The following is a 70,750-nucleotide window of genomic DNA, read 5'->3' as shown; positions in this document are numbered from 1 at the left end:
TCATACCTACACGCCAACTTTTTACTTTGAAATGATCTTATTCTGGCTCCTTGTGTGTTAGTTGCTATTGTTCTTATGAGAGATACTATTTTCCATTTTTTGAGAAAATTACCATGTTTCCCAGATGGCTTAGTTGATGGTTTTCTCTTGTGGTATATGAGTGCTTTCCTAAAGAAGAGTTTAGTTGTATTCACTTTGTTAGTCTACTTTATAACATGTGACACCAACATCGGTAATTGTTTTTTTAGAGAAATGAATAATTCATTAATCAAGGTACAATCTCAATTACACAGCTTGCAAACTGCTAGGCCAATATGATACAAATACAAACCAGTCTCCAACTCGATCAAGCTAGAAAGAGTGAGAAGAGACTAATTTTTCACTAAATTATGGGCCGAAGACCCACAATCAGAAGCATAAATACAACAAAGTTATCACACACACCACCGGCCAATGTCTGCTAACATCGCCATCTTCGACACCGTAATCAACAGTAGGATAGAGAGGAGTACAAAATCAAAGCGATGATGCCTGAGCAACTGATGACAAACTAGTCCCAAAACGTAGATTATATAGAAATCTACTACCGAGAGGAAGAGCTCCCTCAAAACAACACCATACAATCTGTTATGTAACCTAAGCCATGTAAAAGTTGTGGCTGACGAGAGAGGATCGAAAATTGTAACTAAGAACTAAACCGTGGAAAATGTGTGTTTATGAGCACACACACATGTGTGAGCACCCATAATCCAATTGGTAAGTGCTCAATAGCACTTTATGCGGGCATACACACAAGCTCACATGAAAGTACACTGTGATAATTGTTGGGTTATTTTAGTAATGGATGTCCAAAATTCGGAGACAATTGGAATAAAGTGACATCGGTATAAGGAACAGTCTTACCGATCTAGACGTAGCTAGTATAATCCACATAGATAACATGCACCACATGGTGATATGGGCTCGTGAAAATGAAGCTCGGGATATCTTAAAATGATATAAAAAGCTATATAAAAAAAAGATAGCTTCCTCATTAAGCCAATTGCCCAAGCGCTCATCCAGGCCCTCAAACACATGAGGCATAAGCTCAAGGGCAAAGTATTGTAAGCCTTTATTCCTCCGGCCCAAACAAAAGTAACCTAGGCCCGTTGAGCCATAACATCCCTGAAAGCTACTGTCTCCACCTTGCCATGTTGTTGCAACGAGATCGATGCACTACAAGCAATTAAGCAACTCGAAAACCAGCCTTGGACGAAATTTGGTGTACAGTTCAACGTTAGGATCACCGCACCACCAACGAATACCTCATTGTGTTGCTGTGATCGGTCTCACACATAAATATAACGGTCCCGGTCTGACCCATAAAAGCTCGTAAGACCCAAGCCCATGGGTCTTAATTTTATTGGAAAGCCCGACCCGGCTTGACCCTAAAAAAATTGCTAATGGCCCGGCCCAGCCCATTGCCAACCCTTACATTACCAGAACCACTAACACAATCCAAATTTGGATCTGGCAAAACCCCATTGCAGCAGACCCGCCAGCACCCAAAGTTGAATCACTGACATCAGCCCAACCACGATCATGTCGCAGATAACCACCCGACCTCCGGCCCAAACAACTAACATCTCACGAGGTCTACCACAGATGCAACAAAACCAACAAAACAAAGAGAGACAACCCTAAACTATGATCAGATTCCTTCTGCCGAGCTAGAGTAACAACCTCTCGTCTGGCCGCACACCACATACATCGGCTAGGCCCTAGGCCGGCACCGGCGCTGGTGCATAGCCCAGATGAGATCTAGAGAAATGTTTTTTTTTCTTGTTCTGTCGAGCGCGTGTTAGCACGTTCTAATCTACCACTCCCGCATGTCTAGTGGTGCAAATTTTTCTCACCAATAATCTTTTAAGCAACAGCAAGTCTCAGAGTCTCACTCTTTACTAGGTAGTCACACTGGGTGACCTGCTTGGTTTCTAACCTTGAAGATTGTAATAGTTGAACACAGATCTATGCCTTCCTTTCTGTAGGTGCAATATTCAAATGCTTCCGGAATTTAATACAATTGACCCTGAAATGTATGCTCTAATATATAGAGCCTCTATATATGCTTTTGGGATACACAATGATCCAAACTGCAGGGTTTGATATAATCAATTCCGTAATCGAAATTGCAAAACTTGCATATGCACCGACTTCCCCTGAAATCCAAGAGATAACCAAAAGAACTTTATTCAACAAATAAGAACATTAGGTAATCCATTTGAGATCTAAGATTTGTGTGCATCTATTCCTGAGAGGCTAAACTATAAATCATAACTTTTCTTCTATATAATGGCATTTATATCTTGAACGCAGCAGATACCTATTGAGTGTCCCAATTAGGAATGTTAGCAGTAGCTTCATTCACCATCTTTACAAGAGTGGCCTGCAATCAAAATGAGCTTGGTTAAATTCAGAGATAGTTAGCAATTGTCATTATCAAAACTAAACGACACGAACATTTGAAAAGACATTAATTAGTGAATATTTGAAACTACACGTGCAATTAAGAAATGCTGTCCAGCGTGACTAGACTGTCCACATTTCTAACATTGATCCAACAAACAGAATCCAAATTCGGTAAGCCAAAGATCTTAGATTTTATGTTGGAACTGGAAAGCATAATTTATATAACTCCCAGCCTCATACAAGATAAATCGTCATTCCCTCTAGCTTAGGTAACCCCATTACTTTTCAGTGGATACTACATGTAACAACCGTGAATTTATCCTTAGAACTCATTTTTCTCAACCAGCGATGTTAGCCGTAAATACATACAAGGTACCAGCCCACCACCCACACACAAGGAAACTAAAATAGAGGGAAAACTATAGCATCCAACATTCCGGGGAAGAAACTTTTACTAACTTTCTTCTACTTGAGCTACTCAGAGCTATAACAACAAGAAATCACATAGGCAGTATGAGCATTTAAGTGTGAATACTAGGGCAACCAAGAGCAATGATATTTCAGATCATCACAAATAAAAATAAAAAACCAATAGAATGCAGACATTGTTTAAATTCACATTGAGAGTATGCAAAAACTGACAATGCAAATGTAATTATAACATGTCTTTGACATACCACACTCTCTGGAACCCCAGGAGGGGGTAAAGGAAGATTTCTTGGTGGAGGCCCACGTAGAAATGATCTCTTATCAAATCTCCACTCCCCAATTTTACCATATGTGAGCTCACCCTAAAGAGTCAGAAAGTTCAATTTGAAGTAGCAGTAATAGAGTAATATAGGGTGATCTGAATCTCAAGAGATGAAAATAATTTGGCTGAAAAGTCGAGCAGTTTAATGACAAGGAGAAAGGATGAAGGTGGATTTTGTCAAGAGTAATTTAAAACCATATGTGGTTTTCAAATACAACACATAAATCACTGAATTATAAAAAAGAAGAAGAAAAAACAGCCAAATAAGGATGATGACAATTCATACCTTTAAGTTGTAGTCACATCCATAAGTATAATGAATAATAAACTTTTTACCAATTTCCACATCCCAAGGAGGCTGAAAATCAAATATAATAGAATATCAATTAAGTTCAAAACTGCAGTATATTGAACATAAAAACACATATGAACATCAAAATCAATAAGAGCTTTTCAGAGTCAGACACCAAACCTGCAGCATAAAGTCCTTCCGAAGAACATGCTGCACACCGTGCAACGCAGATGCTACGGCATAAGCATACCTTAGCTCATAGGAATCAGAAGCAGAAAGATAAGTCAACGTTGATACCTCTATGTGCTAGAAGTTAATTGGGTGAAAATATAGTCACAGAAACTTACATCTCCAGCACCCATCCAAAAGCTTTATCAGTCTCTGTGTCTTCTTTCATGCTCAAAGACATATTCACCCATGTCGGAGCAATCTTTTCCAGCAAATCCTGAGAGATTATATCTATTTGTTAATCATTTCCAACGGAGTAAAATAGTCTACATACAAATCAATGAGAATCACTGAGAAGTCCTGTACAATGACAATGGCAACCAATGCAGAGGACGAGCACAAAAAACTGGGAATACTAAGATAAAAAAAAAAGAAAAAATCATCAACAGTAAAGATACAAAGTGCCATCACATAAACAAGATAAAGCCAAAAGAACTACCTTCTTAATGATTACTGGAGAATTTCCAATTGGATCAATATTTGTTACTGGGCCATTATCTTCGGGGTAAAACTTTCTTATGATCTTCTCATTCTGTGTAGGTTTGATGTAGAAAAAAGGGAAGGCAGCAGGATATCCTCCATGCGCCAGATTAGGAAGAGGTCGTATAAATATATGATCAGGCTCTGCCATCAACACATATCTGGAACAACACAAGAACTGAAAGGTTTTAACACTGAAGCAAGAGGTGTTAATGCTCAAAGTTATTGAGTATGCAGAAACTCACTCTTCCTCAATTGTAGCCTTTTCCAGCCATTGCACAAAAGCCCACGGTCTATTTAAGACAATATACCCCTGTATATAAAAATTTACTTTGCGCATCAGGAAAGAAAACAGGTATAGACATAATATGAAAGATGAATACAAATCAATGAAATGATTGAAATCATCAAAACGAAAAATTATTTACAAAATTAGATTCTTTAATAATTAAATAAATGCCATTGAAAAAGCTTCTAATTTCCTACCCTTGAACAGATTTGACTGATATATAAAGCAGTAGAGAGCAATCAATAACATTATGTACGAGTCATACAGCAACAGGGAATGCTAGAGATATCGTCTGACTCTAGAAAAAGTTTACACCACCATTACTGAACCTCAACTATTGACAGGCAAGCTCTGGCCTTTGAGCATTTAGAAATATACAGTTACCCCCATTTGTACAGTCCAAAAGAAAAGAACTTGTATGTGATTATTAGGAAGAATATCTAGAATAGTTGGGTGTCGGAATATACTTCAAAAAATTAAGCAAAAAAGAAACTTTATGCTAACGAGCTAGTACTTGGTCTCAAAGTTTTATTCATTAGATTCCCATGCCAACCCAATACTGCATAACATGCATCAGTTTCAATCCTGCAAATCTAAATACTTGTTAATCTTGTCTAAGGGATCAATTGCTTTTCATTCAATCTTGACATCACACTTAACATCTTTATTTAAAATTTTCACCTTCTTCTTTAATTTACAGCTCTAATATTACCTAGACCCTGTAGTTTGACTAGTACATGAAGGATTCACATAGTCAATAGCACACAATTGGCGCAATGAACCTAAACCAAGGAGAAAAAAGAAATCCTAACAAAAACGTAGAAGAAGAGAGGAAGAATTAATTAATCAATGAAATATAAAAAGACGCAACGAATTTTAAGTAACTCATGAATAACAGACCAAGAAACCTAACCCGATCAAGACCAGCAGGCAGAGGATCAACCACCATAGTGGGAATTTCATCCATCAAGTTGTCAGCAGTTCCAGAATGCAAAATCCGAGTAAATCCTCCCATTTCTGATCCAGGCATGTCCTTCATCTTCTTATACCAATAGTACATAATTCGACACTGCCATTTGCTGTAAGGAGCATCGGTTGCTGTCAAGGCAACATGAAATGGCGATTTGGAACTTTTGAATTTCACATTCTCAGGCATCTCAACAAGGGGGTCAGCCAGCAAAAGATCATTGTTGTTATCACCTACCCACTTCCCAGCAGGTCTATAGTGGAGTATCATTGTCAGAAGATTGTAAGTGGCAAAGAAAAACCCAAGAGCCAAAAGAACTAAGAGTAATGGTGAAGCACGCCCCATATTCTTCCTCCCAATCATTGTTTAACAGAAATGAATGAAATCAAAGCTTTCTATTCTATAACAGCTGGAAAGAATATTTAAAGACTTCTCATTCAGCTGTTCACAACACAATGTAGCAGCAGCATAAAACCTTTCCTTCTCTTGTACAACTTCCAGAGAAGTTCTTGGAGTTCCCTACAATATGCAGGCTCCGATAAGTACAACAACAAAAATTCCAATGAATGAATCTATCCCACATAAACAATAGAACTAAAATAACACATACACTCCCAAGCCATGGCAGTTCATTTCTAATTGGGTGCGGGTGCATGATAGAACCACAATTGACATTGAGCATGTTTAGCTTACAACTTGAAGACAACTCTTCAGCAGATTGCAACCAAGTGTAAGCACTAACAAGCTAATTGTATCTTACATAGATGTAATGTTTACATTATGTGTACACTTCTGAATCAAATTTCGAAAAAGTATTGACCGCAACACTCAAACTTATTCAGTAAACTCAAATAAAGAATGTCAATTCCTCCTTTTCACCATTCCATAGCATCCAATACACGTTTACCAGAAGATCACGTTAACCAGAAGATCAAGAAAAGAATATTCATAATCACAGATCAAAACACAAGACTGTAGCAAAAATCATATTACAAGAAAAGTCAATCAATACTCTTGATATGTCAAAACAAGAAACACAGATATTCAAATGTGCTTGAAATCAACATTCAAGAAAGCCTACCACAAAGTTCATACCTTTAAGAAAGAAAAACCCAAGTGAGAGAAACCCAGAAAAGACCAAATGCAAGAGGCGAGACTGAGTTGATGAGCAAATGAGAATGGGCTTTGGGAGAAGACCTTGACCGACGTGAGGAGAGAGAGAGAGAGAGAGAGAGAGAGAGAGAGAGAGAGATGCAATAGGTTTCCGGATCAGACAATAAAGAAATGTGATGTGTTTGTTTTGATTTGCACGAAGTGGTGTGTTGTTGTGTTGTGCTTCCAATTATGTCTTATATTGGTCTACGCACTGCGCTGAAGTCTCTGACTGAGTGCTTTAGGGACGAAGCTACCATACTCTTGATTCTTGAGGGCCTAAATCTCTATTCTGATTAATTTCCTTTCTTTTTACATGTTTCCTTTTTTGTTCTTCAGATGAAAAGATCTTGAATAAATTCCATTGTTCTCTGTCAAGTTTCCATTAAAAGCCTTAATATGTGGGAGAGTGGAGGCTAAAGCAAAGCTAAAGACAAACCTAAAGCTAAGCCTGCTATTAAAACCTGGAACAAAAAAAAGTAAGGAAATCAGTATCGACCAAGGTAAGATATATAATAACTTCCCTTTCAAAAAATATATATATGTATATTAACTTCTGTTATATAGTAAAACTCGAATAAGTTAAACTCAAATCTTCCAACATACAATCAATAGTATAAATATCAATAAGGGGTTAAGGAGTAAAATGATATATTTGTTTCAGGATGAAATAATTGTGTATTATTGAATGATATGGGGCCTATATATAGGCATTACAAAACCACAATCCCGTAGGATTCGGAGTCCTAATCTATTACGGAGATGCTAATCTATCTCCTAACAGGAAACCTATTAGGCTAAGACACACATAAGGGTAGAATAGTAATTCTCCCGGAACACTCCCCCTTGTGTCGCATGCCTAGGTTGCATGGTGCACACATCGTTGCCTCGGTAAAAACCTTGTCAAGCAAAATAAAAACCTCTTGGGTAAAAACAAAAGCTTGATCGAAGGGAAAAAGAGCACAACGCACCGTCTACATTTGATAGCATTATGTGAGCTAGACTCCCCCTGAAGTCTACGAAATAACTCCCCCTGATTAGTGCCATAATCATGGAGTACAAAGAACAACGTATACAACGTTCATTACATGTTTCTCAAACGTAGTCTTGGGCTAATAATTAACCATTAATCTAGCCACACATCCTTAGATCATCCATGCTATACTTAGCCAAACTTAGATCTTAGGAAACAAGATTGCATAACAACTCAAAACAAGAGTTTGCAATAAAAATCAGATTCTCGGGTAGAATGACCTTCACTCACTTAAACGGCCATAACTTCTTCGTCAAAATAGGTATTAGCGAACCGTAAAATGTTCTGAAAAGTAGACACCCGTGTCTTTCCAGTGACATAAGGTTCACAACCTCATCCGATCGGAGCAGTTCACAATGCTCTATCGAAGTTGACTGACTTGTAAATTTCCGGACAGGACTGTCCTACTTTGCTAAAACGGCCATAACTCACTCAATATGATAGCTATGAACGAATGGTTGGTGTCCCTGGAAAGTAGACACATAGACCTTTCCAACGGTACCAATTTCATCATATTTCATCGAGCGAGCTGTCCTGTAGGTCTCGCTGAAGTTGACCTACGAAACTGGACAGATTCTGATTTGTCACATTTAATGTGTCTTTCGCGAAGAGAATGGGGGAATGGACCAATGAAGGACTGATTTTGGTCCAAGACGGAACCGTACGCATCCTCTACGCTACCAGTGTCGACTGCTACACCAAGGCGTACGTTGATGTTGCTGGAGCTGCTGGCGGCGTTGGTGTGGATAGGATTTGTGTTGGTTCACTAAGTGTAGAACTAAACCCATGTCAAAGAAGCAATGCAAGTCCAATGACAATGCATAGGCGCATAGCTAATCACGTCATAATGAAAGCAATAGTGTCCCAACAACACTAACATGTATGAATGTATAGCTCATTGAATCTCTTCATCATCTATACTTAGACGGAATAGAGAATCAAGAATTAGCTTCATATGAACACATATGGGTATGAGTTCTTGCAACCGATTGTACTACGTTCTCTCGAACGTCGCAATCTGATTACATAAGCTCTCCGTGGTCTGGAGGCATTTCAAGTCCCTCGGGCACTCTCATATCTGCGTCAAGATCCCTTTACAGACATTCTATGACCACTATCATATGCTGCAAATCAGTTTTCATGGACACTACTACTGATCAAGTAGCGGAAAGAAATTATGTCCATAACGAGATAATATAACTCATCGTACTCAATACTAGGATAATGAGACAATCTTTGCGCCATAAGTCCTGCGTATATCGCATGACTTCATCTTTCTCATTACACTTACGAACAACGACCAACATAACAAGTCTAGTTCAGCCTGTATTGATTCTTTCCACTTCGGTCAAGTTACTCATCGTTGATGATTTACAACGGAATAAGGGCATAAGCGAATACATCATCAATCATGGGAGAGCAATACATTAAACACACGCGCGCGCTGTATACGATCAATTCATGAGATTTCTATTCTTCTCTAACATCAACAAAAGGAGTCTGTAGCGTCCCACAGAAACTTAGTTGATACACATGTTTAGAGAATATCTCTTGATGATGGGCGAAATACTTGTGCCTACGCACTTCGCTTCTTTCTAGTTTTGATTCTAGAGAATAATGGTCTCCCCCTCATCTAGGCAGGAGCCAAGACCGAAGCTATGACCCTTACTAGTCCATCTTTGCGTTTGCGGCCCTTGTTTTGTGGTGCAATGCCACGGGCGCCGACAACACCACAGCGTACGATGGTGCCATCGCCGGCTTCCTTCCCACTGTCAGGGATGGTGCCAACGGTGCTAGGACCAGGTCATATGAAATTCTCTCATATTCTGAGAGTTCCAACCTTACCGGCACATCACATCATTTATGTGCGATCTCGTCACTTTCGCAATATCGGTAAAGTCATTAAGCATCGAATCTTTGACTTTCTGGAGGTCGATAATGCGTTGCACATTTGCTCACTTTGAGTAGTGCGGGATCTTAATGAGACATAGTGCCACACCACGTCAATTCCTGGCGTTAAAACCAGAATGGGAGCATTCCATATCTCCCCCTAACGACGGGAAATATGTCTCATCAAAGTGACCGTCTGCTAATATCGCAGGATAGAGATCAACGGTTGTAGATTGGAAATAGCGGACAAGTGTTGGTGATTCATAAATCATAACCAACCAGAATACTTAATTGTTTCAAGTAGACCCATTGAGATAACTACAATAGAGGCACATAAACAACTTTAACCAAATAGGGGTTAGTGAAAAGAACGTTGGGACCGTATCCAGTGACCATCTGGTACGCACTAAACGCTTGGCAAGTTGTGGGTCTGAAACGAATAAGTGTCGCTGCATGCAACATCATTACATATCTCCATGCAAAAATCGGCAGGTTAGTACCCATAACCAAGTCCGAGCTCTGCTAGATTGTGCAGTGAATGAACATGAGGAATAATATGTTCAACGACGATCCTAGTAGATATGCAAAACGAAATCATCAAAGTCGTGGAGGTGAACTCTCCAATGGTATCCATTCAAATAGATTTGAGAGGATAGGAAGGGTGGTGAGCCCTTAGTATGATGATCATAGCTAAACACTTTAGCGAATGCAGCGTTTCTTGTGGAAAGCAAAGCGACGTGTGACCAACGCGTCGATGCTCTTAACCTATACCATAAAAATACCGAAAAATGTCCGTATTCGGTTGGATAGGGTCCACTAATGTCACCTTAAATACTTTGTAAGAATGGAATGTTCTCGGTTGGAGCCTTAGCAAATAAGGACTTCCTTGAAATCTAGCAAAAGAACAAGCTTTGCAAAATGATCGATTGGCATCAGAGATTGTCATGGAGGCATTAGAAGACACGGGAGGCATCACAAGCTCCTGTGAAGGAGGGGATGCCGCCACCAACGGCCTTAATGCCATGGAGCCGCCGAAATAGGCAGGCTCGGCCTCACTGTGTGGAGCATGGGTGAGGTGGTCCTCCAATCGCTTCGTGAACATGAAAAATAGATGATAATGTGAATTTCAAAGAACTCGAATCATCATATCTTGTTCAAAATGACCAAAAAACGATCATGTCAAAACCGGGAAGACAGTAAAACCGAACCCATGATTCAAAGAATCTTGAGTTACATAAAGCTACTGCTGCAGGCAAGCAAAACGATGTCTACAGGCTAACAAAGCTACTGTCGAAGCTTGAAAAAGATACTGTCAATGAAATCTGACAGATTTATTCCTCTCCATTCTTAACACAAATATCAAGATGAAAATCCATCATTGGCATGTATGGCCTTTAAAACTTAGCAAGGCACGAAGATATACAACACAATCTCCGCACAAGATCCGTAAAACAACTACCTGCGCCGTAGGACAGTGTGGGTGGTTACGCAATTAGCAAGACACTCGATTTCACGGCGGGACATTCTCAAAATGAAGATTAAGAGAGTCAACGACGCGGTGAATTTCTCTACACAATACGCCGTAGGATATTGTAAGAGAGGGGATTGAAACAAATGGCAATCCCATCGAATGTATCACATGGCAATAGAACTACATTCTTCAACTCAAGAGTTGGAAAAACATGGTATTGGAGCAGTTGAATACCAAACAATTTGGGTGGTAAAAACCATCCAATTGGTGTGGGTGGTCACCAATAATAATAAAATCATTTGAGCTATGAAACGACTTGGAGAAAACCGGAAAATTAACCGGAAAACCATGTCAAATTAACTCAAAACCGGGTGAATTTTGGACTAGGAAAACATGACAGCAAGAACTGCTGAGATATGCCGGAAAAATGACGAGAAACGACGAAAAAAAAAACGTCGGAAGCCGGCGGCACCAATTGCGGGAAATCCGGCCGGCGGTGGCCGGACCTGGCCGGTATGGAGGCCGTAACTTCAGGTCCGACAGGGAACGCCGTCCGGAACCGGATGGCGGTGCCGGAAACGCCGGAAAATGGCCGGAAGGCGGCGAATACGCCGGTAAAACGCCGGAAAACGTTCCGAAAACGCCAGAACAGTAACCGGAAAAAACGACGTCAATTTTGACGTTCCGAGGTCCGTTTTCCAAATTTCAAAGTCCAAAATCACAATGTAGTGCTATTGGGGTCCCATGTAACCCAAAAGCGGCCAATTTAAAAACCACGTGAGTTGTAAACGTTGACCATGCATGCTAAGCCAAGGCAAATAAAATTCTCACAAGTCCAAGAAAGACGAGAAATTTTATAGAATATGCCAATATTTAATACAACACAAACAAGCTTCCAATTCCAATAGACGACTTAGGATAAAGTCGAGCAATAATCATGGCAATGCCAACGTCATACTTGAAAAATAGTAAGCAGAAGACATAGTCAAAATAGAGTGACTAATCAAAAGTCCGTAGCAACAAAGTCTTGCATATCGGATTGGGCGGAGCCTTAGCCCGAGGCTCAAAAATGTGCTTACTTGAGAATGGAAGAATGTTACGTTTCCATCTCCAAAATTCCCTTGAGAAATAGATACAGGTGCCAAAAATGGCATGCGTTTCTTGGATGTGGAGTATGCATCAAGGTCAACTCTGATAATACAACGTCATAGACGTTCATTAAATCACTTTAAGTGTGTCCCATAGAATTCTTTATTTTTGGGATCTTTTGTCAGCAAATAGTGTTGTATCAGAGTAATGAATCAACTCAAATAAATGAGTACGTAGACCTTGGGATTATCGTTTATAGGCATGAGTTTAAGAAAACTCAAACATTCAAATAACAGTCGCGATGGCGACGCATCCATAAGAAACGAGGGTTGGATAGGTTTCGAATAATCGAAATATTCAAGTATGTAACCGGAATTAGAAGGGTTGTGATGTATATGGTCACAAAATAATCGATGCATATCGGCGATTCTCATGATCGCACCCAAAACAGCGGTGCACTCAGGCGACCACACGAAATCGATATCTTCCTTTTTAAATAATAACGTGACTCCCCCAGGACCGTCACACGAAAAACGTCGACCAAGAGGGGAATCATATCCCTCTTTGGTCTCATCGGCGTTATAAGAAAGGCCGGAATAAAAGACATGAAAAGGGCTAATAGCGCCCGATAATTTATATATATATCTTCAAAAGCAGCAACTTTAAGAAAAACATACTTGTTGGTCTGCCAAATAGACCGCATATAAGTAAATTGCTCTGCAAATCGATCGGCATGCATGAAGTTGCTTGTTGAATTCCTTTTCGATCTTCGTCCGATGACATAAAAATCTTGGGAGGATACGATCGGAATCGTATGTAGATGGCAAAAGTATCGTCCATCTCGGCATGAATGTCATCACCATAGTACGACGAGTAATCACTTTTCCTATGCAAGCACGCGAAACAGAGTTAGAAAACGAAAACGTGCAAATAAATGATTTAATAAGCAATAGGAAAAGAAAAAGGAAAAAAGAGAAATAGTTTAAAGGCCCAAAAGGGTAGAGAAGACGGGAGTAGCTTCTCTTGAGCGAAGAGTTTGCTTGTGCAGTTCGCGTTCATTGCGTATATATGCGGGAGGAGCAATTTTGAATCCTCTGATGCGGGGTTTGTCGGGGCAAAAAGATGTTTTTGCGGAGCGAATGCGGAGGATACCCTGCGGGGCTGCGGAGGCTGCGTGCAGGGGCAGCAGGGGGGTCGCAGGGGCTGCAGGGCAGGGCAGCGTGCGGGGCTGCGATGGCAGCGTGCAGGGGCAGCGTGCAGGGGCTGCGCGCGGGGCTGCGGGGGCAGCGTGCAGGGGCTGCGCTCGTGCATGCAGGGGCTGCGCGCGGGGCTGCGGGGGCAGCACGCAGGGGCTGCGCGCGGGGCTGCAGGGGCAGCATGCAGGGGCTGCGCGCAGGGGTTGCGGGGCTGCGTGCAGGGCTTGCGCGCAGGGGCTGCGGTGCGGCGGCAGCGATGCGGCGGCTGCAGGAGGTGCGCCGGCGAGGAGATGCCGGAGCTTGGAATCGACGGCGGCCGGCGGAGGAGAGAGAGAGAGAAAAAAAATAGGGCTCTAAAAGTTCAGGGTTTTAGAGCAACGTGCTGATAACGTGTTTCAAGATGAAATAATTGTGTATTATTGAATGATATGGGGGCCTATATATAGGCATTACAAAACCACAATCCCGTAGGATTCGGAGTCCTAATCTATTACGGAGATGCTAATCTATCTCCTAACAGGAAACCTATTAGGCTAAGACACACATAAGGGTAGAATAGTAATTCTCCCGGAACAATATTGGATTTATCGTACTTGATATTTTTAATTAAATTGATTATCTTTATGAATTTTACTACAACCAACTACCAAATAAAAATACACAAATAATTTCAAATGATAAAAATAAGTGTCTAAATAAAGATTTATTGGATTTGAGGCACATAGGCAATGGTTTGGCTTTACTTATGAAGTTTGAGGTTTCACCTGATGATGTTTTCGACTTCCCTGATTAAGATATTGGTGTTTAAAATCACTTTGAATATGAATATGAAGTTTTTACATTCGAAGAAAATGAAATTTTTCACTGATTTGAGACGCATCACATCTCAATTTTAGGTTTAGTTATTTTTTATTTTCTCGTAAAAGTAAAATGATGATATTTTTATTTGAAATAAAATATCGGGTCAAAATCAAGTTGACCGATAACTGGAAATGATATCGAATATCATATCTTTTTCTCAATATCGGGATATTTTAGAAGGAAACTTATATTCATACCTCCAAAAATGGTATTTAGACCTCCTCACTTAGTAGATCTCCTTTTTAGTTATACAAATACTTAAAATGTTATTTAGACCACTATACTTTTTTTAAATGCCCATAATCAATATATTATTATTAGATATCAAATCAATATACTATCCATTAATATTTTTCCAATTATACTTTTATTCAATTATTATATACAACTCGAAAAATTCTAAATAATTACATAATCTATCTTTTTGTCCCAATCTGAGTTTGTTGGGTCTTATTTATGATGATCTAAGAATTTAGATTTTGGCTCAAGAGTGTTAGCAACTTAGATACATTAATCGTAAAGGGAATGGGGCAGCCCATACCATGGTTCTAAAAATCGTCTGGGGGGGCGCCTAGGTGCTAGCAATCTAATCCAATTTTAGGTTGTGCGGATATCGGGGTGTTTTTAGCAAAACACCTAGGCAGCCTAGGTGGGTTCTGGGCGGGTTCTACGCGTTTTCTGGGCTTGTTCTGGACGTGTTCTAGGTGGATTTTGTGGTTTATCTATATTTTCAATATTTATTTTGCTAACTATATATATATGACTGTGAGTTCATGACACCGTGTGCTACTATACTTTTGCTTTGATTCCTTTTGGTTAACTATATAATATATATTGTTTGAATCCATTTGGTTAACTATGTATATATGACCGTGTGCATTGCTTAAGTGTATTTATTTTTTATATTTTCTAAAACAAACTCATTATTCTTGAAGTGTTAAACATTTGATTTCATATATATTTTGAATATTTATCTTATTTATAACCATTAAAATACTTGTTTATAATGTTATTTTAATTTGTATGTACTATAAATAAAATAAAAATAATTAAAAAGTACAAAACCGCCTAGTCTCCGACAATCCGCTCGACTAGCGCCTAACATTTTTTAGAACCTTGGCCCATACCATAGAATTCTTATGCTTCATCGCTTGTTCAGGATGAGTCTTTCTTTTATGTTCCTAGTTTTCTTTAAGCTATAGTTACAACTGACCTTTGTATGATTTGATTATCGTTTTTATAATAAAGGATTGTCTTTTCTATTGCAAAAAAAAAATAATAATAATAATAATGTTCTTTTTTTATTCATTGATTTGAAACTCACCAAATAGTAAAATTAACATGAAAAATTCTAACATTTATTGAACAATTTTTTCTCTCAGGTGCACCGATGTTTATAAAAAATTCTATGAAACATTTTAATTGATATATGAAGGTTAATAATGCTATTTATTATTTTTTTTAAAAAATAAAAAATGAAAGTAATTAAAAAATTTATTTATATTTGCTAAAATAGGCAGGTTGATAATTCTATTGTTTTTTCTTGTTTTTCACTCTTATATATCTTTTTTCTCTCAGGTCTACCGATATTTATAAAATTTCTATGAAAATTTTCAATTAATACATGAAGATTAATAATATTATTTATTATTTTTTACAATAAAAAATGAAAATAATTAAAAACATTATTTATATTCACTATTTTAAAATAGACAAGTTGATAATTATATTATTTTTTTTCTTTTTCACTCTTATATGTTTTTTAGTAATTTAACAAGCATTAAAAAAGTCAAAATGAACTTGAGAAAATAGGGAAGTCTATGTGTTGTTTTAGGAAGTATTAATAGAACCTCCCTATTTAGAACAAAAATATTATAAGTTTAGAGAAAAAAACATTAATTAATTACAGGATTTGAAAGAGTTAGTACATGTGCATGCATGGTAATGCAGAAAATAATAATCACATGAGTAAACTATTGATAGCTTTGATCACAAGATGAAACTTTAGAGTAGGAGATGGAGAGAAAATTAGATGCGACGTTGTGCTTGATTTTAGAGATGTAATGTGCAAGACAATTCTCATAGACTTCATTTGAATAGCTTTAATGCACTTTTCATCTTCTTTGGAAGAATCAATTTTCTTTGCGTTTCTTAATTAGTTCTTATTTTTGTTTGTCTAGAAGAGCTACAAGATTCATTTGAATGTAAAAATTAGTGTATTAGATAATTGCCTACAAAAGGCAAGAACTAATTACATCTAAATGAGATGAAATCTCACTTAAGCATCATTGTCCGATGCTACCAAAAATAAAGATTGCAATAAGCAGAACATTAGCCTAACAACTAAACCACCATAACTATATTTCCTTAGACTATGATGCAATGCTTCCATACTAGTTGTCATAAACACACAATTGTGACATAACTAATATAGATGCTATCCTAGGAAATACATCAGGTTAAAATAAGAAAAAAACTTGCGTACAAACTAGTATGTACGCGTGCGTCCAAACTCTCGTTTATTTGCACACTTTGCGAATATAAATACATGATTTTAACCGTTCAAAGGTTTAGTTTATTACTAAAGATCATTTCTGTAAAAGATCAACATAAACAAAAATCGTCTTCATAGTCGATTGCATCAAGCATGGAGACTCGCCACCATCACGGGTCCATGTATTGGACCGAGGCCGAGATCGGCCTTGTTGCCTCCCACCACGAGAGTTGTTATTTTGGTGCTGATATGGAGCGTTCCTTGATTGATTCTTTCGCTTAGGAGCTTTCCCATAGTTAGCCTGTGGCGTAGAAATTCTTTTAGTGCCAACAGGTCTATTGTTGTTGTTGAGGAGAATTTCAGAATGTCTCTCCTTCTTAGCCAAGAGTGCCATTAAGTCGGCAAAAGACCGGATCTTCCCTTCTTCTACATGAGTGCGGTACGTATGAGCTTGAACCTCATAGTTGATTGGAAACGTGTCCAATGTCTTATTGAGAAGATCTAGGTCGGTCTTAATGACACCAACGGTGCCAAGATCGGATTGCAAGCATAGCATATCCTGATTGAACTCATCCACTCTTTTATAGTCCAATAGACGGATGTTATCCCATCTAATGGTCAATTCAGGAAGAAGCTTATCATGAACGTTGTTGTACCGCAAGCGTAGTTTGTCCCATAATTCTTTAGGATCTTTTACGTTCAAGTATTGCCTCTTGAGAGTTGCATGGATGTGACGTCTCATAAAGATGAGAGTCTGAGTCTTAGCCATAGGTGGGAAATCAGCAGGAGGGTCGGCAAACATGCCTTCAATCCCTCGGCTCTCAAACGCGAGTTCCATGTCGGAAACCCAGCGGTGGTATTCCTTTCCTTCTAGATCAAGAAGGCCGCTTTCCGGTCGAGATGGCGATGACATCTACAAACACGAATACGGAATCGATTAGATTCAAGTATAATAGGAATTAGAAGGGGTGACGTATGTGGTCACAAGAAAAATCGATGCAAGCGGCGATACTCATGATCGCACCCAAAACAACGGTGCACTCAGGCGACCACACGAAAATCGATTAACTTCCCTTTCAAAACAATCGTGACTCCCCCAGGACCGTCACACAGAAAACATCGACCAAGAGGGGAAACTCATCCCTCTATAGTCTCATCGGCGTTATAAGAAAGGCCGGAATTAAGACAAGAAGAAGGCTAATAGCGCCCGATATAATATATCTATACGTTCAAAAGCGGGAACGTTTATAAAAATTTACCTTGGAAGGTGTGTAATATACGGGAGTAGCTTCTCTTGAGCGAAGTCCTTGCTTGTGACTTTCACGTCTCTTGCGTGAATATGCGGGAGGAGCAATTTTGAATGCTTTGAGGCGAGCAGCAGGTGCGGCGAGCGGCGAGCAGCGAGTGCGGCGAGCAGCGAGCAGCGAGCGGCGAGTGCGGTGAATGCGGCGAATGCGGCGAGCGGCGAGTGCGGCGAATGCGGCGAGCGGCGAATGCGACGAACGGCGAGCGGCGAATGCGGCGAACGGCGATCGGCGAATTGGCGAGCGGCGAGCAGCAGGGCTGCGGGCAGGGGCTGCAGGGCTGCGGGGCTTGCGAGGGGCAGGGGCTGCGAGGGCAGGCAGGGGCTGCGGCGGCAGGGGGGGCTGCGGCGGCGGCAGGAGGCAGCGGCGGGCAGGAGCGACGGAGGGAAGAAGAGAAAAAAAATTTCAGAAGGCTCTAAAAGATTCAGGGTTTTTAGGGCTTCGTGCTGATAACGTGTTTGAGGATGAAATACTTGTATATTATTGAATGATATGGGGGCCTATATATAGGCATTTACAACACCACAATCCCGTAGGATTCGGAGTCCTAATCTACTACGGAGATGCTAATCTATCTCCTAACAGGAAACCTATTAGGCTAAGACACACACAAGGGTAGAATAGTAATTCTCCCGGAACAATTTATTATTTTTTACAATAAAAAATAAAAATAATTAAAAAAATTATTTATATTTACTATTAAAAATAGACAGGTTGATAAATTTATATTGTTTTTTTCTTTTTCACTCTTATATGTTTTTTAGTAATTTAACAAGCATTAAAAAAGTCAAAATGAACTTGAGAAAATAGGGAAGTCTATGTGTTGTTTTAGGAAGTATTAATAGAACCTCCCTATTTAGAACAAAAATATTATAAGTTTAGAGAAAAAAACATTAATTAATTACAGGATTTGAAAGAGTTAGTACATGTGCATGCATGGTAATGCAGAAAATAATAATCACATGAGTAAACTATTGATAGCTTTGATCACAAGATGAAACTTTAGAGTAGGAGATGGAGAGAAAATTAGATGCGACGTTGTGCTTGATTTTAGAGATGTAATGTGCAAGACAATTCTCATAGACTTCATTTGAATAGCTTTAATGCACTTTTCATCTTCTTTGGAAGAATCAATTTTCTTTGCGTTTCTTAATTAGTTCTTATTTTTGTTTGTCTAGAAGAGCTACAAGATTCATTTGAATGTAAAAATTAGTGTATTAGATAATTGCCTACAAAAGGCAAGAACTAATTACATCTAAATGAGATGAAATCTCACTTAAGCATCATTGTCCGATGCTACCAAAAATAAAGATTGCAATAAGCAGAACATTAGCCTAACAACTAAACCACCATAACTATATTTCCTTAGACTATGATGCAATGCTTCCATACTAGTTGTCATAAACACACAATTGTGACATAACTAATATAGATGCTATCCTAGGAAATACATCAGGTTAAAATAAGAAAAAAACTTGCGTACAAACTAGTATGTACGCGTGCGTCCAAACTCTCGTTTATTTGCACACTTTGCGAATATAAATACATGATTTTAACCGTTCAAAGGTTTAGTTTATTACTAAAGATCATTTCTGTAAAAGATCAACATAAACAAAAATCGTCTTCATAGTCGATTGCATCAAACAAATGAACGGTTATGGTGAAAGTTAGTAGTCTCATGATCAACCGTCAATTTGTTTGATGCAATCGACTATGAAGACGATTTTTGTTTATGTTGATATTTTACAGAAATGGTCTTTAGTAATAAACTAAACTTTTGAACGGTTAAAATCATGTATTTATATTCGCAAAGTGTGCAAATAAACGAGAGTTTAGACGCACGCGTACATACTAGTTTGTACACAATGAAAAAAACTTGCGTACAAACTAGTATGTACGCGTGCGTCCAAACTCTCGTTTATTTGCACACTTTGCGAATATAAATACATGATTTTAACCGTTTAAAGGTTTAGTTTATTACTAAAGATCATTTCTGTAAAAGATCAACATAAACAAAAATCGTCTTCATAGTCGATTGCATCAAACAAATGAACGGTTATGGTGAAAGTTAGTAGTCTCATGATCAACATAATAAAGATGCTAGGTAGGACTGTCAATGGGTCGTGTCGGGTTGAGTTCGTGTCGTGTCAAGGTGTCTTGCGTGTTATAAAATGTAAACCCAAACCCAACCCATTTAATAATCGTGTCAAAAATTTAAACCCAAACCCAACCCATTTATTAAACGGGTTACCCGTTTCCAACCCGTTTAACCCATTTAATAAATATATTTGTCATTTTAGATAAGATAACTAACTAAAACAATAATAAAATAAAACAATTCATTGTATTATCCAAAATTCTAGTTCAAAATGAGAAAAAACTTACTAAACTTTTATATATATAATATTACAATTTTAAATAGCTTGTGTACGCGTATTTTATATAGAATTTAGTTCGACTCTTTTATTAAACTTGTCATGCGGGTTCATTTCGTGTTAGCGGGTTAATCCGTCGTTGACCCGTTTATTAAATGGGTCATGGCGGGTTGACCCGCCGCTAACCCGTTTTTTAATCGTGCGGGTTCAACCCGCTTTATTTCGTGCGGGTTTCGAGTCGTATTATCAGGTCGTGTCGAAATTGACAGCCCTAATGCAACTAAACAAATATTATCTCCTTCTCGTAGGGTCGGAGATATTCTCAGCTTCCCCTGCATGCTCCAATGCAGCTTTAAAAAATTTCCGAGCGTATCTCTTCTCCATGTGCTATTCATTCTAGCAGCTTTTTTAGGTTTTCTCTTACCAGTTGTACCGTAGTGTCATGAGCTTACTCTTTTGTTATGCTATTCGTGCGAGTCTTACTCCTGCAACACCTGACTAGAATAATTGAAAGGCAAAAATAATATCTCTAAAGAGAACTTGTATTGAACAAAGAAAGCTTACAAGAGTGTTTACAAGTATGATGAAGGCAACTTACTTAATGCCTCAAATGTGAGGGGTGCCTTGCTATTTATAGGTCTCCCCATCCTACCTCAATAGTTATAGGACTATGTACAAGTGTAGATGACTCTAGAGAAATTTATACAAGTCTACACAAAGCTAAGAGCTACCTTGAGTATTCTAGAGACTTCTGGAGTGATCTTGTTCCCTTAGCCTCTTAATGGTTCTAGAGAAATCCGGAGATGTTCCAAGACCTCCCCATTCTTCCGGAGACTTCCAACGCATTCTAGAGCCTTCTATGAACTTCCAAAGAGTTCTAAAGAGTTCCACCATTTTTCGGATCCACTAGAATGCTCAAGTGTCTTTCGTAACCTTCCTTGAGCCATGGTTGCTTCAAAAATACTCAAGGTAAAAATGGCCAAGTTTGGCGGGATGTGACAGTAGGGTAGCTTATTATCACATCCCGCCAATCTTAGTCATTTTACCTTGAGTATTTTTGAAACAAGAATGGTCCTAGAATTCTATAGACCTATTGAAGTAGGAGGAGGAAGCCTATACATAGGATGACACCCCTCACATTTGAGGAATCAAGTAAGAAGCCATCGAGCATACAACACTCTTGTAAGCTTTCTTTACTTAATATAAATTCTCCTTTAGATATATTCTCTTTGTCTTTCAATTGTTCTAGCTAGGTGTTGCGAGAGTAAGGCTGACTTAGCATAAGGGACTTGCTAAGGCCGCACGAGTAGCATAGCAAAAGAGTAAGCTTGTGACAGGTATCAGAGCTGGAGTTCGATCAAGAGGCTAGCTCGATACAATGCCGAATAACGAAAAGCTGTTGGTAATGTTTCCGATGACCCGCAAGAGAGGGGTCGCGAAGAACTTGTCAATCCCACGGTTCCAAGGAAGGAACAGCTCAAGGACGTGATAGCTTCAATCGACTCACGACTAACTCAAGTGGAGGAGAGAGTGAGTGGCATGGGGGCCCAGGTGGATGATATAAGCCAACATGTGGAAGGCTTAGAGGCGGAGGACGCCGCTATCCACATTGCGATCAAGGGCATGATGCTCAAGCTAGAAGAGTCCTTGCAGGGCGAGATGGACAAGATTCGCGAGGACTTCGTAGGGGAACTTGCCTGGATGCGTGAAGTTCATGAATGGGAGCACAATAGCTTGCTTACACACATGGAGGCGATGTAGGCAGATTCTACACGCATAGAGGAAGTGCGGGCAGATATTACCCTATGCAAGCGCGCACAAGCCACGGGGGCTAGTACCAGCAGCACCGTTGAGACCAAGTGGGTCAAGGTGCCAAAGCCTAAGAGCTTTGGGAGATCACGCAATGGTTGCTAAGTGGACAACTTCTTGTGGGGACTAAATCAATATTTCAGGGTCGTAGGCTATAACATCTCTAAATTCATAATAATAAAATTTCGAATTTAAGGATGTTAACACTCTAAAATAACTTCAATAAATGAAATTACATTACAGTAGCTAAATATCTCAACCAAGTTTAACAACAACTCGGTTTACAAACTGTAATACACAAACATAATTACACGATGTAAAGATGTACAGTTTGGTATCTCTCAGAAAAACCTCACCAGAACTAAAAAGGGAAACTGAATCCAAAACAACTCTCCTCTGTCATGCAGTGCACCCCTCCTGTCACAGCTACTAAGAAGTACCTGCAGCACTACCCCCTGCACCATTTATTGGTACAACTGGATTATAAACACAACCGGGTTAGCTTCACAGCTGGTATGAGTAAATGAAAAGAAATACTCAACAAACATGCATCTATGACAACTTCTCAAATAATATCATAATCACCACATTCTCACAATAATAACCACAACATTATCATCATCACATTCAGTCACTGTCATCACCACAACATTAACACGCCAGTCATGCTCACATCATAATGACGCACCCCAACAATGGAGTCATTCATGAGTCGGTCAGCACTTTTCTCCCATGAATGATTCTCCACAATAATATTCATGAGTCGGTCAACACTTTGCTCCTATGCATAACAGGCACAAACTAGAGCTCTAGATTAATCTTTCACAAACCCGGCCAATGTATGGTTCCGAAACTGCCTATCGCCACTTTGGCGTAACAATCAAAATAACACATTGTCGCCCTTTTGGCAACAACTGTTTTGACAACTCACCAACTCTATTTAACAACACCACATCAATAACATCAATAATACCAGACGGTACATTTTATTCCCTTCTAGTCAAAAACACACAATAATCACCATATATGCCAGAAGGTACATTTTCTTCCCCTCCAGCGAAACAACATGTAAGCACTTCGACTATACAAATATTTCATCCAAAAACCTCCAATTTACTCAGAGATACATTTTATTCCCCCTTGGTCCCATCCTCCAAAATTTAATAAAAACCAACTAAAAAAGCACAATATATTTCACAAACATAATAGCTTTATACACTTAGTGATAAATATATGCATATCCTATTACCATTTAGATATACGTATATGAATCACCAAATATATACACATTTAAATTTCAGTCTCACAACAAGTAAGAATATACAAAAAGTAAGTTTACACGTCTAGTTACCGCCAAGGGTAACTAGACCAAACGTGAGGCTTACTCACATTTTCGCTCCCGCTTTTCAACTTGCAACTCCAAAAGAGTTTACTTATGCGCTTCGATGAAATCCAAGTACCTAAGTGACACAAATATCACTTAGTAACAATTGAGTTCAAAACGCTAAACAACTCAACAAAACCTCAAAACTACTAAGACCACCCAAACCAAACATTTGGTGCTTTCACTCTCTCTCCACCACTTCCAACACCCTTAACAACTCATACTACTCCCTTACTTCCCCAACACTACTCTCTCAGTCTCTCTCTCTTTATCTCAACTGTCCCAAAACAACAACAAGAACCTAACCCACTAAACCACTACACCAATCACCCAAAACAGTCCCAACTTAAAAACTTTAAGCCTAGACTCCAACAAAATTAACTCCACCAAAACAGTCCTGGGACACAGCCACTCTTTAAACACAAAATAACAACTTCACACTTCCATTACAGCTCTCGGGCTCCCTCTCCCTCAACTGTCCTAACACACAACCTACTTCCCAACACTTCACTACAGACACACACATAGCCCTTACTCTCAACACCACCAAAACATCACCAAAGATAACAACTAACTCAACTTTCCTCTACCACAATATAGCAACCCTGCTGCTGGCCTCAAAAACACACACCCAAAACCATAAACTTACACTCACCAACTAGCTTCAACAAACAACCCACTGTCCTTAACTTTCAAATACAAATTTGAGGGAAATGAGGGTATGCTTACCAGCTAGAATCATCAGAAAAGGCAGGAGGACTGCCGGAAAAGCTTATGTAACCTCCATTACAAAAACTGTAACTACGGCACAACAAAGCCACTGAGCTCCTCATTGTAACTTGTGCAGCTGAAATGACCAGGTAGGAAAGACTCATAGCCCACCTCTGTCAATGGCACAACAACTTGCAGTCCTTGTGTCATTCACTGCCGGAACTGCTTGTGTAGTAGCTCCTAGCTCAAGTGTCGGAGCAGCTTGCTTCTTCAACCGGAAGGAAGGTGGAAATCAGCACAGTTCAAGGTACCCATTGGTCAGGTTTGTTGGCTGAAAGATGAGATTGAAGGTGGAGAGATTTTTCTGGAAATGAAGAAGAAATGGGGGTCGGTTGGAGTTCGAAGAAAAGAGCTGATGGAGACGAAGTAGAAGGAATATGTGAGTGCAGTGGAGGGAGAGGGAGACGATAAGTGTGAAAAGATATTTTCAAATCCTCCCCATTTTACCCCTCCGAACAACAGACTTCGATAATTAAATCCCCGCTCCTCCGACTTCTGAAAATTATGTGAATATCTACGAACTCGTTTTGACGAGCTCTACAACTTTCATGAAGGAAGTTTTCTAAAATGAGCGACGGATTAAAAGTCAACTCTTGAGTCGACTGAATTAAATCGTAAAACGACTTAATGGTTCTCGAACCGATTTCTACTTCAAATGAAGGCTATTTAAAAAAAGACGTAGAATACATATATAACCAAAATATCATTTCATTAAGCTTTGTGAAATGAATAAAGAAATTCGGGTTATTACAAAGGCATCACGAAGGAGGATGTCAAGATAAAGACGGTGGCTCTATATCTCACTGACACGCCATGCTATGGTGGAGGAGAAGGCGATGTCGAAAGAGGCACGTGCACCATCTCTACCTTTGATAATTAAAGAGCTTAAAAGGCAATTATCCCGAGAATGCTGAGGATGAGGCAAGAGCTTGCTTGCGAAGGGTCAAGCACACGGGGCCTATTCATGATTATATTAGAGATTTCACTAACTTGGTGCTTGAGATCCCGGACTTGTCCGACAAGGATGCTCACTTTAACTTTATGGATGGTCTCCAATCATGGGCCAAGGCGGAGCTAAGGCGAGGAGGAGTGCAAGAGCTTGCCACCGCCATAGTCGTGGTCGAAGACTTAGTTGATTTCTCAAGTTCAAGGGAGAAGAAGAGCAGCTATGCCAAAGGTGGGGGAGACAAAAGCCAACGCAAGACTGAGTCACGTCTGGAGAGCTACTCGGCAAGGTTCAACGATAAAGGCAAGCACAGGGACACAAGGAGCTCGGACAAGCCTAATGACAACAAGTGTTTTCTTTGCGACAGTTCGCATTTGGCAAGGAATTTCCCACAAAGGAGAGCTCTAAGCACACTCTTGAAAAGTTATCAAGGCAGGAGTGAAGCCAAGGATGGCGATGGAAGTGCACACTTGGGGTCTATGTAGGTGCTCAATGCAATCCGCTCTACACCTAAGGTCCAAGCCAAAAGTTTACATACATCACCATAGGTGGGAAGCCAACAACGGCGATGCTTGACATAGGGCCAACCCACAACTTCATTTCCATCGAGGCATGCATGCTAGGACTAAAGGCGAGCGATGGAGGGGGCTCCATCAAGGCGGTCAATTCACTTGCTCGCCCCATACAAGGAGTAGTTCGAGGAGTCAAGAGAAGCGTGGGAGCTTGGTATGGACTTCTCGATAGTGTTGATGGATGACTACAAGGTAGTCTTGGGTTTGGAATTCTATGATCAAGTCAAGGCATTTTCGATGCTATTTTCCAACAGCTTGTGCATCAAGGATGGTGAGTGGTCATGCGTGGTGCTAACAACTCGAGAAGCAAAGAAAAACATCAATGTGTTGTCGGAATTGCAATTCAAGAAAGGCATCAAAAGAGAAGAGGAAAGCTACTTGACCATCCTTAGTGAGTTCGATGATGAGGAGTCAAGGCCATAAGATGTCATGCCCAAGGAGGTAGCCACAGTTCTTGAGGAGTTCAAGGATGTATCACTCGCGGAACTGCCCAAGAGACTACCCCCAAGGAGGGATATCGACCACGAGATAGAATTGGAACCCGGGACCAAACCACCCACCATAGGCGCCTACCGCATGGCGCCTCCGGAGTCAGTGGAGCTAAGGAGGTAATTGAAGGAGTTTTGGACGTTGGGTTCATTAGACTTTCGAAAGCCCCGTTCAGTGCCCCTATCTTATTCCAAAAGAATAAGGATGGGTCGCTACGCATGTGCATTGACTATAGGGTGCTCAACAAGATCACGGTAAAGAACAAGTACCATATTCCTCTTATTGCCAATCTCTTTGATCAATTGGGAAATGCACGATACTTTTCAAAGTTAGACCTTCGTTTGGGATACTACCAAGTGCGCAAAGCGAAGGGGGATGAGCCAAAGACTGCATGCATCACAAGGTATGGCTCTCATGAACTTTTGGTCCTTAGGTCTAACTATTGTACTGGCAACCTTTTGCACTTTGATCAATAAGTTATTCCACCCCTATCTCAACCGGTTTGTGGTCATCTGCTTGGATGACATAGTGGTGTATATAAAGACTTTGCGGGAGCATTTAGAGCACTTGCGGGAAGTGCTTAAGGTATTGTGGGAGAACAAGCTATACATCAAGATGGAGAAGTGTTCATTTACCAAGCCGGAGGTGTCATTCTTGGGGCACAAGATCAAGGACGGCAAACTTATGATGGAGGATTGCAAGGTGCATTCCATCCAATAATGGGAGCCACCCACCAAGGTACATAAGTTAAGATCTTTTCTTGGGCTAATTAACTATTATTGCCACTTTATCAAGAGATACTCGGCCGGGCTACACCATTAACTGACATTCTCAAGAAGAACAAGGCATAAGAGTGGACATCGGAGTGCCAAGAAGCCTTTGAAGACTTGAAGAATGCAATATGCGAGGAGCCCGTGCTTAGCTTACCCGACCACACCAAGCCTTATGAGGTGCATAGCAATGCTTCCGACTTTGCCATTGGCGGAGTTCTCATACAAGACGGGCATCCAATTGCCTATGAGAGTTAGAATCTCAATGACACGAAACGGTGCTACACCATGCAAGAGAAGGAGATGAGTGTCATCATCCATTGCCTTCGAGTATGGCAACATTACTTGCTTGGGGAAAAGTTCGTGATCATGACCGAAAACATAGCAACAAGCTACTTCAAACCCAAAAGAAGTTAAGTTCAAAGCAAGCAAGGTGGCAAGACCTCTTGGCGGAGTTCGACTACACCATAGAGTACAAGCTCGGAAAGGCGAACGTGGTAGCAGACGCGCTAAGCCGCAAGGTGAAATTTACAAGCATCTCTCAAGCTACTAGCCCATTGTTAATTAAGATCAAAGAAAGACTTAAGGTAGATCATCAAGTACAAAGCCTCATTACCTTAGTCACCGAAGGGAAAACGTGGAGGTTTTGGCTAGATGATGAACTTCTCTATACCAAAGGCCGCCGCATCTATATTCCAAAGTGGGGAAGCTTATGGAAGGAGCTTATCAAGGAATGCCATAATTCCAAATGGTCCGGGCACCTAGGTATGAAACACACACTTGCCTTGTTATAATCCACCTATTATTGGCCTAGGATGCATGATGGGGTCGAGGAGTATGTGCGGACGTGTCTTATTTGTCAATAAGACAAGATAGTCCAACAACAGCTGGGGGGCTTGCTAGACCCCTTACCCATATAGGAGAGACCATGTGAGATTGTCTCTATGGACTTCATCACTTGCTTGCCGAAGTCAGAGGAGTTTGGGAGCATCATAGTTGTGGAGGACAGATTTAGCAAGTATGCAAACTTCATGGTCACATCAGCCGACTACACCACGAAAGAGACAATAAGGTTATTCCTACGCAATGTAGTCAAGCTTAGGGAGTTCCAAGAAACCTTGTCAGTGATAGAGACCCGCACTTCACAGGGAAATTTTGGACAAAGTTGTTTAAGATGCTGGGGACGGACTTGAACTTTTCAACAAGCTTCAATCCGCAAAGCCACGGTCAAACAGAGCGTGTCAATGCGCTTTTTGAGCTATACTTGCGGCAATACGTGAGTGCCAATTGGGCCAAGCATCTAGACATGGCGCAATTTTCCTACAACTTGCAGCAAAGTGAGGCAACCAACAAGAGTCCTTGTGAAATTGTGTAGGGACAGCATCCTACAATTCATATATCCTGTGCCACTTGCTATGAAGGGAAGAGTCCAGCAACATTCAAGTTTACCAAGTCATGGCATGAGCAAATAGAGTTAGCTCGAGCGGCGTTGCACAAGGTTGCCAAGAAAATAAAGAAGTGGGCATACAAGAAGAGGAGGCATGTTGAGTTCAAGGAAGGCGACCTTGTATTTGTGAAACTCTTGCCACAACAATTCAAGGCCTTTAGGAAGATGCACAAGGGCTTGATCCGCATGTATGAAGGGTTATTTGAAGTCATCAAACGTGTAGGCCAAGTTTCATACAAGCTCAACCCCCTCCCCCCAAGTTAAAAATACATTCGGTCTTCCATGTAAGTATGTTAAAGCCATACAACGAGGACTAGGAAGACCCATCAAGGGGAGTATCGCATCGGGCAAGTACAGCAGTTGTCACCAACTTCGACAAGGAAGTAGATGAAGTACTCGCAGATCAGGTCATTCGACGTCGAGGCGTGCCAAGTTATAAATGGTACCTCATCAAGTGGAGAGGCATGCCCGCTACGCAAGCAAGCTGGGAGTTTAAGGATACATTGTGGCAATTTAAGGACAAGCTCCAGTGATACAATGAAGAAGGCACGATGAGGACATCGCGGCCTTAGGTGGGGGAGAATATCACATCCCGCCAAACTTAGCCATTTTTACCTTAAGAGCATTTTTTAAGCAAGCATGGCTCAAGGAAAGTTGGAGAGAGTACTTGAACATTGTAGGCACATCCAAAATATGGTGGAACTCCTTAGAACTCTTTGGAAATTCATAAAAGGTTCTAGAAAGCATTGGAAGTTTCCGGAAGAATGGGGAAACCTTGGGACATCTCCATATTTCTCTAGAATATTCATGGTAGCTCTTAGCTTTGTGTAGACTTGTATAGATTTTTCTAGAGTCATCTACACTTGTACATAGTCCTAGAATTCTCTAGAACTATTGAAGTAGGAAGAGAAAGTCTATAAATAGGAAGGCACCCCTCACATTTGAGGCATCAAGTAAGAAGTCATCAAGCATACTTGTAAACACTCTTGTAAGCTTTATTTACTTAATACAAGTTATCTTTTAGAGATATTATTTTTGCCTTTCAAGTGTTCTAACCAGGTATTGCGAGAGTAAGACTGACTTAGCATAAGAGACTTGCTAAGGCCACACAAGTAACATAACAAAAGAGTAAGCTCGCGGCATTATTGAGGCCTCCTTTAGGCATTCCCAACTTCTTCTTGTTAGGACTAAACCATTTAGGTTATATGGGACGTAGTTCCATGGTAAAAACATCAATGTTATGTACCTCTATCAATAGACAAAGCCATTCTCAACTGTGTTAAGGATTGGTCCTCCCTAGTCTTCATTCTCTTTCCCAGCAATGGAGAGTTGTCCGTTACTATTTCCAATAATTCCCTGATCGTCACCACCCTTTTCTGCTTCTATTTAGTTGGTGGTACAGGTGCACATACCTTTGTGACAACTGGGTTCGGACCTTGTGCCCTAGACACCGTTGGAGCTCCTCCAATACCTGTGTTGCTACCTTCACCAATCAATAAGGTGTTGTTTGCAGTTTTAAAAGGATTTAGCATTGGCTCTAGAGTGGGGCTTCTTGTTTCATCAATAGAGGCCTTGAACATGCGTAACAAGACCGCAGCGATTACAACGTCCGAATAAATTATCATGCCTAAATTCAGTCACTTTCTCAACACCATTATAAAGACAAAATAAAAGTTCATCGAAGTTGGTTGATTATAATTTATCCCCACTCAGATTTTCAAGACTCCACAGCAATATTGAGCTTGATCCTATCCTTCATCTCTCCGAGTGTGCTACCCGCCATTCTTATCAACCTCTCGGATTGGAAGTCCGGTGGAACTTTGAGGAAGGTAATCCAGTAGGAGGACCTCAACAACGGAACCTAATAAATCTGAGCAACATTGTCATATTCTACTAGCGTGACCGGAGCTCAGTTGAAGGCCCACGGTCAGCTGCACCAGACCCGATTCCGATTTGTCGAATCTTGAAAGTAACAAGGATCTAATCCCCATCGGCTAGCTCAACCTGGAAAACTCCCGTTAGATCAAAGAAAGTAACAAAGATTCGAGTCCCATGTAGATTGGAATAGGCCCATTAATGCCCGACGATTGAAGTTCAAGCTGTCATCAACTTGTTGACCATAAAAACCGCTACTTGCCGAAGACGTTTCCAAAGAACATGTTGAAGATTGATGGCTTTCTTAGCTCATGCTAATGCCAACGTTGACACTAATCTTTGCTGCCATAGTGTTGATATCCGCCATCACTCTACAATGACACTACTTGCACAACCTAGAAGAAACCCTAGGTTTTGGCCGTGAGGAGAGAGCGGCGCTCAAGGTATTTTTTTAAATTATATAATAGTACTAAACAACATTTGAATTAATAAAAAAACTTATCTTTCATATTTTTATACAAATTAGTACATGAGTTCAAGCCCAAAATGAGTGGACCAAAAACTAATTAAGTAAATAATGTCGAAATGCCCAAAATACCACTACTTTCGCATTACCAAGCTGTCACTCATATATCTAACAAATTTTTCTCTCCTCACTTTTTGAAATAGTAAAATGAATTCGAGAGAATAACGGAAATTTTATTAATAGATATGGAGCCTTATTATATAGCTATTATATCAAAGATCCTGATGAATCTGAGATTAGATATTATTCCTAAACTAGTTAGGCTATACTAAATAGGACAAGATACACTAAGAATATCTAGGAGATAATTCTCCTTCAAAACTCCCTCTTGTATCGCGATTCTAATGTGTCATAGTGCAATACTGTTGCGTCGATAAAAACCTTGCCAAGAAAAACAAAAACAGGTCGAAGGAGAAAAAGAGCACAACGCACTAACTCCAAATGATAATTGCATGTGACGAGACTCCTCCCGAGGTCTACAAAACTGCTCCTTTTGATCATTAACTCATTCTTGGAGCTTTGATAAACAACACAAGCCAATGCGTCTCACAACCAAGAAAAATGGCTAATACAAACAATACAAGTAGGTTCCACTGTAGTAGAAATTAATCCACTAGCATCTAGAATGTGAGTAATGATTTCTTGAAGCCAAATGCACTCTTTTACTGCTTCATGTAATGCAATGATCTCAGAATGATTTAAGGAAGTAGCAGCAAGGGTTTGCTTGGTTAATCTCCAAGAAATCGTCGTATTCCCCATGGTAAAAATATAATCAATTTGGGAACGTCCTTTGTATGGATCCGAAATGTATCCAACATCAGCGAATCCTACCAACTCATCACTAGAAGTTGTAGAAAATGAAGAATTGTCGTTCAAGTGCTGAGAACTAGCATCGGCGGTGGCGGCGACGTATCCTTCTTTCCAGGAGGCGGTGGTGGCGACACGGTCACTTACCAGTCCTACATCCCCATCCATTCATGTTGGAATATCACTTCTTTTGTCAGAATACTGATAGTACAACCCCATGTCAATGGAACCCTTCAAATACCTAAAGATGTTTTTAATACCGTTCCAATGATAAATGGTTGGTGCATAACTAAACCTAGCCAACAAGTTCACTGAGAATGCAATGTCTGGACGAGTATATTGAGATAGATAAAGCAAAGCTCATATAACACTCAAATATGGATATTTAGGACCAAAGATCTCTTCATCGTCCTCTTTTGGATATAATGGATCTTTCTTGGTATCCAGACTTCTTATGACCATGGGAGTACTAGCAGGGTGCGTAACTTTGTTTATATAGAAGCATCTAAGAATCTTTCAGACATATGTAGACTGGTGTACAAGGATTCCACCAACTCTATGCTCAATTTCCAAACCTAAGCAAAACCGAGTCTTTCACATGTCTTACATTTCAAATTCTACCTTCAAGTAGCTTATCGTCTCTCCAACCTCATTTAGAGATCATATAATGTTTATGTCGACGTAGACAACTACTATAGCAAAACCAGAACTATTGTGTTTGATAAACACGTAAGGGCATAGTTCATCATTCTTGTATCCCTTCCCAATCAAGTACTCACTCAAACGTGTATACCACATTCTACCGAACTATTAAAATCCATAAAGTGAGTGTTGTAGCCAAATAGCATAGGCATTGCGTGGTTTACTTGATTTGGGTACTTGAAGTCCATCAGGAACCTCCAAGTATGTTTATGTATCTAGATCTCCATAAAGATACGCAGTCACCATATCTAACAGCTGCATGTCTAGCTTTTCAGAAACCAATAGACTTATCATATATGAGAAGGTAATGATATCCATAACTGGAGAATATGTCTCCTCATAGTCAACACTAAGACGCTGAGAGAATCCGCATGACTTCACCTTTCTCATTCAAATTTTGAACCAAGACCCATTTATGTCCAATAAGTTTGACATTCAGTGGTATTTCAACAAACGGTTCGAAACTTGTTGTTTATTCAATGAGTCTAATTCCATCTGGATTGCTTCCTTCCATTTTAGCCAATTTTCGGTTTGTCGACATTCTTCAACTGAGCGCGATTCCATGTCATCATCGTCAAAAATTTCGTGAGTGACGAAATAAGAAAACACATCATCAATCAGCATGGAATTTATATCCATGACTTCTTGAGCATTCAACTCGCTCAGTGATATTTTTTTCTCTCTCTGATATCAACAATGAGTTCAAAACATCCCTCAGATCATTAAGTGTTGATGCATGGACATAATTATAATCAGAGACAATCTCAAACCTCATTTTAGCCTTAGACTTTAGCCATTTTTCTTGGCTGTGAGTCTGTGGAACCTTTTTATCTCCCCCCTTTTCTTAAGAGGGAACGACACCCTCGCCATACCTCCACCAAGGGTTGGCACGGCCGAGCCATACTCGGGTACGACGGCATCTTGCCTGGATTTCAAGACTTTTGACCTCACAGGACAGTTTGCAGTAGGTATACTTGATCTTGTTACTTTTGCAATATCCATAAAGGTGTCAGGCATCGAATCTACCACCTTATGTAACTGCAAAATAAGTTGCACTTCAATCTCAAAATGAGATGTGCGGGGATCATAATGAGACATAGTGGGGGCACACCATGTCAATTCTCGATGTTTCGTTGAACAAGTATGTTCTTATCTCCCCTTAAATGCGGGAAGTGTGTCTCATTGAAGTGACAATCTGCAAATCTAGTAGTGAAGAGATCTTTTGTTTGAGGGTTAATGTAGCAGATAATCGTTAGAGAGTTATATCCAATATAAATTTCCATTCGTCTCTGTGGACCCATTTTCTTATGCAGTGGAGGCATAATAGGCACATAAACCGCGCAACCGAAATATGCATAAATGTGAAATGTCAGGCTCATATCCAGTTACCAACTGGTACACACTAATAAGTTGTTTGGCGGTAGGTCTGAAACAAATAAGTACATTTGCATACAAGATTGCATACCTATAGGCAGTTATGGATACATTATTTTGCATAACCAGGGCCCTAGCTATAAGCTGTAACCGCTTAATTGTCACTTCTGCTAATGAACATATGGTACGGGATGTTCAACATCTATCCCAATTGACATGCAACAATCATCAAATGTCTTCTAAGTGAATACTCCTGCATTATTCAGTCTAATAGACTTAATCAAATGGTCAGAGTAGTGAGCCCTGAGTTTAATTATTTGAGCAAGGAGCTTCGGAAAAATGCAGCATTGTGTGTGCACAATAGATCGACAAGTGATCAGCGCGTTGATGCATCCACCAGAACTATAAAATTTCTAAATTGTCCGTACTCTGGTATTATTGGTCCACATATATCACCTTGGATCATTTATAAGAATGATATGTTATGTGTATTATCAACTGCAAGGGAAGGCTTTACCTGCATTTTTGCATACGCTCAAGCTATACAAAATGATTTATGGGCATTAATTAGAGATCGCGGTAAAAGCATCGCATACCTCCATGGGTTCCACCACAGCCTCAGAGGACCGTGGAATACTCTTGGCAGGTAGTGAGGCCGAGTGTCACGCGCTGCACTCAAGGTTAGTGCAGGCGTATATCAATGAAGAGCATTGACATTGTAAGTGGGGGAGGGTGTCACGAGCTGCACAATTGGTTGTGTCATCGTGACACTTACTAGGGGCTATGCCGAAGAAATGGTGTCGAGCGACAAGCATGCAGACTGTTTGCAAGGTGATTGGATGTCAATGGCATGTCCAAGTGGCGGTTTCGTAATTAAGACGAACTTCTAGGTTCGAGGCACTTAGGCTCGGAATTTGGGAAAAGTCTGAACACGAAAAATGTCTGGGATGTCGAAAAGAGTTCAATGCACTTGACGGCATATTTTTATGAGCTTGTATGAATTAATTATGGAAGTTGCCCCTCTTCGAATATTTGATGTTTCTTCCTGCAAAGTCCAGTTTCTCCGATATGCTCTATAGGGGGGGTACATGGTGTCTGACTCTCCACCACCCTCGGTGCCGGCCTTATGGGGCACTAAGCGAGTCACTCCTAGGGGACCTTGGGGAACTTAGGAGCCGGGCAGATGTCGCCAAAGAGTGGCGGCATGCGTTTTCATGAGTCAGGAAGTCTCATGGACAGTATTGGCCGGTAGGCCAATATTGCAGGTTCATGCAGGTGGCGAGGTTCGTACGTGGGCGATCCTTATGCCATCGGCATGGGCGAACTTGTGGACTTAAGGAATACATGTCGAAACCCTGTGGTGCGCAATGGCCACAGAGTAAAGCGACGTGGGCGTAGGTTAGGGGTTCGACCTTACCCAAAGGAAAGAGTTGCCAGCAAGTACGGAAGGGCGACACCGTGCTAGAAGGAAGGAAGCCTATAGTGGGCAGATGCGGGTAAGTGGCCTATGAAATAGTATGCTGGCAAGTTGGATACGATGTCGGATGATATGTGGGAGGTGAGCCGTGGAGGCGAGCCTCGCCCAAGAAGTTAACACCCAAGGGCAGAGTTGCCCACATGAATACCCCATGGGTGAAGTGTGACAAAGGATGCCCATATGCCGAGTGAGCATGATGATGGATGCTTATGAGGCAAGTAACGTGAGCATGCTTCCATCAATGTCTCGACCTACTGTCATACCGCTTGCTACGAGGTGTAAGGTGCACGCTTGTTAGTAAGAGATTGGCATGGAAGCTTATCGGTTGGGTGAGTGTCATGGGAGCACCATGACACGAGGAAGCGATCGGTAAGGGGTTGGCATTGAAGCCTATCGGTTGGGCGAGTGTCGTGGGAGTACCATGACACGAGGAAGCGATTGATACGTGGATGGCATGGAAGCCTATTGGTTGGGCGAGTGGCATGAGAGTACCATGAAACGAGGAAGCGATCGGTAAGTCACAAGCTGTGAGACTCAAGTGTGAGTAGCTTTCGTTGGTGGAACCTCACAAGAAAGAAATGTAAGAGAGAAAGATCATAATGACACGGGAGGCGCACATGTAAGAAAAGAAAGTTGGCATCAGGAATGCATGAAGAGTTAGGCTGGCCTTGGTTAAGAGTAACCTTGGCGCCGCACGGGTCATATTCCGCTGCGTAGTAAGTCGGCCCGTGACACCGAGCCATGGCCGGAAACAAGGGTCATGGTCATTCCACCATCATCTATGGCGTGTGAGATTCCCACTGCTTTCTAGTTTTGAAAAATAGATGATCGTGTGAAGTTTTTAAGTATACGAATCATCATATCACGTCTAGGATGACCTAGATGATCATGACATAGCTTGCAAGCATCAAAATCACAAAAAGACTGGCTAACTGCATTAGATTCAATTGCACATAGTGTGGTAAAATATAATCCACTATTAACACGCACAACCTTTATAGAATAAGACGATGACGTCTGAATCTGGAGGTAACATAGAGATATTCAGTTTCATTTACAATTTTGGTGTTCAGGTGATAATTGTTGGCACGAATATCCTTAACACTGAGCAAGGTCGGTTCCCCTCTGGTGCATAAAGTGCATCTTTGACTGTTATGGGAGTACCATTAGGTAACAAGAATAGTGATATATCACGCCCTTGGGTCAATTGATCAATCCCAATAAGACAAGTCACATAGGATTTGTAAGTCACAAATTTACTAAAAAGTTGGTTAACCTACAAAAATGTGTGGGTAGTTCCACAATTTGCTAAGCACTCGATCTCGCCAGATGACATTTACAAGTAAATTGTAAAAAGTAATTAGTCTTTGAAAAAGACAAGCGAACTTCTCTAATGAAAGAAAAAAAATGAAAATTAAGAGTCAAAACAAGTTGTGATCCCTTAAACGTACATAACGACATCATAGATATTTAGAACAATCACATGAGAAACTTGAGTGTGTGCAAAAGAGTAAGCCCTATGTCGTTTGATCAAAAACTATGATCGGCCAAAGACAATAAAATGATGTTGCAGGGCCGTAACGGGGCTGCAGGGCCGAGGTAAGGAGCCAAGGCGGAGCTACATGGATATCATGCGAAGGGGGGTTGCAGGGGAGACTGACAGGGGCTGCGGAGAGGCCGTGCAGGGTGTGTGGAGGAGCTCTGCAGAGGCTTGGCAAGGGGGGCTATAGGGGTCTCGGAAGGGGGCTGCTAGAGTCTTGGCAGGGAAGGCTATGGGGGGAATGCAGGGTTGTTGCATGGGAGGCTGCATGGGTGTCGTGCAGGGCTGTTGCAGGGGAAGAGTGCAGGGCGGAGGTCCGGCAAGATTTGGGCAGCCGAAAAAAAAACAATTTGTCATTTTCTTTTCATTCAACATCTTTGTGGGTGTAAACCGAGCCATGAACGGAACTTCTCAACTGAGGTCAAGGCCGTGCAACGCAGACCTATTATAGTTTTGCCATTCCCCTAAGCTCTCATGTGTTAGTTCAATTCGAACTATTAATTTTCAAACTTCTCCATAACTTTAAACCGGTGGAATTTAATTCTATGAAATCTTCCGTTTATAGATTCCAAACCATTCATGCATTAAGGAAAACAAAAATAAGACTCGTACACATTCTTGTAACAAAGAACCAAAAGTGGAACTTTTATTAATAAGCCAAATTTTAACATACATCAACATTGTTCTCAAAAATAAACACTTGGCTTAATAAAACCTTATTGTGGGGACACTGGCATTATAAATCAAACTTAAAAAATTAAATAAAGTAAGCAGAATCACGACAATCAATCGACATGGATCTAATCGAAATGAGGAGTGGACTGAGCCTCAGGACCGGCTTTCTCATTCTCCTTAGTCTGAAAGTCATTTACTTTGAGCGCGATGGTAGCATTATCATCAGGCATCTCCACACCTTTAACAAATGTAGCTTCCTTTGACAAGTATTGCTTACATCTCTTGTGAGCTCGAACAATCTCCTTAGGAGCACATCATTGCTTATGAAAGTGTTTATTTGAACTGCACTTGTAGCATGGAAAGTTCTGATTCTGAACCTTTGCCGAGTTATCGGGTCTGAAGGATCGAGAGGCACCACAACCTCTAGGGTTAGAGGGGCCGGCGACAACTCTGTCTCTAGTCCAAGTCATGTTGTGATAAGGCCCTATGTTTCCTCCGTTCATGGTACGGTGCAGATCGATCCCTTAATTTCTCTTTTTGACTTTTTCCTTTATTTACATGATTAGTTTTTGGAACTCTTTTTGTCCCTGGAGGTCTTAGATTATTGTTGTTGGGAATGATCTCATGGTGACGTTCCTTCTTCTTGAGAAGGTTCATCAAATCTACAAATCTCTTGATTCTTTTGGCCTCATAATCAAGGAAATATTGGTGAGCTATTTCACTAGCAGATTCTGGGAAAGTCTCGAGGGACTTCTCGATCATGTCATCGTCAGTTTTCTCTTTGCCACATACGCTCTTTCTGCCTGGAGGTTTAGCATTGTCTGATGGTAGTCATGAACCTTGGCATAATCCAGTGGACGTATAAATCTCCATTCTACCAACAAAGTTGGTTGTCGTGCATCATGCACATTGTCAAATCATTCCTTAAGCGTATCCCAAAGAACTTTCAGATCTAGGAGCTTTAGGCATTGTTTATTGAGCACATTGTCCATATGATGCCTGAGAAACATTAGGGTTTGGGCTTTCACCTTATTGGACACTTGGTCCTCTTTGGATTTTAGAGGTTTGATGGTAGCAGTAAACTTCTTTCCGACGAACGTGATTTCCATGTCAGACACCAATCGATGATACTTAATACCATGAGAATATAGGATGTCAAACTCTGTTTGTGTATTTCCAGGCATTTACAAGAAAAATATTAAAGATGTTAGTTTTGAATTAATGAAACAAGTTTGATTAAACAAAACTATTTCAAAACAATTGTACAAGTCAAATCGATGCGAATTTGCGTCTATGACTACCACGATCGAAATTTTCTTTTATTGTTCCTCCCTTTTTCATATGTAGCTACACACAACGACTACGGATGGTAACATCAGCAATCTCAACCTCTCCTAAAACTCGATATTAGTTTAGTGACAAGTTCTCCTGATATCTACCCGAGAAGTAGAAAAATCAGGTTGACAATAAAATGGAGTTTGAATGTCCTCGATGCATGACAAAAATCTCATTAAAGTAAATTTCATTGAAAGCATGAACTTTAATTTATAAATTTACCTTGAATTGCAAATGTCTTGAAATTTTTTTCTTCTACTTCTATTCCTTTGCTTGGTAACAACATGAAGCTTGATCTTCGTCTTCTCATGGTGCGGCGGCAAAGGGAGCTAAGACCACCGAGGAGCGGCGGCCAGAGGAAGCAGGAAGTGGAGGTTGGCGGCGCTAGGGGTATGGCCAGCTAGGAAAAAAACTAGGGTTTTAGTTTTTTTTTTCAAGTCCTATGCCTAGGGTTTCAGGGCTAGGGCTACGTGTTTAATAACGTGAAATAATAGAATGAATTCGAAATAATAATGGTAATTTTTTGATAGAGATAGAGCCTTATATATAGGCATTACATCAAAGATCCCGATGAATCTAGGATAAGATATTATTCTTGAACTAGCTAGACTATACTAATTGGGATAAGATACACTAAGAATATCTATGAGATGATTCTCCTTCAACATTTTTTAGTTTTTTTCCCGTAATTTTATGTTTTCCGGCCAAACTATCAGCAATATGGAAGTGAGTCAAGATATAAAGTTGTTTTTATGTCATGGATTTTCATTTAAATACCATATTGCATATTTTTTTTAGAAACTTTGAAACTTTGAATTTTAGTCGGTAAAAATCATAGTAACAGCTAGTTTCCTAGTCGACAATAGCAGCTAAATTCATAGTTGACGTAGCATGCATGTACCTTCCTAGTTGACAGTTGCAAGTATTTTCCAGTGGATAGTAGTAGGTACCTTCCTAGTTGATAGTAGCACTTTTCAAGTTGGCAATAGCATCTAGTTTAATAATCGACAGTAGTATGTAGCTTCCAAGTCGATAGTAGCAACTAGTTTCATAGTTAACAGTAGTAGGTATATTCCCAGTTGACAGTAGCATGTAACCCCCCCTCGCCCCAATCGACAGTAGTAGGTAGTTTCTCAATCGATAGTAGCAAGTAACTCCCCCCTCTTCCAAGTGAGCAGTAATAGTAGTAGTATATGAGACTCATATTGATGTGACATACGATATGGGCCAAAGAGAGGTAAAAAAATAAAATGGTCTTAATTTGCTCTAGCAAATTAGGAAATTAGTTTTTTTTGTCAATCAAATTATTGTCTAACACTTAGTAGTAGTTTGTTATTTTTTGGCAGAAATTATAAAAATAGTACACGAACTTTGCTCTATTGAGAATTAAGATTACTCAACTTACAAAACTATCACATAAGTACATGAATTATTGAACCCGACCTAAGTACACACGGTTAACTTTCTGTTTCTGAGTATGCAATTATCTAATAAACAAAGTAAATGTGTAATTCACATACCAAATCATTCATACTTCTCTCTCTCTCTAAGGAGTGAGGAACCCAACCCTTCAGCTATTTCTTCCAACCCAAAATGCAGACAATCCTAACATGATAATAACCACCTACAAAAACTTCAAGAAGGGTAAGTCTACGCACAATTGGTTTTGAAAAGAAACAAATTTGCCGACCACGCTTTATATGCTCACCCACTAGATGAAAGCCATGTGTCCTAAATTAACTATGGTATAACTATGTTTATCTATATAAATTAATAACACTTGATAAAAATAAATCAATAATTAATTTAAGAAATTTAAGAGTTAACTATAGTATGACTATAATAAATAAAAAAGACATGTGACTTTTATCTAGGTGGGTGGCCATGGGTGGGCAGATAAGGGGTGGTCGGCAAATTTGCTTCTGTTTCGGAAAACTAGAAGAGGGGGTTAGCAAAAGTGGGATTTAATTTGGTTGATTGAATTATAGGTTCAATCAATAATATATTGATCGATATTAATTGATCATCTATTTTACATACTGGTTTTGGTTGATAAATTAGTGTATACGAAGTTATAGGTTTTGGGTTTCAATGAATATATATTGATTAGTTCATCCTTTTGGGCATTCTGCCATTCTGGTGTTCAAATATTCTTTGAGGAAGATTGATCTCTACAAAATGTTGAAGTCTTCATTAAGATTCTGGGTGTTCAAATTTGTTCGATTGATTAGTCATTAAGACATTGTGCTATCCTTGTGAGTAAATGAGGGGAAATCTCAGATGAATAATTCTGATAATGAGGAAAGGAGATGGTGAGGTTGTCCAAAACTCCAAATCTGCGTAACAATGCAATTTTTTTTTCTTTTTTGGTCATTTGAAGAGACAAATTTGTCCTCATAAGTATCATGGAAAATATACAAACTAACGGAGCCAATGACGGAATGGACTTAAATTGATTCAATTTTGATATTTCATATACTTATGTGATAGTTTTGTAAGTTGAGTAATCTTAATTCTCAATGGAATAAAGTTTGTATATTGTTCTTAAGATTTTTTTAATTTTTTTAACAATATCAATTTGATTAATCTTCTTGTAAATAGAATAACATTATTATTCAAATTGGAATGAAGAAAAAATGCTCCAATTAGTATGCGCCGCACACGCTCCTGTTTGAGAGAGTTTTGTTGTGATCCGTGTTGTCTCTCGTCTGGCTGCACGGCAGCGACCGCGTCGGCCTCTGGCCTCGCTGGTGTGCGTCCTGTGCAGTCAGATGAGACATGAGTTGTGTGCTTTGGGCTTGTGATCAGAGATCAGGCCAGTGTATGGTTGAGGTTGGACCGAAAGTTGCGGCGGCGTGTACACGGGAGGAGGGTTTTGGTGGCAACGGTTGTTTGGCATTGTGACAGCGGCTGTGTTACTTGCTCTTGTGGCAGCGGGGAGGGAGAGTGAGGATGGATCTAAGGGAGGGACTTTGAGACTCCGATCATTGGTGGATCTGTTTCTCCATGATCTAGGTGCTCGGGGTTCAATGATGCAATGGTGGAGGGTGAAGGTGCCGGTTCTCGGCCGGTGACTTCTTTCCGTTGGCGATCAGAGGCCAAGAGAAGTGGCGGCGCAGGGATCCGAATGGTGGAGCGGTGGCGGTTTCAATGCAATGACGGTGCAAATCTTGGGTCAATTTTTAGGCTTTATTTGCTCCTCTTTAGTTATGGGAATTGAGGCTTTTGTTGGGCCTTGCTTGGCCTGATAATAAGGGTTTGGCTCTCTTTGTGAGCCCTAACCAAATTGTTTATTTATTTAGTGTTTTTATTTATTTACTTTGGTTAATAACTACCTACATGAGTTTTGTAGGGGGAGTCGAGATTCATATATGTGTGTACACTCTTTGTGTTTTGTCTGCTCTAAGTAGGCAACGAATTCCTTACTTCGTCAAATAGTCATTTTCGCCTAGTGGAAGGGTGAGACTATGTGTCGTCGAATTAATCGTTTGACGACAACATAGTTAGAGAGCTGTTGTATCGAATATTAGGATATGTAATTGCTTCTTGATCGTTGTTAGAATATGTAACCATTGCTTTAAAACAAATAGAGTGTCATTAGTGTAGTAATCTTTGCTAGTTTGTGTTTTATTGGGTACTTATTTGTAAATATCTTTGATATTATGTCAGGTCTTTATAATAAAGGATTTAAGCTTCACGTCTCCATTTTATATTCGACAATTTCATTAATGAAAACTTGAGGTCGACCCCACTAACACTCTCATAAAAAATAATAATAATCACATTATTGCAAGAGAAATCTTGGTGTTTTCTTATTTATATATGTTTATGGGGGCAGCAGTTTAATTTAATTTTTTTTGCCGGAAGAAATGAAAAAATTTGGTGGATGGGGTGACCTGAAACAACCTTTTAGACCAACGGAGGCCCAATAATTATCTATAAATAGTAAAGAGCAGACAGGGTAAGCAAATAACCTAGTCCCGGAGCTGGGAGCCGTCTTTTCTTCTCTTCTCTTCTCGCCCTGTGTTCAGTTCTTGACTGATACCTTATATTGCAACTCTTTGACGATATGAGTTGCGAATATGGCTTCTTTCCTTGTTTATGTTATTATCTTTTTCACTTATCTGGGTTTTTTTTTTCCTTTTTTTAGTTAAAAGTAACCAGTTTCTAGATTAAGCTTTCTTCCTGCGTTTGGCTCATTTTTAGGCCAATGATGTCAGATCTATATTTGCTACTCTTGATGGGATCTGAAGATCCTAATTGATTATGCTTTACCACCAAGATCTGAGGCCTCTTGTTTGCCGTTGTGTTTTTTTTTCTTCTCATTATTGCCCAGTTTCCATTGTTTATGGTTGGATGATTACAAAGATGATCGCTTGCTATGATTTTAGTATGGTTGCCAATAAGTTTTTGATGTCAGCTCAGCATTTTCGGCTCCCAGATTCTGGCTACGTTGTTGGAGTTTGGTTTCTGTTTTAAAATCACTTTTGCTACCAATTTTCAGTAGCCTTGAAGCCATTGTTAACCATTGTCTTTGATTTTATTGTGTCTAAAAGTTGTGTAAATCGTGGGGGCTTCTGGCATGAAACTACAACAATATTGTGCGTTCTAAGAAGGTTTTCATTTGGGCATTGCTTGAAGAATGGGACGGAATAAATATGTTGTTAGTCATCTGGAGGAGAAATGAGCTATTGGTTCTATATCCTAATCTGGGTATTGATGTTACGTCCCCCTAGATTAGAGAGAGTTCTATCACTTATATCAATAATAATTTTGGTGGTGATACAAGCCATAGGCTAGTATCTGCCTTCAAAAAAAAAAAGGGAAAGAAGACTAATGCACGAGTGACAGGGACCAATAAAAACCCTACATTTTGAATCAAAATTATGAGCGATACATCCGCTTGATTTTATAGATAATGATCTAGTCCTATCTAGTTAAGAATTGAATTAATTTGAGTTTACCAGAATCACCCTACTAAATTTTAGACGCAAAGTAGTAGGGGTGTTAATTGAAAATCGAAAACCGAAAAAAAAAACGAACTATAACCGAACCATAACAAAAAAAAATCAAAGAAAAAAAAATCGCATCAAATCGTAAAAAAAACCGCACCAAACCGAAAGATTTGGTGTGGTTTTAATTTGAGATGTTTAGAAACCGAAACTGAACCGAAAAATCGAATATATATATATTATAAAGAAATTATATTATTTATAAATATATTTAATATACATAATTAAATATGTTATCGATCGAGACCCAAAATTTATCAAAATTCGGCGAATTTTTTACCATATCTGTATTTATATATGCTGATCACATCCGACGGTCGAAATTTAATAATTTGAATTTTAGATATTTTAACCACAACATGTCTACTAATGTGGTATAACTTGTTTAGTGGTTTTTTTGCAAATGAATGCAGTTGTGAAGCAACTATATCTTATAAATAGAATTTTGCAAATTTTTCCGCATGATGCGTTACGTATAGTGAAATATGGTTATGGTAAAAAAAATCACATATTTTCGATAACGTTTGTGTCTCGATCGAGGCGGTCAACCCTTTTTACGCTTATTATCACCTATGGGTAGCCTTATCCCTGTAACGTAAAATTTTTGAAAAATTTACACTAGCTGCTACATCACATATATGTGAGAGTGTGTGCATGAAAAAATCCACCAAAACTAGTCAAGAAGGAGGGGGTAAGAACAAATTCACTTAATTAGATGAAATTAAGTTAATGTTGACCACATCGATCGAGACCCAAATATTATCAACATTAGATGAATTTTTTACCATATCCTTATTTAAATATGTTGATCACATCTGACGGTCAAAATTTAATATTTTGAATTTTATACATTGGAACCACAACATGCCTACTAATGTGGTATAACTTGTTTAGTGACTTTTTGCAAATGTATGCATTTGTGAAGTAACTATATATTATAAATATAATTTTACAAATATGTCCGCATGATGTGTTACGTATTGTGAAATATGGTTATGGTAAAAAAATCACATATTTTCGATAACGTTTGTGTCCCGATCGAGGCAGTCAACCCTTTTTACGCTTATTATCCCCTATGGGTAGCCTTATCCCTGGAACGTAAAATTTTTGAAAATTTTACACGAGCTGCTACATCACATATATGTGAGAGTGTGTGCATGAAAAAATCCACCAAAACTAGTCAAGAAGGAGGGGGTAAGAATAAATTCACTTAATTAGATGAAATTAAGTTAATGTTGACCACATCGATCGAGACCCAAATATTATCAACATTAGATGAATTTTTTACCATATCCTTATTTAAATATGTTGATCACATCTGACGGTCAAAAATTTAATATTTTGAATTTTAGACATTGGAACCACAACATGCCTACTAATGTGGTATAACTTGTTTAATGGCTTTTTGCAAATGTATGCATTTGTGAAGTAACTATATATTATAAATAGAATTTTGCAAATATGTCCGCATGATGCGTTACATATTGTGAAATATGGTTATGGTAAAAAAATCACATATTTTCGATAACGTTTGTGTCCCGATCGAGGCGGTCAACCATTTTTACGCTTATTATCCCCTATGGGCCTATGGGTAGCCCTATCCCTGAAAGGTAAAATTTTTGAAAATTTTACACGAGCTGCTACATCACATATATATGAGAGTGTGTGCATGAAAGAATCCACCAAAACTAGTCAAAAATGAGGGGGTAAGAACGAATTCACACTTAATTAGATGAAATTAAGTTAATGTTGACGACATCGATCGAGACCCAAATTTTATCAAAATTAGATAAATTTTTTACCATATCCGTATTTAAATATGCTGATTACATCTGACGGTCAAAATTTAATATTTTGAATTTTAGACATTGGAACCACAACATGCCTACTAATGTGGTATAAGTTGTTTAGTGGCTTTTTGCAATTGTATGCATTTGTGAAGCAACTATATCTTGTAAATAGAATTTTGCAAATCTGTCCGCATGTTTTTTTTATTTCGTTAAGAATCAAGTAGATAGACAAGGAAAGAAACTCTGATTTTCTTTACAAAATAACCGAAAGAAAAACCGATATAAACTAGAGAAAAACCAAACCGAACCAAACCGAACACAATTAGTTTTTGAAAAAAAAAATGAAAAACCAAACCGAACCAAACCGAATAAATAGAACGGTTTGGTGTTCGGTATCACCTATAAAACCGAACCATTCACACCGATTAACACCCCTACAAAGTAGTCCACCTCTTTAATTTTTAATTTAATCAGTTTATTATTTTTGAAATGACACTGGAAAAGATAAAATTCAGATTCTATAACATTGAATACGGTCAAAAACATTAAAAGAATATCAAAATAAAATTTCATTTAATTTTATAAGAAGTTTTAAAATTGAGTATTTTAACATATTTATCTATATAATTTATATATAAATCTGAATTTTGTTTTACTGATTTTTTAAAATAATATAAGGGGGAAACTAATTAAAATAAAAATATTAAGAGGGAAGGTCTAAAATTTAGGGTGATAAGTTAAAATTAATTCTAAGATTATTATTCAATCGTCTAACGGTTGGTTGATTTTATGTCTGATTTGATAACTACAATTAGGCCTCGTTTGATTAACAAAAAATTATGCTATGGAAAATGAATTCATTTTAGTTTTCATCTCTAGATGGTGTTTGGTTGTCATATAATATTGAAATGAAAATATAAAAAAATGATTTGACTGGAAATTGACTCCTTTAAGCCTGAAATGAATTATCTACTTAAATGTGGTATTCTATAAAAAAATAATTTGACTGGAAATTGATTTTCTCTTAAAGCCTTAAATGAATTCTCTACTCAGAGGTGGTATTCTATTTCCATTCCAAACGATAAAGACTACTTTTCTTTCAAATTGTATTTTATTTCCTTATAAATAAGCTTTAATGAAAATTTTGAGCAAATATTTCATTCTAATGACTTACTAAAATCATTCTAAATGTTAGATTCCATATCTAACAAAAACTCATATGAAATTAACAAAACTTTTCTTATTTCCATATGAGTCTAGAAAGGAAATCAAATCATTTTTTTTCTCACATTACGTAACTTGAAGGTTTTGTTTCCTAAGATAATTCTACGCATGAGTGCATAACACGTATATGAATGCTAGTATCTAATTAATAAAAAAAACTAGTACACAAAAGACGACCCTATTTAGGAGTGCACACTTAGTTGATTTAATTATACTAGAGAGATTAATTATGACACGCCTTTAGAGGTCCAATGCATTCGTAAGTAAAAATCAATGTCCATGTTCGAATCAAACAAAACATAATAAAGTTGAAATGTTCCAATCAAACATACTACCATAAGTCGAATGGTACTCGATGTTCAGATGCATTTCTGAATGGTTATTTCATTAAAGAGGTTAGAGATATACATGTGACCAAAAATTTTATAATACATCGTTATATTATATGCAGTGTGAACAGTGAATATAAACAGTTAGGCCTCATCATTTAGCCCACGAATCTGAAAAGCCCGCAATCCTGATGGGCTTTTACCCGGTCCGGCCCGCGAGAAAGTCCGTCAAAGACCGCTTCTATGGGTAAAGCCCGCTTTAGTGGGTAGAGGGCCGGTCCTAAATTAGAGCTGCGAAACCATGCCCAGCTCGCCAAAAGCACGTAAAGCCCGGCTCATAAAAGCCCGCCAAATAACAAAATATTATACATACATAGAATAAAACTATCGCATTATGAAGCAACTATATGAATTAAACTTCTCGGGATCGATCGACACTAGCCGATATGATCGGTATATATATATATATAGTGACCATGTAAAAATTTCATCCAATTCGGACCTTCTTTAACCGTTAGAATTTCCGGTAAACCGAAAACAAAACTAATATCCTATAAAGGAAGACCCATTACCAAAATGCGAACAACGAAAGTCGTTTACATATATGAAATCACCTAATTTTTGTCACCATATGTGTGCGGTCGCACCAAGGAAACTCATTTAGCAAAGCCCTAGTCAATGAGGATTTTAATATGTCAAAAAACGCCTCTTTTTTGGTTAACTGTAGGTATGAACGGTCAAACAATGTTCAAAACGGACGAATTTTTACGGGTTTCCTAAATATATATACTGATCACATCTGCTGATATTGATTGACCATATTTCGAACTGGAGTTATCGATCGCCGAAGTGTCCACTAATGTATTATAACCTTTATATTAGGTTTATAATAAAACTAACACATTATGAAGCGACTATATGAAATAAACTTCTTGGGATATATAGACACCAGCCGATGTGATCGGTATATATATTTAGTGACCCTGTAAAAATTTCATCCAATTCGGACCTCGTTTAACCGTCGGAATTTCTGGTAAACCGAAAACACCACTAATGTGCCCTGAGGGAGGACCTATTACAAAGATGCGAACGTTGAAAGCCGTTTGGATATCTGAAATCACCTAATTTTTGTTACCTATCGTGCATGGTCGCACTGAGAAAACTCATTTAGCAAAACCCCGGTCAATGCGGTTTCAATATGTCAAAACGCCTCTTTTTTGGTTCACCGTAGGTACGAACGGTCAAACCATGTCCAAAACGGCCGAAATTTTTACGGGGACCCTAAATATATATACCGATCACATCTGCTGGTGTCGATAAACGATATTTCGAACTGGAGTTGGCGATCGCTTAAGTGTCCACTAATGTATCATAACCATTATATTAGATTTAGAATAAAACTATCGCATTATGAAGCGGTTATATAAAAAAAACTTCTCGGGATTAATCGACACCAGCCGATGTAATTGGTATATATATTTAGTGACCCTGTAAAAATTTCATCCAATTCGTACCTCGTTTGACCATCAAAATTTTCGGTAAATTGAAAACTCCACTAATATGCCCCAAGGGATGACCTATTACAAATATGCGAACACCGAAAGCCGTTTACATATCTGAAATCACCTAATTTTTCTCACTGATTATGTGCGGTCGCACCAAGGAAACTCATTTAGGAAAGCCCCCGGTCAATACGGATGGTTAAACAATGTCCAAAACGGATGAAATTTTAACGGATTCCCTACATATATATACTGATCACATCTGCTGGTGTCGATCGACCATATTTCGAACTGGAGTTATTGATCTCCAAAGTGTCCACTAATGTATTATAACCTTTATATTAGGTTTTATAATAAAACTAACACATTATGAAAACGACTATATGAAGGAAACTTCTCGGGATCGATCGACACCAGCCGATGTAATCGGTATATATATTTAGTGACCCTGTAAAAATTTCATTCATTTCACATCTCGTTTAACCATCGGAATTTCCGGTAAATCAAAAACCACTAATGTGCCATAAGGGAGGATCCATTAAAAAGATGCGAACGCCGAAAGCCGTTTGCATATCTGAAATCACATACTTTTTGTTACCTATCGTGCACTGTCGTACTGAGGAAACTCATTTAGCAAAGTCTCGGTCAATGCCGTTTTATTATGTGAAAACGCCTCTTTTTTGGTTAACCGTAAATACGGACGGTCAAACCATGTTCAAAACGGATAAATGTTTTGTAGGGTCCCTAAATATATACATCGATCACATCTATTGGTGTCGATTGAAAATATTTCGAAATTAGAATTTATTTGTAACTTTTTTAGGATGTTTTTTTAATAAATTTTGTACTATTTGAAACCTTTAAATTAGAGTATTATATTTTTTTTTCTTCTAATATAAGCGCACAAGGCTCGGCCCGCAAAACGCTGCAAGACCCGCTTTAGGTGGGCAGACTTGGATCTTCGTATTTGTAAAAATACCCGGCCCGGCGTGGCCCGCCACTTATTTATGAGCCCACCACTCATGGGCCGAGCCGGGCCGAGCCCGATCCGTTGACGAGCCCTATAAAACAGTAGTGAACAGTAACCATCCACAATACCGTGAATAGTGATAATATGTAAAATCTAGATAGTAAAAATTTATTACTGCTGTAATATGAACCTATCTTTTTTTTCCTAGGAACTAGCCTTCACACATGTCAATAATTTTCATCTAATTGAGCTCCTTGTCTAAACGGTTAATTTTTTTGGCGAAATCACTACTGTCTTCGAAAGGGAAAAAATGGGTTCTAATAAAACAGAATAAACACAGATGAAAAATACAAATGCTCATATGCAAGGATAGAAAATTTCAAGTAAAACTAAATATTTTTGCAACAGATTTTAGAGCACCAGATAGAGTTTATTTATTCTACATAATACAAACATAAAAACTCAGAGCCTTCCTCTTAGGTAAACAACTATAATTGTTTAGCTACTCATAATTAAAATACAAACTTACATGAAAAATGCACACCACACTAGATTTATATAACATAAGGATATTTCACACAATCATTAAACACCCTGACACTCAAGCTATCTATACACTCTTATTCTCAGAACACTTAATAGAATGATACTCTTTCGTTTTGAGACTATGCCACAATCTTCTGATTTTTCTCCCTTCCAACGTTTGCATTCCCAAAGAAGCTCTTACTCCTTATATAGAGCTCAGACTCTAAGCATCAAACCGAACTCGCTTTTCAAAATGGACGACAAAGAATCTTCTCCTGTTTCTAAAGCTGGTTATCATTATGCGTCGGCAAATTATTTCACAAAAGCAGAAAGAGACGTTTTTATTGTTTGGATGTGTCGGCAGCTCACATTCCTTATTTGCATGTGTCGGCAGCTCACGTTCCTTGTTTGGATGCATCGACAGTTCACGTTCCTTGTTTGGATGCGTCGGTAGCTCTTACTTTTCCATCATATTTTTGACATTGTAATATTCTTTATCTGCACAATCAGTTTTTGCCAAAGAATCTTGGCCTTCATGGTCACTTTCTTACTATGTATCTTGTTTTTCACCGAGATCTAAGTCATAGGAAAAAAGATAAGGAATCATATATTCTTTCTCTTTCTCTACTCTCTTTAGCCATGCAGTGATTTCTAGAGTTCCATCTATTTTATTTTTCATGATGGCACAGAAGAAATCATAGGCATCTGGTGGAGGACAATTATAGCATGTGATTATGATTTTTTCTCCACTAGCTAAAAGGCTTGACTCATAATCTCTTCGACCATGTTTTTGATGCACATAATGGCCATGGCTTTCATCTACGAAATGCTATTGTTGGGATTACCATTTTTTCCTGAATCTTTTGAACTCTTGATCCGACCCTAAATAATTATCACATAGTAATATGAAGAAATGTAACTTTTGCGTCCATCCAACACTTCCCATTCCGGATGGGTAGAAATGAATTTCAGTCTCAAGATGCATCCATCTAGATGAATGTTCTTTACTGCCAGAGTTATGATTTCTGGAAAACTCTCCAGGTCCTCATTTGACTTTGTCCAAAGATTGTGCACAAACCATTCTTAATGAGCCATAGCTTCTGCTTCTAAGGGTGCTCGGCTTGAACATCTACAAGATATCTCCCATAATATGGGCTAGAAACTATTGCCAAGGTTGAAGGAAGCATTTTACTATCTCTGATTTTATAGTGAAATTCCCACCAAGCTAATATCTTTAGGGATGAAATAGGAACTCACGCGTTTTCAAGACCTTCCACATACTTGATCATTGCATCGCCTTCCTTCTAATTTTATTTTTCCTTTTATTTTTTTTATATTTTTCATGGGCTCTATACAATTCTTCTGTCAGGACATTGAGACTTTTCAACAGATGTTTTTGGTCTTCTTCATAAAAAGCTTGTAGCACATTATCCATAACGATCTTATGCTTGAAAGCCAATAGCTTCTCCGTTTTGAATACTGGTTTTTTGAATATCTTCAAATGCTAGCCATAAACATTTTTCTTTCTAGTGACTTCAACTATTTTTCCCCTAAAAGGGGCTATTCTACTTTTTGGCAAAGCAGCAGCATTTAACGGACCTGATAAACTTTTACCGTTTGCCCTTTGAGACGGGCTAGCTGGCATTTTATCCTGAGACCGGTCAGTTAAGGTTGTATCCTTGGGACACAACAAATATTCTTTTTTGAGTTTTTCTTATTCATCAGATGCTTCAGTACCTTTCTCGGACTTTTGATCCCAACCGCCGGGTTGAATCTTGTTTTCAGTCTTAGTCGGAGTGGATGCAGCTGCTTCATAAGACACAATGATTTGGAAACATGATCCGTCATGTAGAGGTCTAACGGTCTTGTCTCTTTTTTTGTATCTGTTCCAAAGACTCTGAGGTTCCGAACTTCTGCTCTTGGGATTTCGTTTGTCATATTCGTCTCCGTCTTCTCTTCTGAATGTTGTCATTTTCCTTGTAATAGCGTCTGGCAAGAAGTTCTTCTTACCTACAATCATTTCCACATCATATTCATACTGGGATGAAAACAATTGCCACCTCGATACTCCCCTTCTATATGTTGCATCAGTTAATTTGTAGTTTCTAAAATTTTAACTCTTTTGTTGTCAGTTCTAACTACAAATTTATCTCCTAGGAATGCTTCGTCGCCTTTGATGCTATTCATCAGAGCTATCACCTCTCTATTCCCAGTGGAATAATTTAATTCTACCGCATTAAACTTTCCTGATAGGAACTTCCAAATATTTTCCTGATTGGTATCTGAGGTCATGGCCAGAACTACTCTAATAATCATTTGCATCTGTCTGCAAGATGAATTAAATCTCCTTCTTCAGGCAGCTGTAAGGGGGGGGGGGGGGTAGACTTTAGGTTAACTCCTTGATCTTTTTGCCAGTATTACTGTCGTCTTCCATAAAGCACCATTTCTTCTTGGAACTGGTTTTTGGTGAGGGTAAAGCAGTAAGACCATTTACTTGAGAGATAAAGTCTCTAGCAAAGTTGACAACTCCTAAAAATCTTTGCAAGGATTTTGCATCAAGGATTTGATCTGGAAATTGGCTGGTTTTCTTAACAATGTGTTGTTGGAGACGAATTTCTCCATCTTTAACATGAATACCTGAAAATTTGATCTCTCCTTTGACCAAATGTATCTTTTTTTTGTCCCAAAATGATTCATTCTGAACAATAAGCTTACACCTGCTCCAGGTGCTTCAGATAGTCATTCATAGTTATTGAGAAGACTAAGTGTAGAACGAGAATCTGAAAACAAATAAGAGTGCAGACACGTGTACAAATAAAATGTAATTTATTGATAATCAAGCGCGAGGTTACAATGTTGTGAAGAGCATTGACATGCTTCGTTTATCAGAACTTTAAAATTTGGTAAACTTCAGGTGGAGTCTACATCATATGTTAAGATTATTAATAGTTGGTGCGTTATACTTTTTTCCCCTTCATTCAAGCTTTTGTTTTACCCAAAAGTTTTTGTTTTGCTTGACAAAGTTTTTACCAAGGCAACGTTGTGTGACATGCAACCTAGGCATGCGACACAAGGGGGAGTATTCCGAGAGAGTTAGTATTCTACCCTTATGTGTGTCTTAACCATATTAAGTTTTCTGTTAGAGATAGATTTGCATCTCTGTAATAGATTAGGACTCCGAATCATACGAGATTGTGATTATCTAATGCCTATATATATGTCCTCATATCATTCAATAAAGTTACAGTTATTATCCAAATTATTTTTGTATTCATCATACTCGATCACTTAGCAAGTTTTTAGGTGGTTCTTATTACCAATTTATACAACTTATGATACATAAATTCGGGGTATTACTATAGCAACCCCTCCTAGGATTTCTCTTTCAACAAGGGTTGCTAAATATTCGAACAATAGGTGAAATTGTAAAAAAATCAACGTTGAATGATTGAAAACCCTAAAAATCGAATATTGAAAAATTTGCCTAATCCAAATAGTAAGAGAATTGGCAAATTTATCAATTGGGTTTGGCAGTTGTTAAATTTAGTAAATTTTGCTTCAATTCTGCCGGACATGTTTTCAATAAAAAGTTGCTTTATTTGATTTTTTTTCCTAAATGTCAATTATGCAGAAGATATCCTCAGTCTTGATTTTTTTTTCTTCTACCATTTCACTCTGTCAATGGTTCGACAATAAATTTGAAAAACCCTCATATGACTACTGAGTAAATTGTTAGTTCAAAGTTCATACAAAATTATTCGAACAAAAAGTAAATTGTAAAACAACTGTAAGACTAAATCTCAAGTTTTTATTCTCCAAATCATTCCCTAACTCTTCCGATATCGGACTCAAACGCAATATCTATTTCTTCTTCCTTACATTCTGTTTCATCATCCGAAATAAAATTTTCATCATGAAGTTCTTTTACTTCAATTGCATTTTAGTTTATTTTCTTTTTTAAAAATTCTACCTATTTTGACCACCACAGACTGTCGAGAACCGTCGAGGAATGTCGTTGATCGTCTAGGCGGCCACCAAATCCCTTGAATGCCATAGATGACCGAATAGGCAAACAATGTGGTGGTTACCCGCCTCCTAGCGCAAAAGGTTTCATCCTTCCTCCCTCTCTCCAGCCAGACTCGATCATTTTATCAGTACCTTTGGCTTTGAAGTAAGGGGGATAGTAGATCTAGGTTCCTTTTTGTTTTTCCTTCCTCGGTTGCTTCTGTACCTATCATCTTCGGCAATTTTCCTTAGAGCTTATCTATGCATATCTCTTGCTTATTTTTCTTCGCAATTGATCTCAATCCACTTGGGATTTTTGGTCTCCATCAGCTTTCTATACCCCTATTCTGCATGGCTCTTCGAAGCCTTTGTCACAGTGGATTTCTTGCACTCTAATATGGGGCGATGCAATAAGGGTATGTGTACCTTCAGGTGCATGTCCTTTTCAATCTTCTCGCTTGGTTCTTTTCTTTCTCCAGTTTATCTAGAATCATATCTGGAATATCCAGTCAATTCACTGTTTATTTAGTTGTTTCGGCAAAACATGTTGGTAATGATTTTGTTGACTCCCCTAAATCTTGATGGTTTGAGAGTTGGTTTCTTTGATATCGGCAGAGATCTTCCTCGATCTGCTATTTCAAAAAACAATTGTCGTCGTTTTTGTTTCATGGTCGAGTAGTGGTGCTTTCATTCTTGTATACGTTCTTGGTGGCGTCGATGCTAATATATGTTCCTACTTTCTGTACCTAGGCGGCTAGGCCTTTGTGGCTTTGTGTTGTTTGTTGTAGACCTTTGTTTAGAGGTACGATCTTTGGGACTCGTTGTAATCACCGTTTGTTAATACAAGTTTTTGTTTGTCAAAATTGTTTTTAAATTGAAGGAAATATTTAAATTAAAAATATTTTAGGTGGTATTCGGTATCATTGTCATACTCATATTTTTATATTTGAAAATGACAATAGTGTGAAATGTATATTCATTAAGATATTTCTTAAAATGGAGAAATTTAAAATTGAAAATATTTTCAACTTTAACAAAGAAAAAGTGAACTTATTACCAAGTATCAGTTGGTCTAGTGGCATAAATATCTTCTCGTAAGTGAGAGGTTGAGAGTTTAACTCACAACAGACTCATTGAAGCACAATAGTTGTTGTATTTGATTAAAAAAAGTGAAAATATTAATTAGATGTTTTCACTTTTTCATTTTCATTTTTGAAACTCATTTTTTGAAAATTGTTTTCAAAAACATTACTCAACGTGGCCTAAATATTTAGAAGGAAATCAAAATATTTTAATTTTTTTAAGGGAATTTTTTTTTTGAAATATCGGAAATCAAAATATTTTGCTGGCTAATATTTGTGTTGCTTGATCATACAATTTTTTTAGGGCCTACTACACCGACGAGAGAAAAGTGAAATAGAAAAACTTTCTTTTTTTTTAATTGAAAGAAAAACTTACCCAGAATGCCATCGCTCTTAATTCAAGACTTCATTACCTTTTTTTTTGAATCAATGACACAAAATTTTAAATAGATGAAAAGCTACTAAACAATATGAACATGTTCCCGCCCTTTTTTGGGGCTACATTAATTGAGAAAGAGCAAACTAACTAAGCAACTAGATAACACCCGGGAAAATAGAATCCCACCTACCCCTTAAGTAATTATATGTTGAATCCCTACAGTCGACACAAAAAAAAACAGATTCAAAGCCTTTGTCAACATCAACTAACTTATTCTTAAAGCTAGACACACAAACTCTAAACCAGAACAGACCCTTCCGAAGAGGTCTCCAAAGCGCTCACTAGCTCCTCAATGGGCTGGGCTGGAACAGTAGGCCCAAATGCCTTCTTCTTGCGTTGTCCAAAGCTACGCTTCTTGGCTCGTTGTGGCCTAACTCTAACAACAATAACCTCCCCAACTTGGGCCTTGGGCTTATTCTTCCAACATGCAGGTCGACCTAACCGCTTTTTCTGCAGGTTCATCAAAAGAAGACCACCTTGATGTGGGAGACTCAACTCCTTCAGAAACTATAGCTCAAACGGCGGCGCCTCTACCAGAACTGGCCCCACAATTTTACTCCTCCTGGTTAGCGTCACTAACTCAATGTTAGCACTCCTCTTGCCACTACTGATACGCTTCGAACCTTTTTACTCGTATAGCGTCATTAAGTGTAACGACTCTAAAAGTTGACATTTCGATGCGTAAGTTTTTTGAGAAAACTTCCTTCACGAATTTGTGGACACACGGCACGCCTAAATCGAAGTTCTTATGAAGATGTACGATTCAAAAATGTATTTGGGAATTTTTGGAAATCAATATAAATATGGCTAAAAATCAGAAAAGGGGGGGGGAGGAAAAATGTAAACCGTCGGGCACTCTTCACTCAAGGGGCCCAGTTTTGGTCTCCGGCGTCGATCTCTGCCGCCTGGCCAAACTGGGTCGCCGCACCGGTTGCTTCTTGGAGCTTAGAGGGTTTCCTTTCGTTTTAGACCAGTGTCGCAACCCCTAGCTCTACCGATTGGGAGAATCAATGCCGAGAAGCTCCACTGCTGCCGTATACACTTTTGATCGGAACTCCCTCCTCCGGCCGCCATAGCTCGAGTTTTTGAGGGGTTTGGAAAGGTCTCATCTCCAGCAACAAACAATCCAAAGGAATCAATCCAACACACATCGAGGTAAGAGAATCGACGAATTGAAACTCTAGGGTTTCTGAATAGTGTCGATTTCGTGTTGTTTATAATGGTTTTATACCTTACTAAGTTGAACTACGAATGATTTGATCCCTTGTAAAGGGTATGTAGGTAGCCCAACCAAGGTTTGGGTGCAGCCACAATTATTTTAGATTAGATATTGGTTCGCTTGATATAAATTGGATTTTAACGCGTAAATAGGTAATTTTTGGGTTGGGATGTTTCAATCTACCACTACCATGCTGGGGATTGAAAATACAAGATTAGGCACCTTAGGCGGCCTCGTCGGCGAGGAGGAGCTATCACCTGCATCAAACCCTAACCTTTTTTCCAAAGCTAGGGTTAGGGTTAGGGTTACGAAAAAGAGCTATATTCACCACCACCTCTCTTCCAGTCATCCGCACTGCTCCCACTGGTTGCCCTGTCCCAGTATTAACCACCGACATCACCCTGAGAACCCTAGGCTCAGACAAGTCTGGGGACCACCGCACCATGCTCCAACATTCCACACACCCTATACAATATGGTCATTCTCTCATACTTGAAGGAGAGCATGGCAAGAATATTCGTCGTGCCAAACTCATACAAGTGTGGTAGAAAGTCTTGCCGGATCGGATATGTCAGGTAGTGAGTGATACGAACCCTAAACCGCAACCCACGCTTTACTTCCTTTGCAAACACCTCCTCAACCACCCCTAGGATTTGACCCACCAATTCCACTGCCACCGATGTCTTCAGGGCATGAGGCAATCCTAGAATCTCCATAGTCACTGGATAGTTGAGAATCGGCACCACCGTACCATCAGGTCAAAAAGAGCATCAAAGGTCACTGTGACAAACAAGGAACGATTGTAAATCTAAGGGCCGTAGAAAATGACCTCATCCCTCTCCGCCACTTCCGTGAATTTCATCACAAAACGGTCTCCATATGCTTGCATCTGCAAGCGATCCTTCAAGCCCCAGACCGACATCAAGTCACTAGTCCTCTCCTTTTCAATCTCTATCGGAACTCTGCTAGTACATCTCCTCTCTTCTAGCGACTCGGTAATATCAATACCGCTTCCGATTCATCCCCTCTCTTCCGGTACCCCTGGTTCAACCCCTCTCTTCCGGTACTCCCGATTCATCCCCTCGCTTCCGGTACTCCCGGTCCAACCCCTCTCTTCCGGTACTCCCGGTCCAACCCCTCTCTTTCGGTACTCCTAGTCCATCCCATCTCTTCCGGTACTCCCGAGTCCCAAAGCTAATCAATATAACTAACAGAGATAACCGAAACCATAACTCAAACGAATACCTCACACTCAGTGTTTAATCGCATACCTTTACCTGGCAAACATCCCATGGTCCTAACCCTAATTCTGATAGGCGTAATTAACGTCATACAATCATCTAACAATATGATCAAATAGCAACCATAATTAAATAACCACAATTCTTAATGCCTCAATATATCTAGCACGAAAATCTATCCTAAAATATTTGTGGCTGCACCCAAACCTCGGTTGGGCTCCCTACGTACCCTATAGTAGAGATCAAGCCATTCGTAGTTCAATAGTTCACCACAGTACGTAAACCTCATAACCATTCATATTCGTATATCACATACATCATCACAATCGACGCACATAACCATCATCATAACTATCATCCATCAAACACACAACACCATAATCATTATCAATCAACACAATCACATAGACGCAACATCAATTGAACACGAAGCTTACGTTAATAACACATTATCTCTACCAACGATAATTTAGATTAACGATCTCATACGATAACCAAATTCAACAATTAAGAGATCGATAAGTTTGTATCGACATATACTACATGATGGAGTGACTCACTACTCCAAAAATAGCAACACGCGCCGCCGCACGCGTTGCCACAGTGGTTGCGCGTGAGTGGTTGTGCATGGGCCTCACGCGCCACCCATCTCTGACCTCTCTAAAACAACTCGATCCCAACATGAAAGTTATAGATCACCAGAAAACAAACCTTTTTCTTGACTGCGTGGAAGTCTAGATCTATCCAAAAGTGGCAGGAAAACGCCTCTGAAACTCTGAACAATGCACCCAATTTGATCTGGTGATGCAGCTCGATTCGGCGTCAAACTCTGGTCGAATCACAGCCAGAAGGGAGGATCACACCAACTTGAAGCGGCCCTGAGCTCCAGAGTTGCCGGAAAAGCTCGCACGGCGACGACGAAATCTGCAGGAACTTCTGGCCTTTGCTGCTCCTCGCACAGCGGTCGACGCGGTGCAACTCTAATATAGATCGACAGAGAACGGCGAGACAAAGATAACATGACCGGTGGCGTCCCAATCCGTGGCCGGACGGCAGAGATCGCCACTGGGGAAGAAAATGGACTTTTCAAAAAAAATTTCCCATTTTCTGATTTTATTTATACTAATTTCTAAAAATGTCCAACACACTTCTTGATTCGTAACTTTCTGATTTAAGCGTGCCGCATGTCGACGAAATCGTATCGACGAGCCCTGCAACTTTCGTAAATGAAGTTTTCCTGAAAATATTACGCATTAAAAATTGAACTTTTAGAGTCGTCACACTTGGTACGACTCTCGTTTCAAGAAAAAGATAAATGTACAATCGCGGTGAACTATAAAAGATTTGGGTCGTATTAGAAAACTACCTTGCCCTTCTCTTTAATGGCAAGAGTGGAGGTGAAACGAGCGTTGAATTCAATCAAACATATCATTAGAGGAAGAAAAGATGCCAAGCAAAGAGAGAGAGAGAGACGAGAAAAAAAAGGGCTTCTTATAAAAAAGTCACAATTGATGCATGTATTTAGAAAAAAGTCAAGTAAGATACGAAAATTAGAAAAAAGTCAGTATCCTGATTTTCTTAAAGCGTTGCCCATAAAAATCAAAAATATTACGGCGTGCCACTAACTCTTTCAAAATCGAAACCTCTATCTAATTTATCTATTTTCCTCTCTGAGCCTTGTCGGTGGCTCATTTGGTGAAGACGGAATCAAGGCCGTGAAAGAAAGCTGGCGGGGATCAAGGAGAGTCACGACGACAATGCAGGAATCGGGTCAAATGAAAAACAGATCGGATCTGGACTGCCATTTTCCACCCTCCTTTGAGAGTGCGACATCTGGAGATCATAGGTGAATGGAAGCTATCGACGTCAGAGAGGCGCAGTCACCGTCAGAGGAGCTCGATCGAATCGAGTGTGGGATTTTGGTCTACAGATTGAAGTGGAGGTCCGATATGGATTCGAGAGCAGAGGAGTGAAGACCGACATGAATCAGAGATCTGGATCTTGTCGCCATGGACGGTGCGATCCTTGGCTTGAGGATGTCTGGTTCCGACCGACGAGAGGTTGTAATTGAAGAGAGGACGACGACATTGTGGAGTGCTTGGAACAAGGGCGGTTGATGTAGCGCCGATCGAAGATGATGGTGAAGCTGTGGGTGTGACGACGACGGAGAAAACAAAGTTGATTGCAGAGCAAAGATGGCCATGGGTGCCCATAGCAATATTTTGGGTGCCAAAAGTCAATTCTTTTCTTTTCGTTTCTTCGATTCTTCATTTTCAAGTTTCAATTTACGTGATTTTGTAAATGTTATCCACTATATTGATATGTGACTATTAGTTTTGTTAATGAAGCTATTTCAGTTACAATATCGCCCACAATAGTAGTCACATCGACTGTCACAATGAGAGTCACATCATCTATCACACCACCTGTCACACTACTTGTCACAGAACAAATATTTGTGTGACAGGCAGTGTGACAGACAGAAAACTAGTGTGATAGATTGTGTGACAGTTAGTGTAATAGGTAGTGTGATAGTGGTTGTGACAGGTAGTGTCATAGAGGTTGTGACAGTGGATGTAAATAGATAGTGTGATAGCGGTTGTGACAGTATGTGTGACAGTGTTTGTGACAACGTCTGTGACAGTGTCTGTGACAACGTCTGTGACAGGAGTTGTGACATGCCGAGAGGAATTGTGGAAATATGTGAAATTTTGTTAAAATTCAAATGAGATTGGTATGACAGTAGGTGTAGTGTAAATAGATAGTGTGACAACTTATGTGACAGTGGGTGTGATAGGAGGTGTGACAGGATGAGTGATAGTTAGTGTAATAGGTAGTGTGATAATGGTTGTGACAAGTAGGGTGACATAGGTTGTGACACTGGGTGTAAATAGATAGTGTGATAGCGGTTGTTACAGTAGGTGTGACAATGTCTATGAAAGCGTATGCGACAGGAGTTGTGACGGCGTATGTGACAGGAGCTGTGACGACGTCTGTGACAGGAGCTGTGACGGCGTCTGTGACAGGAGCTGTGACGGCGTCTATGACAGGAGCTGTGACAGCCTTTGTGACAGAAACTGCGACATGCCGAGAGGAAATGTGGAAATATGTGAAATTTTGTTAAAATTCAAATGAGATTGATATAAGTATGCTTAGAATGAAGAGAATAGCATGAATTAGGGAACCTTGAGCTTCGGTTTCGTCGGAATTGCTTGAAGCACCGCCATCGATGGCGGCAACCCTTTGTGATGGTTGTTGCGCCTTGTAAGGTTGGTAGATTCGGAATGGATAGTATATCAAATTAAATAGGAGAGCGAGATCTTTCTAACGGTACCAATTTCGTCAAAATCTATCGTCGGACGAGAAAGTTATGGCCGAAATTAGAAAAAGAAGAAAAAAAAGAAGAAAAATAGTAAGAAATGGCAAAATAGTCCATAGAATATTTTTAAAATGACTTTTTTCTAATTTTGTTAATTTTTTTATAATTTTCACTTAAATGTGATGATTTTTTATAATTAATTTATAAGTAGTAACTTTTTTCTAATATAAATTAGAAGATGGTACATTTTTATAATTTGTCAAAAAAAAACAACCTAGACCGCGATCCCCTTTGCTTCTTTTTCTTATATCAAGACTTCGTTACTTAATGACTTAATTTCGTTTCTAGTTTGCAAGACACCTCAGTGCTTACATAATCAAGTCGGCCAAGATTCCGTAACTCAATAAGAAATTTCCTTGACTGTCCAATTTCTAATGAGTCAAGATAACCGTTTGTTCCGGTATAAATAGTCGATATATGTTCTTCCACCGCAAGGGGACGGATTGGGATTGTTTGAGCAACTCGCGTAATCGTTCACCTCTTGCCAATTGCAAATCAAAATATGGAGACAATTAAAGTGGTGGCGCTCTGTGGTTCCATTCGTCAAGCCTCCTACAACCGCGGCCTCATTCGTTCAGGTAAGTACTACTAGTCTACTACTACTTCCTTTCCTCTCTCTCTCTCTCTCTCTCTCTCTCTCTCTCTCTCTCTCTCGGTTTAATAACGGCGTATATATGTAACTGAATGCAGCGATTGAGATAAGCAAGGGATCTATCACCGGCGTTGAAATCGAGGACGGCGACATCACGGCGCTGCCGATGCTGGACACCGATCTTGAGGACGGAGAGAGATTCCCACCGGAGGTCGAAGCATTCCGGCAGAAGATTTTAGAGGCTGATAGCTTTCTCTTCGCCTCTCCCGAGTACAATTACTCTGTCTCTGGTACTATCATGCTCACTTCCCCATTCTTATTTTTGTAAATGTTTTTTTTTTACATTTCATCAGTGTAATATACGTAAATATATTACTAGACTTGCTCAAACATCATTAATCAAAACATATTTTGGCCAAAAACAAGTGGTTTATTGCATGCACCTGGTCATCTTCAATTAAAGTATACACTAATTAGATCTTCAAATCTAGTGTAAGACAGGCTTTAAGGAGCGTTGCCATTGATTGGTAGTACTATATTTAATATTGCGCTTCATTTTAAAGTATACATGGTTCACCAAACTTTGTCCTAGTTATTGATGAGATCTGAGATTAGTCATTAGTCCAAGCAGGAAGGCATGGTTGCCAAATAGGTTAGAACTGGGGCAGATCGGATATTAGAGTCTTGCACTCTTGACTCTTGCGTGCATTTAGAAGCAGGTAATGAATGAAAATTTGAGGAACATATATAAGAAAATTAGGATGTTCTATGATTCACCACGGGTATAGCAAATTATTATTAGTGATAGCATCTTCCTCTGCACAAATCGTAACTTGAGCTATTGATCATCGATCAACAACTGACTGACTAATAATGTTGCCTCATTCAATTCACATAAGATTCACTAGTCACTATTTCTATGTTTTAAGTTCTAAATACTATGTGCATGTATATATGCATTTTGGTGTCAAGATGGACGTGATCTTTGTTTATGAAATATAGTGAACCTAGTTGTTTGATTGTCTTGCCCGGAGAAATCTGATTGTTATTAGTTCCGAATCCGATGTAATTAAATTTTAATTTTATCATTAAACTTCTCTTTGGTCAGTGGTCACACAAAAAAAAAATCCAACTTCTAACTACATGCATGTACCATGCATCTATGCAGCACCCCTGAAAAACGCTATCGACTGGGGATCTAGACCCCCTAATGTGTGGGCTGATAGAGCTGCTGCTATTATAAGTGCTTCAGGAGGAACTGGCGGTTCAAGATCTCAATACCATCTGCGCCAAATCGGAGTTTGTCTCGATCTTCATTTTATCAACAAGCCTGAGCTTTTTGTTGATGCATTCAATCCTCCGGGTAAATTTGATGAAAATGGCGACTTGATTGACGAAGAGACCAAGCAGAGACTAAGAAAAGTTCTATTATCATTGCAGAGTTTTACTTTGAGACTCCAAGGAAAATCAAAGTTGCACGTGTAAATCTCGTGCTACAAGAAACTTGCTGGCAATGATACTGATGTTTTATCTGAACTACTATTCATATTCAGTTTGGTTGCATTGTTTTGAATGCCAAAATAAATGAGATTCAAGGTATTTGGCACTGAATTACCTGAATAAATCAACAAGTTGCAACAGGTTCAGCATAATTTTACTGATATGGTGAAATTTCTATTCGCAATACAAAAGTTTGTTTTTGAGCAACTCAAATAGTTCCTCTATATATCACATTTTCTTAATTGTAGAGAGAAATTTCCAGGGAGTTCTAAACACTTTCCCTACAAATGTGGTGAGAAAAAAGACAACATTTTTTTAATTGGGGTTCCGTCATCGCTGGCTATATAAAAGTTAAACTGGAATATGCTAAATTATTAGAAACCTAGCAATACACAGAAAACCTAGTACTAAAATTACATAGCTATTTAATTATATGTTGAATATTTAAGGTGAGACTCATAAAAATAACATGAATGCCCTATTAGTACGACTAATTTATTGAAGACTAAAATCTACACCACCCCAAAATAAAAGACATAAATAAGAAAAAAATAGGCCACCACGCCACCCAACCATGGCAAACTGCTTTGGAAAGTCTACCATAAGACCTACCACCAAACTAAGCAACCAAGTGTCAAAGCCTTGTGCTACCAAACGTGTACAACCTCTAGATCTCGGCGAAGCTCTACTGCCTCGACAGGGAAAAGAAGAACTCGGGAGAACTTGGAGACACTCGACCTCAGCCAAGCAATCCAAGATCAGCAACACGAGTCCCTGCCAGGGGCCGATCTAGGATGTCAAGCGTGGTACGGCTTAAACGAAATTCTTTTTTGCGGGTAATTTTGCTCCTTAAAATTTAGAATTATATTTATAAAATAAATAAAATATTTTACTTAAAAGAAATAAGGGGAGAATAAAATGAGGAAAATATCAAAAATTTTTAGAAATTTTTGAGAAAAACCTAATGAATAACATTATAAAATAAAAGAACAAAAAAATGAAGAAAAAATAAGAATAAATGGGTAACAAGAGAACCAAAAATGAAAATAAGGAGAGAAAAAACATGAAAAACAGCATAAAAATTTAAAAACAGCCAAAGTCCCTTCACCAAGATTCGAACTACTGAAGTGTTGGAGAAGACCAGACATCACTTTGTGCAAATTTATTGGGGGTAATTACATATATAGGAAAACCGGGCAAGGGCTCCAAGCCTTGGGTCGGATCCGCACCGCCCTTGAGGACAACAATATCTCACTAAAACAAAGATCGCCACCCATCCTAAAATCAGACTCCCAAACGCAAAACTACGCCGCCTTGGCACACTGGCACTACTTTCTGCCTAAAGACGCCATTACCCACGACACTGGCCTCGGACCAACCCAGTAGCGACCCTTCAAGATAAGATTCGGCTGTGCCACCACCTACAACCCTAAAAGGGATTAGGGCTTTCGAAGTTACTCCGAGTTACCCAAGGCAATAATTCCTATATACGACAATCTCCATAATTTAGAAATGATTTAGGAAAGAAAAATAAAATCTTCAAAGTAGAGAATCGATTGGAGTTGGAGCATAATTGTATCATAATTGTGTATTTCTACTCTCTTATAGTAGAAAAGTTATGTGTGAGCATCTTATCTCTGCTTGCTTTACGTTTGAATTTGTCAAACCTTGAATAAGGAACTTATCTTCTTTGCTTGCCGTTTTGAACTTGGTCAAAGCCAACAACTTCCATAAGTGTATAATCAGATGTGTGATATAGCAAGGAGTCCTTTCTTCCATATAAGTCTTGCATGCTTTTAAATGTCAAAGCGCTCAACAAATAAAGTTTAAGGAATGAACCTGTAATTTTTCACTCTCTAACACCTGTTGAGATGTGGCTCAAATTAATGTCATGTTTATTACAATTGCAGTAATGTATGAATGGAAGAAATCAGCTGCAATATACACAAAGTAAATGCATGTGAAATAGCTCATTTATTGTGATGTAGAGCTAGAAATAGCTAGAGTAGTGTAGCCATATTTGAAGTTCGTATAAGAACAAGTCTACAATCATGCAATGTTATTGTGAGGATGCATGGAGAATGAGTACACAACATGCATGCATGAAATAATAGTTGAAAACTACTAGAAATAATTTGATACTATTTTAGTGTAGAACATTGAACGGGAAAGAATGAAAAACATGACTTTGGTTTTCTTCTATGAATATGTTATCTTTGTTAGCATGGCAAGAGTTGGATATAAATAACTATGAAGGTTGGCATAGTAGAGTGGAGCATCAGAGTTTTGTGTACTCTGTTTTCTAGAGAGAATTTCATTCTCCATTCAGTGCTATGAGGGAGAGAGTTATCTTTACTCGGAATTGAGAGTGTAAGTTGAGAGGAGTGTACAAGGATTCATGGGCTTTGAGTTTGGGTATAAACAGTCGATATGACACGATTTGAATAATGAATTTTCTGATATCCATTCATCTCATATTGGAGGCTACATATAATGAATACACCGTACTACAACCCTACATACTACGTACTACCATATACATAATATGTAAATACTAACTACATGATTTACATCCCTAAATTACATTATATGACTCACGCTGACACTCCTCCTCAAGTTGACGCATACACATTAACCATGTCAACTTGCTTAGTGAGTCATAAAACGTCTTTTTAAAAACTCTTTTAGTGAGTATATCTGCAAGTTACTCTTTAGTAGGGACAAAAAGAAACTAATAATCTTTGCATCTAGCTTCTCTTTTATGAAGTGACAATCCACCTCCAAGTGTTTAGTACGATCATGTTGTACTAGATTATGTGATACATCAATTACTATTTTGTTGTCACAATACACATGCATATCACTTTTCAACTTAACACTCAAATCACGTAGCATATTTCTCACAACAATTCCGACAGTTCATGGGTCATACCTCTATACTCAGCCTCAACACTCGATTTGGCCACAACTTTTTGCTTCTTACTCTAACTAAATTACCATCCACAAAGGTAAATTTGATAAGACCCGAATCTTTTTCACCTCCTAGCGGTTTAGCCCTTATCTTTTTAACTCTAAAATTTGACTTTTGATGCTTAAGTTTTTCGAGAAAACTTTCTTTATGAAAGTTGTAGAACTCATCGATATGAATTCACAAACACACGTAATGCATAAATCGGAGTTCTTATGAAAAAAGTTGTGAATCAAAAAAGAAATGGAGTACTTTTGAAAAATAGTCTAAATAAAAAATGAAAAATCAGAAAAGTGGAAAATTCAAATCGTGTGTGCCACTGTTCATCCCCGAACCAGTCGGACCTTCCTTCCTTCTCGCTCTACAGTTAATTTTATAAAAAAAAAAAACAGTTTTTTTCACCACATTTGTGTGTGGAGTAATGCTAGTTTATTTCAAAGACACATTTGAAGGTGCCGTGCCATTTGGCCTCAAATGCTAAATTTCCCACTCATAAACATACAAAACAAGACGAATAAAAGTGGCTGCTTTCGTTAAAAAAACAAAAACAAAAAAATGAAGGTGGCTGCTTTTGCTTTTTTACTTGTTCCCTTTATCAATGGCTTTTTCTTCCTCAAATGTCACAGGCCACCTCTCTATCTGACTATTTCAATCCCAGTCTCGATCAAGATTTAGGGAAAATGGAGGCTTCAGTTGCAGCAAAGTCGCTCATAAAGATCGCAGCAGTTTCTGGTTCTCTTCGTCAAGCTTCCTACAACCGCGGCCTCATTCGCTCTGGTTAGTATTTAGTATCTCTCATTGGTTTGAATTCAATGGCAAAAGAGGCTCTCTGCGGTTATGATCATGTGTTGGCGCGTGTACTATAGCGATTGAGATGAGCAAGACGATGGAGGGCGTCCAGATAGAGTACGTAGACATCGCGCCGTTGCCGATGATCAACACCGATCTAGAGAAAGACGGGAGATTCCCACCTGCCGTCGAAGCCTTTCGTCAGAAGATTCGAGAAGCCGATAGCTACCTCTTTGCTTCTCCCGAGTACAATTACTCCATTGCCGGTACAATTCTTACTTGGTTATTTGAAATAATTGATTCATAGAAACATAGATTTATTTTTCAAATTTTAAATGTCACATTGTCATGTGGGTTGGCCATAAAAGTTGCTGTTTCTACGAAAAATTTCCAGTTACCGGAAATGATTGTATGCTCTTACATGTAGTGTATAAACTATATACCAATGTTATAGTCACTGACAGTAGAAAATTGAGTTATATATGTAATGAAATCTTGGGAGGAGAAAATTGAGGAGGCTAGGGTAGACAATTGAGTTAGGATCAAGCCAGATTAAAGTTGTATTATAATCAAGTGTACGTATTGAAAGAAGAAAGAAATACTGAAATAGAATACCATTATCCCAATATAAAAGCTGCTAGTGCATGAAGTTAGTTTAGCAACGTAGGGGAATTCGACTGTGATGGAAAGGTTCCAATTGGATAGGAATTTGAAGCCAGTGTATAGTATGAGTCTAAATTTCAACTACGTTCATGCAGTTTCTGATTATTGCTATGGATTCTTATGTTTTCGTGTTTTTTTTTTTGGGTGCTGCCCATCCATCTTCAGAGAGAATATTGGTGTAATTTATGTATCATATGTAGTCTACTTTTAAACACAGCATATGAAGAGGCTTCTCTTCTTTATTGATCTCACTCTAAGGCCTAAGCAACATCCTCCAGTGCATATCTAGTGTTATATTTCTTGTAACTTATATAATAGTTGATAGTGTTGAAATATATATAGAGTATATAGAGTGTCTAATTAGATTAGACCTTGCGGGAACTAGAATACAAATAAGACCTCGTGTGAGAGTCATCACTAGTGCTAGTTTTGAGTTGGATGCTAAAGCTTTCGATTATACATATTGTAATTTTTATAATACAGGTTCACTATCATTTGTGCTTAGATTATGGTCTACTAGCAAGATGGATTATTGTTGTAGATTCTACTACTTCCTAAGCATTTCATTCATACTGACTACACCAGCACCTCTAAAGAATGCGATTGACTGGGCATCCAGATCTCCAAATGTGTGGGCTGATAAGGGTGCCGCAATTATAAGTGCCGGAGGAAACTTTGGTGGTGGACGATCCCAATACCATCTTCGCCAAGTTGGAGTTTTCCTTGACCTTCATTTCATTAACAAGCCTGAGTTTTTCTTGAATGCTTTCCAGCCTCCAGCAAAATTTGACAATGATGGCAACTTGCTCGATGAACAGTCCAAGGAAAGGTTAAGACAAGTTCTGCTATCCTTGCAGGCATTTACTTTGAGACTCGGAAGGAAAAGTGAATAGAGGCTTATATCATGTTTCATAAAGTAACTTCTAAGTCATTCTAGAGGTTGCTGAAATTGAAAGAAGTAGTATTAAGATGACACTGCACTTTAGGTAATGGCTGTAACGTACATACTGAAGTTATATGTCATTCTTAAACTAAAATAAAGTTGTGTGATTCAAGCTCTGTCGATCACGTATCTGACGTTGAAAGAGTGATGCTGTATGTTGTGAACTTGTGATTTATTTCTTTTTCCCTTGGGCATGTCTTTGGTTTTGTAATTTTGATCATGACATCATGTTTCTCTGGGCATGGCACAGGTGCTGATAACATAATTGTGCAATATATTTTGAGTGCATATAGCCAAGTTACTGGATGTACTATATATTTGCTGGTGGACTGATTTTAAAATGGATTGTCGTCTTTCTGAACTTGCCACCGAGAATCAAATTTATATGCACGAGCTTCTTGCATGGTTGTTCAAATTAACCTGCAGACCCAATATAGGTTGCCAAATTTGAGCAACTGTGCTACAAGCCTACAAGGATATCCAGGATTCCAGGTTATGAAAAAGATCAGCTTCCTTGCTTGGCAAGCAAACCAACAGTTAGGACGACCACGCAGCTTGTACAATGCATGCCTTTCAGTGGACATGTATATGACTATTTTGGTCCCCATACAGAACCTCACATATTTTGCAAATCTATACAGAAGGACTTGGATAAAATTTCACAGTTAATATAAATTTGGTGTCGCTATTTGGATTTTAGGATTATTCAGTCATACATATCGCGATGGTAAGACTCGGTGATCTAAACCCTAAACCCTATTTCAGTTCGGGTTTTATTCAATTTTGCAAACATTCAACTCTTCATTAAGTTTCCTCACTAATAAGTAAATGAACTACGCATATGAGTATGCAGTTTTTAATTCTTGTGTTTCATCTGATGCGTTCATGCATGATGACTGTAGATGCATATCTGCTTCTCAATGCATAGGAATCGATCATGGTTCTCACTAATTGGTTAGATCTAAATAGTGGAATACCAGTTTCATGTAGCAGTAGACAGTGGCGGACACAAAAAAACATACGAGTGGGGGCAAAAAATTAAAGAGTTTAATTTCCGGCAACTCAAAAAACTGTTGGGATTCTTTTAGAGAATGAAAGTAAAGAAAGAGAAATTGGGTGGGAGATAGGTCGCATTTTGGTATCTACAAGATTGTGGTTGATTAAAGAGAATTGAATGAAAAAATTCGGCAAAATTGGGTAAGATAAGCTATTATCATAAGATTTGTTTAGTTTGAATTCTTAATGAGAAGAGAGTAGTGTTTCTCAATACAAAATAAACTAATTTTAGCTTAATACCCTGATAAAACTTAGGCTAAAATTATCAAAACAAATAGTTTTAGAAATAGAATAATGAAGAAGAGAGAGAGTTGTTGATTGATTCGCAATTTAATAGGAGTAATAGCCCCAATAACAACTATAATATACTATATATGTGTGTATATTTGACCCATTTATAACAAATAAAACAAAGGTACACCAACTACCAAAGTTTTGACATGAAGTGGGGGCAGCTGGCTCCACATATGGCAATAGACTAGTGGGACTTTAAGAGTAATACTTTTTTCTTTGTTTTTTTTTAAATAAAATTGGTGCGGCTGCTCAAGTCATAAAAAATAAAACTGTTAAATATAAGATGATGTGAAACTTGGACCCTGAATCACTAATTATAAAGATATGACCTTATATCAAAATTTTCTGTAAACAAGTACTTAACAAATAACCAACTAATAAAGAGTATTTTTCCACCGACGTCTCTATT

At 38.9% G+C, this 70,750-nt stretch overlaps 4 protein-coding genes and 1 non-coding gene across 5 annotated transcripts; 4 read left to right on the top strand and 1 right to left on the bottom strand.

Moving 5' to 3' along the window:
• Nucleotides 1–1,876: 1,876 nt before the first annotated feature.
• Nucleotides 1,877–6,689, bottom strand: LOC126801728 (hydroxyproline O-arabinosyltransferase RDN2). Its single transcript, XM_050529175.1, has 10 exons — nucleotides 6,551–6,689; nucleotides 5,402–5,974; nucleotides 4,445–4,512; nucleotides 4,159–4,360; nucleotides 3,839–3,936; nucleotides 3,672–3,741; nucleotides 3,486–3,557; nucleotides 3,126–3,239; nucleotides 2,363–2,425; nucleotides 1,877–2,198 (listed from the first exon to the last, which is right to left on the bottom strand). The coding sequence occupies exons 2-9, from the start codon at nucleotides 5,816–5,818 to the stop codon at nucleotides 2,363–2,365; spliced, it is 1,104 nt and encodes a 367-aa protein (XP_050385132.1). The 5' UTR covers nucleotides 5,819–5,974; nucleotides 6,551–6,689; the 3' UTR covers nucleotides 1,877–2,198.
• A 20,704-nt stretch (nucleotides 6,690–27,393) lies between these two features.
• On the top strand, nucleotides 27,394–28,772 carry LOC126803417 (uncharacterized). Its single transcript, XM_050531226.1, has 2 exons — nucleotides 27,394–27,826; nucleotides 28,483–28,772. Exons 1-2 carry the CDS (start codon nucleotides 27,394–27,396, stop codon nucleotides 28,770–28,772), a joined length of 723 nt encoding a protein of 240 aa, XP_050387183.1.
• Nucleotides 28,773–43,024: 14,252 nt separating this feature from the next.
• Nucleotides 43,025–43,111, top strand: LOC126804269 (small nucleolar RNA SNORD24). The gene has a single exon (XR_007673223.1). It is a non-coding gene; the product is annotated as a small nucleolar RNA SNORD24 (small nucleolar RNA).
• Nucleotides 43,112–61,921: 18,810 nt separating this feature from the next.
• Nucleotides 61,922–63,789, top strand: LOC126802175 (NAD(P)H:quinone oxidoreductase-like). Its single transcript, XM_050529746.1, has 3 exons — nucleotides 61,922–62,114; nucleotides 62,227–62,418; nucleotides 63,297–63,789. The coding sequence occupies exons 1-3, from the start codon at nucleotides 62,039–62,041 to the stop codon at nucleotides 63,611–63,613; spliced, it is 585 nt and encodes a 194-aa protein (XP_050385703.1). The 5' UTR covers nucleotides 61,922–62,038; the 3' UTR covers nucleotides 63,614–63,789.
• A 3,389-nt stretch (nucleotides 63,790–67,178) lies between these two features.
• LOC126802424 (NADPH:quinone oxidoreductase-like) lies at nucleotides 67,179–69,297 on the top strand. Its single transcript, XM_050530051.1, has 3 exons — nucleotides 67,179–67,373; nucleotides 67,463–67,651; nucleotides 68,634–69,297. The coding sequence occupies exons 1-3, from the start codon at nucleotides 67,214–67,216 to the stop codon at nucleotides 68,939–68,941; spliced, it is 657 nt and encodes a 218-aa protein (XP_050386008.1). The 5' UTR covers nucleotides 67,179–67,213; the 3' UTR covers nucleotides 68,942–69,297.
• The last annotated feature ends 1,453 nt before the right edge of the window (nucleotides 69,298–70,750 follow it).

This window comes from Argentina anserina, chromosome 7 (assembly GCF_933775445.1).
Source record: "Argentina anserina chromosome 7, drPotAnse1.1, whole genome shotgun sequence".
NCBI lineage: Eukaryota > Viridiplantae > Streptophyta > Magnoliopsida > Rosales > Rosaceae > Argentina > Argentina anserina.
The sequence above is the reverse complement of the archived record's forward strand: the minus strand, read 5'-3'. Positions and strand labels throughout refer to the sequence as shown.

Bases quoted from the DNA above. Each gene is read 5' to 3' on its own strand.
- LOC126801728 (XM_050529175.1), bottom strand. From the start codon at position 5,818: ATGATTGGGAGGAAGAATATGGGGCGTGCTTCACCATTACTCTTAGTT. The intron at 4,513-5,401 runs GTTAGGTTTCTT...TTTTATATACAG, and splicing joins TGCCTGCTGGTCTTGATCGG to GGGTATATTGTCTTAAATAG. The intron at 3,240-3,485 runs GTATGAATTGTC...CTGACTCTTTAG, and splicing joins GATGTGACTACAACTTAAAG to GGTGAGCTCACATATGGTAA.
- LOC126803417 (XM_050531226.1), top strand. From the start codon at position 27,394: ATGGCAACATTACTTGCTTGGGGAAAAGTTCGTGATCATGACCGAAAA. The intron at 27,827-28,482 runs GTATGAAACACA...CTTGCTATGAAG, and splicing joins CAAATGGTCCGGGCACCTAG to GGAAGAGTCCAGCAACATTC.
- LOC126802175 (XM_050529746.1), top strand. From the start codon at position 62,039: ATGGAGACAATTAAAGTGGTGGCGCTCTGTGGTTCCATTCGTCAAGCC. The intron at 62,115-62,226 runs GTAAGTACTACT...AACTGAATGCAG, and splicing joins CCGCGGCCTCATTCGTTCAG to CGATTGAGATAAGCAAGGGA. The intron at 62,419-63,296 runs GTACTATCATGC...GCATCTATGCAG, and splicing joins GTACAATTACTCTGTCTCTG to CACCCCTGAAAAACGCTATC.
- LOC126802424 (XM_050530051.1), top strand. From the start codon at position 67,214: ATGTCACAGGCCACCTCTCTATCTGACTATTTCAATCCCAGTCTCGAT. The intron at 67,374-67,462 runs GTTAGTATTTAG...CGTGTACTATAG, and splicing joins CCGCGGCCTCATTCGCTCTG to CGATTGAGATGAGCAAGACG. The intron at 67,652-68,633 runs GTACAATTCTTA...TGACTACACCAG, and splicing joins GTACAATTACTCCATTGCCG to CACCTCTAAAGAATGCGATT.